The following is a 72,089-nucleotide window of genomic DNA, read 5'->3' as shown; positions in this document are numbered from 1 at the left end:
AAAAATTAAAGATTTTTTTTTACTTTAAGATTAATGACTAATGTCTTTGAAGTCCATCCTGGATTAACTACAGTAGTTCACACTGATGCATTGTCCTCTGTTAGTTGGCTGATGAAGGCTTTTGTTGGCAATTAAATGATAGTCTATGTATTCCATTTCAAGACTGTAGACCATCGGGGCCTGGGTAGCTAAGTGAGTATTGACGTTGACTACCACCCCTGGAGTCACGAGTTTGAATCCAGGGTGTGCTAAGTGACTCCAGCCAGGTCTCCTAAGCAACCAAATTGGCCCGGTTGCTAAGGAGGGTAGAGTCACATGGGGTAACCTCCTCTTGGTCGGGATTAATGGTTCCAGATCACGGAGAGTAGCATGAGCCTCCACATGCTGTGAGTCTCCATGGTGTCATGCACAATGAGCCACGTGATAAGATGTGCGGATTGACAGTTTCAGAAGTGGAGGCAACCACAAGGACCTACTAAGTAGTGGGAATTGGGCATTTCAAATTGGGAGAAAAGGGGATAAAAAAAAAGAGTGTAGTCCATCAATAGACAAAGGTGATGTGGGCAGAGATTAATGAGGTGCATCGCAGTTCAACCTGCAGGTCATTTCAGTGAGGTTCGGTGGGGTCCATCCTAAGTACAAGGTTCAGGCAGTGGCATATGAAGTATCCCATGTCTTACAGTTGGAGTTGGCATTAGTTCATCCACTGAAGTCAAAAGACTGAAGTGATGTCTGGCTGGCACCTGCTGTAGTTTGTCGTCATCTTTCAGCGACACGATTGAGACATGGAAACAAATAGAATAATATTAGCGTAGATGCCATTCAATTTTATGCAGAGTTCTAGATCATGATAGATGTTTCTGGTTCTGGTAGACCTAACTAAAGCAGCCTAATTGCGAGTTGAAGGATAAATTATGTGTATGCCTGGCTAAATAGATGAGTCTTTAGTCTAGAATTAAACTGAGTGAGTGTGTCTGCATCTCGAACAGTGTTAGGGAGATTATTCCATAGTTTAGGAGCCAAGTATGAAAAGGATCTACCTCCTTTTGTGGATTTTTAAATTCTTGGAATTATTAACAAGCCCGAATTTTGTGATCGTAATGAATGTGATGGAATATAGTGTGTCAGAAGGTCACTTAAGTACTGTGGAGCTAGACCATTCAAAGCTTTGTATGTAGTTAACAGAATTTTAAAATTAATATGAAATTTAACAGGTATGTAATGACGATAGAATGGGGCTAATATGATCATATTTCTTGGATATAGTCAGCACTCTGGCAGCTGCATTTTGAACCAATTTAAGTTAATTTATTAAACTTGCTGGACATCCTCCCAGTAAAGCATTACAATCTAGTCTTGAGGTCATGAACACATTAATTCGTTTTCCGGCATCAGCAACAGAGAGCATGTGTCATAATTTAGCAATATTTCTCAGGTGGAAGAATGCTGTCCTACAAACAATGGAAATTTGATTTTCAAAGGACAGATTGGTATCAAATATAACACCTAAGTTCTTTGCTGTAGTAGACGATGTAACAGTACATCCAACAACAGTCAAATTATATTTTAGCTGCTTATTTTTAGAGGTTTTTTGTCCAATCATTAGGACCTCTGTTTTATCAGGATTTAGTAGAAGGAAATTTCTGGCCATCCAATATTTGATTTCATTGATACACTCTGCTAATTCGGAGAATTGTGAATTTTCATTGGGTTTAGAAGAAATATAAAGTCGGGTCTCATCGGCATAACAGTGGAAACTTATACCGTGATTCCTGATAATATCTCACAAGGGAAGCATATATAAGGAGAAAAGCAGAGGCCCTAAAACTGATCCCTGTGGCACTCCATACTTAACTATTGTTTGATTTGACAATTCCTCATTTACACATACAAAATAGTGGTCTGATAAATAGGACCTTAACCATGCTAATGCAAGTCCACTAATGCCAAAATAATTCTCCAGCCTATTCAAGGGAATGTCGTGATCTATCGTGTTGAAGACAGCACTAAGATCTAAAAGCACTAGACGAAAAATGCAGCCGCGATCAGATGATAAGAGCAAGTCATTTGTAACTCTGATAAGTAAAGTCTCTGTACTGTGATGAGGCCTAAATCCTGACTGAAATTGTTCATATATACAATTTCTCTGTAGAAATGAACATAGTTGGGAGGACATTACCTTTTCTAGTATTTTCGACATAAATGGTAGATTTGAAATTGGTCTGTAATTAGCCAGTTCTCCAGGATCAAACTGTGGCTTCTTAATAAGTGGTTTGATGACTGCCATTTTAATGTTTATTGGGACATGTCCTAAGGATAGCGAGGAGTTAATAATATTAAGAAGAGGTTCTGAGATTACTGGGAATACCTCTTTTAAGAGCTTAGTTGGTATTGGATCTAACGTACATGTTGTGGCTTTTGATGTTTCGATAAGTTTTGTTAGCTCTTCATGACCTATGACAGCGAAGGATTGAAGTTGCTTGTGAGCAAAATTATGAGACACTGTTTTCTGAGGTGCTGTGACAGTTGATTGCATAGTTCCAATTTTATTTCTGATTATTTCAATTTTATTAGTAAAGAAATTCATGAAGTCATTACTTTTGTGCTGCAAAAGAATATCTGGTTCAGTCGATACTTTATTCCTAACAAATTTAGCCACAGTACTGAATAAACACCTAGGATTGTCGTGGTTATTTTCTATGAGTTTGCTAAAACATCTCCTCTGTCCACAAATACCCGGTGCCATGGGGTATTTTATTTGCATTTTAACTTGTGGCGGCCAAACATACAGTGGCAAGAAAAAGTATGTGAACCATTTGGAGTTAGCTGGTTTTCTGCATTAATTGTTCATAAAATGTGATCTCATCTTCATCAAACTCACAAGTAAAGACAAACACAATGTGCTTAAGATCACAACACACAAACAATTATAATCTTTCATGTCTTAATTGAACACATCCCATAAAACATTCACATTGCTGTGGAAAAAGTAAGTGAACCCTTGGATTTAATAACTGGTTGATCCTCCTTTGGCAGCAATAACCTCAACCAAGCATTTCCGGTAGCTGCGGATTCGACCGGCACAACGTTCAGAAGGAATTTTGAACCATTCTTCCTTACAGAACTGCTTCAGCTCAGACATATTCTTAGGATGTCTGGTGTGAACGGCTCTCTTGAAGTCATTCCACAGCATCTCTATTGGGTTAAGGTCTGGGCTCTGACTGGGACACTCCAAAAGGTGGATTTTCTTTTTTTGAAGCCATTCTGTAGTGGATTTACTTTGATGTTTAGTGGCGGTCCAGGCCCTGAAGCAGCAAAGCAGCCCCAAATCGTGATGCTCCCTCCACCGTACTACACCGATGGGATGATGTTTTCATGTTGGTATGCGGTGCCCTTTTTACACTATATATAGTGCTGCCTGTTCTTCTCAAGCAATTCACCCTTAGTTTTATCAGTCCACAAAACATATTCCCAGTAGCGTTGTGGAGTGTCAAGCTGGTCTTTGGCAGACTTCAGGCGCACAGCAATGTTTTTGTTGGAAAACAGCGGCTTCCTTCGTGGTGTCCTGCCATGAACACCATACCTGTTTAATGTTTTCCATATAGTAGACTCATGAACAGAGATGTTAACCAGTTCCAATGATTCCTTCAAGTCTTTATCTGTCACTCTAGGGTTCTTTTGAAAACTTTGAAACCTTTTCCAGCTTTATGCAAAGCAACAATTCTTGATCATAGGTTTTCTAAAATCTCTTTTTTTGCGAGGCATGGTCCATCAGTAGATGCTTCTTGTGAATAGCAAACTCAAATTGTAGAGTGCAAGTCAAAGTAGCTCTAACCCACACCTCCAATCTTGTTTCATTAATATTAATATGTATTCAATATGTAAAAGAACAATAGAATAATTTGTATCTTATTAGTTAAAACAGATTGTATTTGTTCTTTATTATAACAGATGAAGTTCAAACCAGAATTTAAGACAAATTTATACATAAATGCAGGTAATGTAGGTTCATACTTTTTATTACCACTGTATTTGGAATTGTGCAAAAGTGAAATTAAAGTGAATCTGGAGAGCTTTAAATATAACACGCTCAGTGCATGTAAGAAAATGGAACCGAACTCGAAGCATATCTGTTACTCTGAGCATGAGATGGAGTTGTGGAGCACAGAACCACTCTGAAAACACTGAAATAATACACTAACTAAGAATCACACAGGTCATATTGGGATTTACATTTTATTTTGATTAATTGTGCAGCCCTAGACAGTGTACAAATATATTTAATGTGCCATACTGCAGAATAGTATGGCTAATGAGCAAGTGCTCTAAAAATTGGGGATGCACTGATACAAAATACTGATATCCGATTATTTAGAACAACATCTTCCGATATCGTTTAGTGGTTCAGCTTTTTTAAGCTACCTTGTTTCAAATCACAAAAAATGTATTACACATTTTCTAAAAAATATAAATAATGACTCAGAGGTGCACTCAGTAACATTTTGTTTATATCGTCTTGGACACTGACACCTAGGGGCCTAGATGCAGAATAATTTGAACGCAGTAATTTAGGAATAGTAAGGAATGTATTTACACCCACTTTTGATTGACCGGAAATAATCGGCCCTGATCATCAGCTGTTTTAATCAATTGGCCGATATCTGATAGTGCAGACAGTTGCTTTTATTGCCCGATGTTTGGCCTATACATTAGCGTATCTCTACTAAAAATTGTCTTCTGCATGAAAACGCAAGCATCATATACAGTGTATCTCAGCAACATATGCATGCTATCAGGGTGTTGGACATTGTTTGCCTAATTATTTACACTAATTATTTCTTGGATTTTATTCAAATGAATAGTGTTTTTTATCTGTATGGATTTATTTCAGTGGCATTATGTTTCCATCATGTTCTAGACTGCATACTAAAGTGTATTGTTTCTGGAAATGGACTTATGGGTACTCTCTGAGGTCACTCACATTGACCTCCCTCCTGCTTCAAATCAAGCCATAAATCACTGCGGCGACAGTGTCGTCTTTAAACAGATTTCAGAGTGCATTCTTGTAAGAAAATGAAAGCAGTCTTATTGTAAGAGAGAATGATTGAGCGATACTCTGCAAGTAAAACATTTTTCGCTAAATGAAACCATTTTTGAATAAAAGACTCCTTTGAATTATACTAAGTAACCATGCAAACTTTTAATTCCATTGTCAGTCAACAACAAAAAGCTTGTTAAGTGTGTTTAAGTAAGGTAATGAAGTAGTTAATTGACTTACTTTGCATACTTTACTTTGCAACAATGCAATAGTCTATAAATATATTTCAGCACATAAAAGGGTAAAAATATCAGAAAGTAAGGTAAGATACTCTGGATTTTATTACTGCATCTCTATTGTATAAATATCGATCCCATACAGGAAGATGGTGTCATTTTCCATCTGTGAAGTCACTAAATATGTTTCTGCTGATTTCCAAAATATCGAGAATATCAACTGTGAGTATAAGTTTGCGAATCAACTTTTTCTCAGATATTTCACCTTATTTAGTAGTAAGACACAAATGAGTCAATTGTTGACATCCAGTAAGTGTAACGAGCTCTAAAATGAGTGTGGATAGCATAGCTCAGATCATTTGCTCTTGGGAGAATTTGATGAGAAATGTTCATATTGAGATCTTAGACTTTGGGATCAGTTTGAGACATTGTTGAGATCTCTTCTGAAACTCTAGTGGAGAAACATGTGAGATTACTAGAGTCTTTTTCTTAGAAGAAACATCTAAGAAGCAGGAGATGTCAGCATGTCTCCCTTTAATCTCTTTGTTGTCTAGAAGAAGCAATTGACATATTACGGTTTACTGTGCAGTTCTGACCTATTGTTCCATATAAAGGGTTTTAAGTCAACATCCTGTCCACTGATATCTAGAGCGCAATGATAATATCGGCACATTCGTGGAGAGAACTGGATGTGCGTCAATGCTTTGGCGTTCCTTCACCGTCCCTCTTACCTCTCACCTGTCAGAATCTGTCTTCATCTACATCACTATAGTCCAAACCGTCTCATCTGTCAAACCGTGTCTCATCTTCTGCGGCCGTGCCAAGCCAGAGAAATGAAGGAGGAGCCAAGGAATGAGGTGAAAGACAGAAAGTAAGAAAGAGATGGCAGTAATTTCATTCTGCATCTTTCTGCTCTCCATGTTGACTTTTATTAGAGGATCAATATTGTGGGAGTTGCAGGCAGATCCCAGAGATGGAAAAGTCCTGTAATCACAGATGAAGTGTATCGGCTGTCACTGTCACTGCCCACCCCAGACTTTAACTCACAAAGCCCCATTTGACCAATCCACTGACCCCTGGACCCAAATACAAAGACAGAATTTAGGCAAGACAAGCCACGATAAGAAAAATCACAAATACGATCTCTTTAATATCTTGGTTGTTTCTCCTAGATAGCAAATGGATTCAATTGCTGAAGTCTCCTGCTTCTCTATTTTTTTTCTTGTGAGAAAAAGGCTCACATGTAAACTCTACACTGTAAACTGTAATATTGTAATTAGGGGTGCACCGATTGATCGACCACTGATCGAAATCGGACGGTATACGTCTTAAATCAGTGATCGGTGATCGACCGATCGTGCCAAGAATCAGGGCTTATTTTTATTTTTTTTTGCAGCATGCAGAGAATCACACAAACACTACCACTGGAGGGTGAATTGTTGGCAATTTAAACTTTCAGACATGCTGTTATTCAGATGAATCTGCGGGTTTGTTTTTAGAAATGTGTAAGAATTACCCATGTATGAATGAAACAACAAATAAACATGCAGTACACATGATGTAACGCGAGTCATGACAATCAGACGTTGTGTGGACCGATAGAGACTGTTTGAGCGATCATGAGCACTTTTAGCTTTACTCTCTTTAACATGAGTGCTCGCGGTGTCAATCAAACATGCGCACTCTCCAGGTGCTCTTAATATCTCATCATCAGTCACTCATCTCAGTGCTATTCTGTGAGGATCCCAATTAAAATCAGATTAATGTTGCTCACATTACCATTAATAACAGATGTAACTGTTTAACCTTCAATAACGGCACCGCGTCTTCACGCAATTTGCTTAATAATTAGCAATTTGTGTTACAACAAGACGCCAAAGACAGTAAACATATCATAAATATTAATGATTTCTCACTGGAGCAGTTTTAGAGCTTTTAATGGATATAATTTTCTTATTTTTGAAAGTATCTCTACTGTGTGTGATGCTCTCATGGTTTTTACTGCTTACCAGTATGTCACAATGACCTTTTGATATTGGCAACAGAACTATTAATAATAAATGATCATATCAAAATAAATAAATGTTAGCAATTCACAATTAATGTCATTTTGGTAACTTTATCAAATGGTTCCATTCGTTAACATTAGTTAATGCATTTGGTATTATGAACAAACAATGAACAATATATTTTTACAGCATTTATTAATCAATGTTAGTTAATAAAAATACAGTTGTTCATTGTTAATTCATGTTAGTTCATAGTGCATTAACTATTGTTAACTAATACAACTTTTGATTTTAAAAATGTAATAATATATGTTGTAACTAACATTAAATTCATTAGTTCATGTTAACTACAGTAATGTTGTTAAATAATGTTAACAAATGGAAACTTTTTGTAAAGTGTTACCGTAATTTTACTGTATCGGGCATAAACATATAACTGCAGCATATAACTTGCAAAAGTGTGGCAAAGGGCACTTTAAGAAAAAATTGGTATCTGCCGATCTTAGTGTTAAAAAAGATCAGTATCGGCCTCAAATTTCCTGATTGGTGCACCTGTAGTTGTAATCACTGGAAAAATCAAGTTGTCTTAATTAAACATGACTTGAAATGTCCAGTTTTGGACTCATAACTTAAATGTCTATGTTCCTTGAACTTTTTTCTTATAAATCCATAGACTTAAGATTTTAAGTGTGAATAACTCAAACTGTTGAGTACAAACATTTGAGACTAACGGGAATACCCATAATGCCTTGCGCTTGAATTATTTAATTATATTTTCTTGGTCAAAGGGAACACATAGGGGCATTTAACCCTCCTATGGTATTCGGTCATTTTTGACCAACAAAATTTTTCCTCATTTAATAAAAATGTTTTCCTTTATCTGATCAGTACAAAACTTTTCCTCCATTTACCATCTGAACATACAAAACAAATTGGGCTTGATTCGATAAGTCTAAGTGGTCATAAAAAAAAGTTGACACGTTTGGTATTCACGGTCAAAACTGACCGAACATTGAAAGTGAATGTGTTCCCTTTGGTCAAGTTGGACCCTGTTAACACTATCTCAATTCTCCTTGTCCATGTGCAACTGAAGTACAGGTGTCTATGCGTTTCTGTGGATAAACAAGTTTATTTAATGATTTACCTAGAATCAGTTATAATCTTCAGTATTTAAGCTGTGTTATTGTATGACCAAAATTTGAGTCAGTCCAACTCAAATTTTTACGTAGAAACAACAACATTTAAATAGCAAATCTGAGTTAATTCTACTTGCATCTAGATACTGTAACTTAAATAGTTAAGTTCATTCTATATGATCAACAAGTTAAGTGAACTTAAGTTTTGAAGTCTCCATTATTCAATTCAATTGAGGGAATGAGTTTACTCAGTCAAATGAGTAAAGCCAACTTATTAGGGTTTTCAGTGTAGAGATTCAGAAGAGATCTTAACAATGTCTCAAATTGTGCTCAGATTTGCCAAGATACCAAAGTATGCAACCGAAAGTTAGAGATTTCAAAATAAACAAACATTTCTTATCAAATTCTTTCAAGAGCATATTAATTAGGTTAGACAATCCTAATATCTAACCCTAACATGCACTGATGAGCCAAAACATTATATCCACCTGCCTAATATGCTGTTGGTCCTCCACGTGCCTCCAAAACAGTGCCAACCCACCGAGGCATGGACTCTACAAGACCCCTGAAGGTGTCCTGTGGTATCTGGCACCAAGACAGTAGCACCAGATCCTTCAAGTCCTGTAAATTGTGAGGTGGAGCTGCTGTGGATTGGACTTGTTGGTCCAGCACATCCCACAAATGCTCAATCGGATTGAGATCTGGTGAATTTTGAGGCCAGCGTAACACCTTGAACTTTTCATCATGTTCCTCAAATCATTCCTGAACAATATGTGCAGTGTGGCAGGGCTCATTATCTCACTGAATGAGGCCACTACCATCAGGGAATTCTATTGCCATGAAGGGGTGTACCTGGTCTGCAACCATGTTTAGGTAGGTGGCACGTGTCAAATTTAACGTCCTCATGAATGGCCGGACCCAGGGTTTCCCAGCAGAACATTGCCCAGAGCATCAGGCTCCCTACACCAGCTTGTTGTCTTCCCACAGTGCATCCTGGTGCCATCACTTCCCCAGGTAAGCAGCGCACAAGTACACAGCTGTCCACGTGATGTAAAAGAAACTGGGACTCACTGGACAAACCGACTTTCTTCCACTGCTCCATGGTCCAGTTCCGACGCTCGCATGCCCATTATAAGTGCTTTCGACGGTGGACAGGGGTCATCATGGGCATCTGATTAGTCTGCGTCTACGTAGCCCCATATGCAGCAGGGTGCGATGCACCGTGTGTTGTGACACATTCCTCCTGTAACCATCATTAAAATGTTCTGTGACTTGTGCCACAGTAGACCTTCTGTCGGTTCGGACAAGACGGGATAGCCTTCGCTTCCCTCGTGCATAGATGAGCTTTGGGCACCCAACACCCTGTCTCCGGTTTATGGTTTGTCCCTCCTTGGACCACTGTCGGTAGGTACTCACCACTGCTGACCGGCAGCACTCCACAAGCATTGCCGTTTAGAGATGCTCTGACCCAGTCATCTGGCCATAAAAATTTGGCCCTTGTCAAAATCGCTCATGTCTTTACTTTTGCCCATTTCTCCTGCATTCAACATGTTGACTACAAGAACTGATTGTTCGCTTACCACCTAATCTACCCAGTCCTTGACATGTGGCCTTGTTAGGAGATGATCAATGTTATTCGCATCACCTGTGAGTGGTCATAATGTTTGGGCTCATCGGTGTAACTAAGAACTCCTGAGCTATGAAAGAGCAACCTTTGAGCAATTACATTTCCCTCTAAGATGGACTTGAATGTAGAAGTTCAGCAAAACATGATGTGAAAATTCAAAAGGGAGAACTCATTTGGTATTACAAGTCGCTTTTGGAAGGTTTCCTCTCAGATCAGATTTCCTATCACATGAGGGGTGATAACACCATCCACTGATTGAGGTTGTTCACTTATATATCAATAGAGTGTAGTTAGGTTTGATTTAGTATATGAATTAAACAATGGCTTCCTATGGTCATCTTTTTAAAGGAATTTCCATAGTTTATTTTTGAGGCTTTTGACTTTCGCCTGCCGCAACCTAAATTGAAGAAAGAACAGGTGTGAAGTCATTTAGAACAAAATCTGGTCAAAAAGGTGTTTTTGCGTTCGTTTCGGTGGTTCGTAACAGGTCACTGGGGCAAACATTTAGGAAAACATCATACCGATTGCTAGAGACCTTCTTACTGCCATTGGTCCATGTCATCGGTAGGTGTGACCTGAAGCTCCACCTCCTTTGAGGCCAACAGCTAATTCTGTTTACGTTGTTCAGTCAGTCAAGATCAGTCAAACTGAACACACTGGCGTGCAGAGTTATTAGCAAGTTGGTGCAAATGTACCTACATATGTACGATCGTTCGCTTAGAGACATTTTCCAAGACCATGTCATGCGTTTTTTTCTTCAATAAATTAGTCTACAATAGGAATCAAATCTACTCAAATTCTCCCAAGTGCCCATTCATTCATGTGCCATCTGCAGCGAAAGCCATTAACACATCTGCCCAAAGATATGCTTCTCTTCTCATCATTCTTTTGTTTTATTCTGCCCATTATGCTCCTTTATACACCCATCTTTGCAGTAGTACCAGTTTCATCATATATTATAATAACAGTGTAATCGGTGCATTTATGTGCGTAAATTAAAAATGTTCTACTGCATATACGTATATTATTTTAAATCATCATTGAGTGGTTAAAACAGCTGCTTATACTGACCTCATGTGAATTCTACTCATACAATGAGTCATAAAGTCATCGATAACGATGTCACATTAGTTATGGTTTTACATGTCGTTTTTTTGTATCCTCATATTTAAATGTACTTTTAAACGCCTCCCACAGCAGTGAGACGGGTGACTGAATGTTCGCAAACAGTATACCCTTGTTCGGCTGTTTCAAACTTCTTTTTACCGCTGAATGAACTTCTCCGTAAGTATATAGGGGCCATTAAATTCAACAAAAAACTTTTTTAAACAAACATTAAAGTTTTTTTGATGTACATGTGGTATGTAAATCAATAATTAAGTGATAAATAATAGCAACACCTATGTTTTGTTGACGTGTCATCCTATACTGATAATAACGGAAGGCACTTGAGCAGTGTGGTGTTGCTACGGTTTCCTCCTCAGGCAAATGCAATTTCTACTCGTGATCGTGTATTTGGCGCCCAGTGGAAAAAAAGTGCACTTGCTAACCTGTAACGTGCTTACTGAAACGTTTAGTTTACACGATGTTTGCAATGTAATTTTTACTAGTTATGCTTAAAGGAATATTCCAGGTTCAATACAAGTTAAGCTTAATTGACAGCACTGGTGGCATAATATTGATTACCACAAAAAATAATTTCTAATCATCATTCATTTTCTTAAAAAAAAAAAAAAAAGCAAAAATCGAGGTGGCAGTGAGGCAATAACAATGGAAGTGAGTGGGGCCAATTTTTGAACATTAAAATACTCATTTTTTCAAAAGTATAGCCACAAGACATTAACAATATGTGTGTTAACATGCTTTTAGAATCATAAAATCACTTACTAACCTATTCCGTGGAAAGCCAATTTTACAACTTCGTTGCCATAATGATGAAATGTCAACAAACCCTAAAATGACTGTAAAAATTACGATTTAAACAACTTTACAGCTCAAATAATTCATGAGTTTTAACAGAAGAATTAATTTAAGAGCTTTTATAAAATTATCAGTGTCACATTTCTGCCTTCAAACCCTCCAAAAATTGGCCCCATTGACTTCCATTGTAAGTGTCTCACTGTAACTTCGATTTTTGCGGTTTTTTTAAAGAAAAGGAGGGACGATTCAAAATAAATTTTTGTGGTAATCAACATTGTGCCACAAATGTTGTTGATTTAGCTTATCTTGTATTGAACCCGGAATATTCCTTTAACTAAAAATATGTAATCATACATGCGAGTTTAATTTCTAGCAAACAATTTTTAAAAGTCATTAATCATGCAACACTTAAAAAATATTTTAATATTTTTTTCTAGTCATGCTCAGCTCTAAAATATTTAATCAGCAAGAGATTGCTTTTTGTGAGTGCAATTTCTTTAAAAAATAAATCAATAAAACATATCCAGTAATCACAAACGACTGGAAAAGGAGTTGGAACCCTGGATAACTGCCAAACACCTCACAGTTTTGATGGGAGAATTAAAATAATAGTTTAGGAATAACTTAAGAATAAACCACAACATTATGACATCATCCACTTTTACTCAAGGTCAATGGCTGAGTTTGGAATGGCGTACTACTCATACTACTCTTACTACTTCTTCCATGTGAGTCAATGGCAGAAATAGTATGAGTAGTATGGTAGTACGCCATTACTAACTCAGCCAATGTCTCTCTCTCTCTCTCTCTCTCTCTCTCTCTCTCTCTCTCTCTCTCTCTCTCTCTCTCTCTGCAATGTCCCCTTCAGTTTTAGAAATTAACTTTTTTATTAAAGGTTAATATTTGCCCCTGGATTTAATTTTCAGGGGCTTTTTTTTACCTTTATGAGGGCGTATTGTTTTTCTGTCTCATCCGTTCACTTTTATTTAAATAAATAATTCATCTCAAATTATTATATGCTATAGTACATACTGTATAACCAGAACTTTAATGGAATATTAACCCTGTATAGCCTGATATATGAAAGAATTGTAGTTTTTTTTTTGTTTTTTACATTAAACTGTTTTTAGTACCATTAGACAAACTATAAAAAGGAATCGTAGAAAAAAAAAATCACTTTTTTTTTTTTTTATGTATCATATTTGATTCAGTAGGCTATAACGGTCATTATCCTCCTGAGGCCCTGCAATTCATTTTTGTGTAGGACGTTTGTTACTGAAGTTTTTGTACAGTGGTAAATCTTGGGGTATTATCAGAGGACTCTCTGGGCTTTTCAGAGATACCAAATGTTTGAGAACTTCCTCTCATTGCTCCATAAATATGGATTGAAATGTATCACAGTTCAAATACAATATGAATAAAATATTCATTTTTTCAATAAACAATTTTTATCATATGTATTTTATGCACCAAACACTATATTGACATTTAAAAAAGAGAAATTGTCAAACTTAAGGTAAGATGACATCATAATCACTTGTGATGTAAAATAATAAGATCGTTATAATGACAGAGCACGCTGCATATATGAAAATACACAGAAATATCAGTTCACACTTTAATATATCTTATAAAATAATTTGTTTTGTGGTGTGCATGAATGTAATGTAACGGTGATGGAGAGATATTCCTCAAAAGCCTGTTGTATCATATTTGATACATGGATTTCAAAGGGGCTTTTTCAATAAAATAACATACAAAATTTTAACCAAGCACAAGTTGCTTATATTCAGCAGATACTCATTTTAAAATATCAGTAACAATATAATCATTACTGTCACTTTTACTTTATTAAAATCAGCTGTCATTTATCCCAACATAAGAGTCACTTTTCATGCAAGTGAAATAGATCGATATAAACATTGAAACCCCTTTCTTCATAAATAACCACTAGATGGTCCATAAACATGTGGAACTTACATACCATAGGTTGTTTTACTCATCAGCTTGAACAGAGAGTGAAACAGGAGCCGTCAAACATTGTGTATCATATTTGATACACACGGCGTTATAGGGTTAAAATAGAAGCTGAAGAATTCTTTACTAGGGCATTTTTTTCCCAAGCATTATTAATTGCGGGGGCATTTTTGTTGGAATTTTTGCCCTGAGCCTGCCTTAATTTCTGACCTCGGTCGTTTTTCCAACAACCTTCCTTCCTCTAACAACTCCTTAATTCAATGTCCACCTTTAGCTCTTTTTTTATCACTTGCTCTCTCTCTCTCTGTGCTATAAGAACCATGGTACTGAATGTATAATTCATACCTGCTAATGGGGGACCGGTGCTGTAGAACCAGAGCCGCAGGTATCAGATGTCTGCACTGGTCATATGACACCGCACTGTATGCAGTAACGTATACTTTAATTATGGCTCCGGTGGAAGTAGTGTGGCTCAGGTGTCCGGTGACTTTGGGAATGTGTCATGTGTAAGATATTATGAACTACACGAAAATACACTGAACTACCAAAGTTTTGGCATATGTACCATAGTAATACCATAGCATTCTTTAAAGTACCACCATGGTACATTTTCATTTTACTAACCATGGTATTGTACTATGTGGGTACAGTTTTATGAAGCGAAATGGAGGTATTAATTATTCAGCGCCAACCGATGAGTCCCGCCCCCAACTCACGTCATTGGTCGAGTCATGTTGTTGTGTTGGGCTGGATGGGTGGCTCAAAAAATAACAGAGACATTTATATAGTGCCTTAGAAACACAGTTTTTACAGTTTACAGAAAATCAACATATGAATGGCTTTTCTATGCATATTAAGCTTGGATAGGAGAAATTATTTTAACACCGAAAAAGTTACACACTTCAGCTTAAAGTTACTTCAAAGAATACCATGGTACTTTTTGTTAGCATAAAACAAACAGGAACTAAAAACAGAGAAAGAGGCCAAAAGACTACAAGGAGAAAAAAGTGAAAGGGCAGGATAATTGTCTCTCTTTTTTGCCTGTAATCTTTTTTAAAGCTGATTAAATATTTAGCGTGCTGAGGGAGTTCGCTCGGCGTGCAATAATGATTGATGGCTGGACCGGAGTGCAGAAGTTAGCACTAAAAACATGCGATCAGGTTACGGTCCTTATCAATGTCACACCCATTAGTGTCTGCTAATAGCAACCAATCAAGTGCCTCGTCTTCCTCGAGTTCCTTCAGGACATGTCCTCATGCTCTCAGCCAATGGAAATGCTCTTCACTGATTCTGTTCTTTCATTCTTATCTTCATCACTCCTCTTCCCTCTGTTTGTCCTCTTTGAACTGTCAAGCTTCAATCTCAGTTGAAAGACGGCTTTCTGTCACATTGTGGTCTCTTTGAGGTTTATACTGCGGTAATACTAGAGTTGTAATATTGTAGCTGAAGCTGTCATCCTGTGTTATATAGTGAAAAGCATTTCCAGTTGACACAAAAGTGAATATATCAGTAAGTATAAAGTTTTGAATCAAAAAACAAATTGCACAAATGCTTTATTTATCTAGCAGTGCTTTTGTAAACCTAGTTGTAAATTAGGACATTTGTTTTGTACAGTAAATTCTGTCCTCTAAACTAAAGTTCCAGAATCATATTTTTATTATGAGCTCAATGAAACCACTCTTGCATAGTTTAGGCAAAAGTCAACTATTTCATGCAGCCAGATTTAAACTTAACGCTGAACTGTGTTTTTATTTAATTGGGGCAAGTTGTCACATGTGTTTGTTAAACTACAGTTTTGTATTTTGTTATATAATGCAAAGACATTCAAACCTTTTTTAAGTGTGGCTAAAGTGTTGAAATACTTTTGGGGGTCACTGTTTTTAGTTTTGCCAACTTCATAGGCCAACTTTATTTACAGCCACAAAACACATTTTTCTGGTCATCTTTGCAATCCATTTGCTGTTTGCATGTGTGAATGACCAGTGTAAAGCTGATTGATGTGTGTGTTTGTGTGTGTGTGTGTTTCAGAATATTTCATTCTTTCAGTGCTGGGTGATTCTCCCGTCTCCCGTCACTCTACACCTCGCGGACGCTGCGGCTCACCAGAGGCCAGTGTGGTTCAGAGAAGGTTTGGAAATGTCTGAAACCTCTAACCACGGGAGCAGCCGGCCACCCAAACTGATAGAGTGTGGGTGAGAGCCAATATCTTCTGCAATAGTGCCACAGACGAGAGGTGAGACAGTTACCACAAAAATCATTGTGTTACAGCAGCCAGGCATACGGGTATTGTTATTATGAGAAATATAACACCGTTAGTTATTAATAATACACTTTTATGACTATTAATTTGTGCATTATTATTAGGATGTATCATACTATAATATTGTGATTCATATTAAATACATAATATTATTTACAATATATTATTATTACATTTATTTGAAAAAAAATACATGTAATATTTTTTTTAATTAAATGTATTAATTTTAAAAGAGTTATTCTGTTTCAAATATGTTTTATTATTTTAAAATCTTAAAGAGATATAAGCTAATTTAAAAAAGTTATTAATTAATGGTCATTACTGGCCATTAAACAGTTGATTATAGGCTTTTCTCTTAAAATTAAATAATAAACATTTATGAAACACAAGGTTCATGAAACAGCAAATATATTGAAGGTAATTATTATTAGGATGTATACTACTATATTATTGTGATTAATACTTAATTTAAAATATTATTTACAATATATTTATTATAATATAAAATAAATGAAAACATCAATTTAATATTTTTTTACTAAATTTGAAAAAACAAATTGTTTTAATTAAACTTATTAATTTTAAAAGAGTTATATCATCATTACTGGCCATTAAACAGTTGATTATAGGCTTTTAACTTAAATAATAACAAATTTAAATAATAAAACAAATATTAAACAGAAGGTTCTTGAAACAGCAAATATATTGAAGGTTATTATTATTAGGAGTTTTAATCATATGATTTTATTTACAGTATATTATTGTAAATTATAAAAATATATTAAATGTATTAAAAGTAAATATTTAATAATTTTGATATTAATAATAATATTATATAATATATAAAATAGTATATTTATTAATAAAAAATAATCCAACAATCTATTCTGTTTAACATTGTTTTTTGTTTTTAAAGATCTTAACGAGATATAATTTCAAAAAAAAATTATTAACATTATTGGCCATTAACAGCCTATTCTAGCCTTTTCCTATAAATGTAAATAGTAAAACAATTATGAAACACAAAGTACATGAAAAAGCAAATATATTAAAGGTTATTTTTTAGGATGTATGATGTTATTATTATTTTTGTATATATAATTCTATTTACAATATATTATTAATATTATTATTACTATATTATTAAATATTTAAGTATTTATTTTTAACACAAATATTATATTATATTATATTATATTATATTATATTATATTATATTACATTAAGTAGTATTTTTATGAATAATAAACAATCTAACACTTTCAATTTATATTTCCACAATTAAAATATAAATTATGAAACAAAACAAGACATGAAACAGCAATGATATTAAAGGTTGTTATTATTATTATGGTGTATGAAATTATTATTATTTTAAGATATTTTAAGAATATTATTATTAATAATATGTTATTACAATTCAATATTTAAGCATTTAATTATTAATAAATATATTATATATTATATTGCATAATATATTCTTTTATATAAATAAGCTGACACTTTTATTTATATTTTCAGAATTAAAATATAAATTATGAAACAAAACAATTTATGAAACAGCAAAGATATCAAACCACTGTTTTGGCCTACAGAAACCAAGTGGCTTTTATTTTTAAGAAAAATAGCAGAAGTACGTGTTCAAAAAAAGTGGTTTGAAAGGTGTCAAATCATAAAACAATTGACATAGTGTTCAAAATGTATATACAAGTATTGTGACACAAGTATTGTGATTATTAACTAGTGAAAGTGAATGTTTGCATGCTAAATACATGCTGGTTGGCACTACAGAGTGTAGTTTAGTAACTATGATGTGATTAGCACAGCAAAGCAATCAATTTCACATGTGACATCTTCCTGTCCTTATCGTTAACTCAAGCTCCACCAAAACTACAACAAAACAGAAACTCTTCTAAATAACATAACAAATCATTAAACACCCCTTTGCATTCATCTTGCACAAAGACACATTATACAACATATTTACTCTCGCTGAGTACTCTTAAGTGCTTGTAAATTTAAAGAGACAAGTTCATTAAACTCGAAACAAAAAAACAGTTCAGGTTACTACAAGATGTCAGTTTCGTGAACTCTAAAGAAAGAGAAAGTTCGACATATGCATCAAGGTTCATTTATTTGAACTCATTTGAATGCTTGAATTTTTTCCCTACTCGAAACAATTAATTATTTTGAGCATTACAGTGTATTCGTGTACTCTCAACTCAAATGGGTTAAGTAAACTTTCATTTTACAAATTGAAATGGATGAACGCAATTAAATCAAGTTGTGACAAAATGTTCTAGCTGCAAACATCCTTTTTAGTGACTGTGTTTTGCTATGTTTTTTAAAACGGCAGCAACAGCAATGTGATAACAGACACCAGTGTTTAGTAAATGACATTTATTTTTCATAATTATCACAAATAAGTAGGGCTGCACGTTAAAATAGAATCACATTTAATGTGCAGACCATAGCTTATCCAATCAGATTTTACAGCTGGAACTGCTTTTATAAAAGATATACCTTGGTACTGAATAATTACCATGTTCATCTACCATGGCATTTAAAAGGTACTTTAAGGTACTTCAAAGAAGAAAACAAAACCAACAGACTGAAGCAGTGCTACAAAGTAAAAATGGGTTTATATTGACGTTTGGTCCTGGGACTTGCTTTGTCAAACCAACAAATAAATAAAAGCACAAACAAAATCACAATCACACACACAGCCAAAAATTCTTAGGTCGTGCCCTTATTGTGTTGCATGGCTTTGGTTTCATCCTGACAAGTGGTAATTGATTCCGCTGTAGGTTGCGCCGGCGGTAAGTGGGGGCGAGCGCTCAAGTTTCACTGAAAACAAATCACTCTTTTCTGCGGCCTGACCTTTCCTTCCCTACTCTGGACATCCCTCTCTCTCTCTCTCTCTCTCTCGCCTTGATCTCCTGCTCACACGGCTCCTTCCTCTTCATCATGGGTTCTTCTGGAATCCTGGCCACACTGTACTAATGGTATGCTTGTTAATAAAGTATTAATGACACACTTATAAAATGAAAGTAAAAATGCAAAGTAACGGTAACATCAAAGTCATACACTGATTTCTAAGTACAGGGACAAAACAGGCTCCGGAACGGCAAAAATACAAGGCTATGTGGCAAGGAATAATTCTGGATTAAACTATATAACATGCATGATCTCATGGCAGGTTAAACATGGAAAGAGGCCCTTCAGTTTGAAAGATAACTTTGATATTACCTTACTTTGCATTACATTGATATACAGTAAATGTGTCATATTTATCTGGCGGGAAACAAGGACACAGCTTTGAAATCTAATAAAAAGGGTTTATTTTGTATTTTTAAATAACCCTTCCTTCTGTCTGAATATTTTCTGTAAAACTATACATTTGAAATATTTTGATCTATATGAAGATATGGGGTTATGGACAAAACTGTGAGTCTTAACAATTCCCACCATCATACTGTACCGTCAAAGCACATGACAGGATACAGGTATTTGTATATTACTGTATCTATATGTTCTGTGGTCTAAAATATTGCCATTTGGCATTGTAATAATCCACAGGACATTATGGCTAAATGACATCCAACACTGCCCCCTAGTGAATGATTTATAGAAATGAACTTTAAATGTGTTTAAGAAAACCTCCAGTTGCATTCCAATAATAGCCAAAACAAAATTGTCAGAAACAAACCGGATAGCTAAAAAAGACATGCATTTCCCATCCATTCCCCTTTAATTCCAACTTATTCACATGGCACAGCACTAGCTGAAGTTTCTCAAAATTACCTTTTCAAAAGCGGTTGATGTCCAACTTTGGTACTTCAAGTGTTTTTGTGTACTGTTTTGGTTGAAAACTGTCTTTACCTGCAGTTCAGAGTCATTCACAAGCTAAACGTGTGATGGTGTTGAATGTCATGAACACATTTAACGCTGGCAAATGACAGGACACATATGCAGGTTTGGATTCAGTGGATTCTACCTAAATATTCTATCAAGTTTATCAAGTTTTTACTGAGTGAGAAACTGCTCCAAACAAACAATGACAGCCTAATTTATTTTGACTCATCCCTCCTTTTCTTTAAAAAAAAAAAAAAAAAAAGCAATAATGGAGGTTACAGTGAGGCACTTACAATGGAAGTCAATGGGGCCAATTTTTGGAGGGTTTAAAGACAGAAATGTGAAGCTTATAATTTTATAAAAGCACTTACATTTATTATTCTGTTAAAAGCTGTGTACTATTTGAGCTGTAAAGTTGTTTAAATTATCATTTTCTCAGTTGTTTTAGGGTTTGCTGACATTACATCGTCATGGTAACGAAGCTGTAAAATTGGCTATAATTTTATCACACTAAAATCATGCTAACACTTATATTGTTTACGTCTTGTATCTATAGTTTTGAAACAGTGTGTATTTTAACGTTAAAAAAATAAATAAATAATAAATTAAAAAAAAAAATTGGCCCCATTCACTTTCATTGTAAGATTTTTAATTTTTACATTTTGATTTTTAAAGAAAAGGAGGGATGAGTCGAAATTAATTTTTGTGGTAATTAACATTGTGTCACAAATGCTGTCGGTTGAGCTTAACTCATTTTGAACCCGGAATATTCCTTTAAGTCCTTTTTTACTATAAATATCCACTTCCACTTTCAGAATGCAAAAGAATGTGAAAGTGAAAGTGGAAATTTATAGTAAAAATGGACTTAAATGTTGATCTGTTTTTCACCCACACTTATTATAATGCTTCTGGAGACATATATTAAACCACTGGAGTCTTATGGATTACTTTTATGGTGCCTTTATGTGCTTTTTGGAGCTTCAAAGTTCTAATCACCATTCACTTGCATTGTTTGAACCAAAAGAGCTGAGATATTCTTCTAAAAATCTTCATTTGTGTTCTGCAGAACAAAGGAGGTCACACGTCTGGGATGGCATGAGGGTGATAAATGATGAGAGAAGATTTTAGGAAAACTTTTTGGGTGAATTATCCCTTTAACCCCCATGAGGAAAATGTCATACGACTATAACAAATTAATATCCATCCTAATAAAGGTGATAATTACCGTAACCACTAGCAGGCGCTGTGTTGACCCTAGCACTGATATAGAAACAAACAGGCAAAGGCTACTTTCTTGGCTACAGACAGTAGGAAAATGTTTACTTTAGAGAGACAGAGAGGTGCAGACAGTCTGAGGGTATTTATTCTCTTTCCTCTGAGTGTGTGACAGGACACGAGATTCGAAGCTCACTCACACACACACACACACACACACACACACACACATCACAGTATTGGTGTGACTGTATTCATTCCGAAAAGGGTAAAGAATTAATGGATGCTCTCAGGTTTGGCTCTCCCTTCCCAGCAACTGACTTTGTCCGCTCCCTTCCTCTGTCTGTTGTAACCACATTCCACGTCCCTCTCTCCTGACATCGTGGCACAAGGCAAACAGAAACTGCAACTTCCTGTGTCATTAACTTCAAACAGGAACACACGTTTTCTTTCTCACCCAAATCTTTCTGGAGATCTGGAAGGGACAAATGTTTCAGGTGCTTTATTGTAGCTCTTTAAGCATAACTATTGCTCATACTTGCAGTTATGGATTTGAGTACACATAACATGTCCTTGTTCTGCTATAGACATAAATGTTACCTCAAATTGTGTGGTTTGCTGAGTACATGTGTGCTATTGGGGTACAAGGGGGCTAAAGCCCCTCCGATGTAAAGAGCACTTTTGATTTTATTTTCTTCAAAAACACTAAATAGAAACAAAACCTACCACAGTGCTTTCTTAAACACCTGTTTGTCACTATGCACTGTAAAATTAACAAAATCCCCCATTAGCAGGTATGAATTATACATTCAGTACCATGGTTCTTATAGCACAGAGAGAGAGAGAGCAAGTGATAAAAAAAGAGCTAAAGGTGGACATTGAATTAAGGAGTTGTTAGAGGAAGGAAGGTTGTTGGAAAACGACCGGGGTCAGAAATTAAGGCAGGCTCAGGGCATAAATTCCATCAAAAATGCCCCCGCAATTAATAATGCTTGGGAAAAAAATGCCATAGTAAGGAATTCTTCAGTTTCTATTTTAACCCTATAACGCCGTGTGTATCAAATATGATACACAACGTTTGACGGCTCCTGTTTCACTCTCTGTTCAACCTATCGTATGTAAGTTTCACATGTTTATGGACCATTTAGTGGTTATTTGTGAAAGAATTTGGTTTCAACATTTATATCGATCTATTTAAAATGCCGGAGGACTTGTACGAAAAGTGACTCTTATGTTGGGATAAATTACTTTAATGATTTTAATAAAGTAAAAGTGACAGTAATGATTATATTGTTACTGATATTTTAAAATGAGTATCTGCTGAATATAAGCAACTTGTGCTTGGTTAAAATTTTATATATTATTTTATTGAAAAAGCCCCTTTGAAATCCATGTATCAAATATGATACAACAGGCTTTTGAGGAATATCTCTCCATCACCGTTACATTACATTCATGCACACCACAAAACAAATTATTTTATAAGATATATTAAAGTGTGAACTGATATTTCTGTGTATTTTCATATATGCAGCGTGCTCTGTCATTATAACGATCTCATTATTTTACATCACAAGCGATTATGATGTCATCTTACCTTAAGTTTGACAATTTCCCTTTTTTAAATGTCAATATAGTGTTTAGTGCATAAAATACATATGATAAAAATTGTTTATTGAAAAAATAATATTTTATTCATATTGTATTTGATACTGTGATACATTTCAATCCATATTTATAGAGCAAGGAGAGGAAGTTCTCAAACATTTGGTATCTCTGAAAAGCCCAGAGAGTCCTCTGATAATACCCCAAGATTTACCACTGTACAAAAACTTCAGTAACAAACGTCCTACACAAAAATGAATTGCAGGGCCTCAGGAGGATAATGACCTTTAAAGCTTAATAGATCAAATACGATGCATACAAAAACATGTGATTTTTTTTAATTATTTAAAAAAAAAAAAAAAATTTTGTAGTTTGTCTAATGGTACTTAAAACAGTTTAATGTAAAAAATTTAATATATATATATATATATATATTTTTTTTATTTTATTTTTTTTTTTCTGACAATTCTTTCATATGTCAGGGTTAATTTGTTACTCAAAAAAAAAAATAAAAAAAAAATAAAAAAACAAGAAAAGAAAAGATAAAAGCATCTTTAAATTGACATATTTTGCCCTTTAACTATTACCCCTATATCTACACTATATGCATATATAAGAATAATATAAAAATACTGCTTACATTGAGAGAGATATGTTAGCCATATTTACAGACCAAAAAATTATAGAGACTTGGATAGGCTCTTTTCACAGTATGCAGTTATCCTAAACACCTTAAAAAACACTCAGAACATCTTAGCAACTGTATAGCAACACACTAAAAACAACTTACAACACCTTAACCACTGCATAACAGCACCTTGGCAAACACCAAGATCACCCTAGCATTTCAGCAACTAGTTTGCACAGATTACTCAAATTGTATTCGAAATATATAAAAATACAGTTTCTACATGTTCTTTACATAATCAAAAAGACAGGAATTGATAGTCATTGGTACATATCAATGATCCCTCCAACTTCAAATATCAAAAACTGTAGCCATGTGTTGCTTGTACATTTAGTATGTTTAAAGTTGCAGATAAAGCATATCCATGAAATTGTAAAGCACCTACGTACGAGAGTGCACCAATGCATTTATCTTCATTTTCTATTTTGACTAATATTTGATGCATTTTTGTCATCGAACACATGCAGTGCTTCACGTCATGCTAATTTATTTTCATATGCATGAAGGCTATTTGCATTGGTCCACACATCAAACGTCGTCCAGATTTGGCATGGCCCTTTTGACCTCGTTGAGGAGTGGACAAAGTCATTGGGTGCGCTGCTGTGTAAGCAGTGATAAGGCACTTCTTAATGTGTTTGCACAGGGGCCCGAGTAGAAAGGGCCTCTGACGCAGAAGGGTCCAGTGCCTGCTGCCGCCTTCACAATGGAGGACCCCGACACCAAACATAGCCCCAAATGTCACACAACTTCTGGACGTGGCAGGGAGGGGTTTGCAGCCTGATTGGACGAGGCTAATATGGGTGTCCGTTTTACGCCCAAGTCGAACCAGGTTTAAAAGGCCTGGTAGATCTGGTGTGATGGTAGAGGAAGCTCGGCATAAAATAGGTAACACTTGACAAGCCCTCTCATCCCAGAGGCGCATCTGTGTAAAAACCGTGGCAAGTGTACGAATTTGGTCAGAGACAAAGAAAGACAGCAAGCGAAAGTTACTTAGATTAAGAAGCTTGTTTTAAACGCTGCTAGACAAAAAATAATTTGCATTCATTTTGCCATAACATATAACCACACCGTCACACCTTAGAGATGCATAAGGGAGACATGTTGAAAGTATTTACCACAGTTGCTCTGTTGACTCTCGCCTCTGTCTTGGATGCTGCCCCGTTGATGCCTGGAGAACCAGATGTTTTTGAGGAACCCACTGATGGAGGTAAGACATTGGTAACGTCTAGATGGCAACACTTGTTCGGCAGAAACTCTTGCCAGTGTGCATTTACTGCTGGCAAAGAGTAGGGTTAAGGGCTACAGGTAGGTCAGGGTGAATCTCACAAGAGTTTGGCAGCTCAAGGGTTACAATTATTATTTAATTGTTATTTTTTTTATACACAATTTACAATCATATTTAAACTACACAATGATGACTCTAAGACTTTATAGATATTACAGTTTTATTTTCTGTTAATGCAAGATTTTCTGTAAAGCTGCTTTGAAACAATGTGTGTTGTGAAAAGCGCTATACAAATAAAAATGACTTGACACTCTAGACGTGACCTAAGCTTTAAACAATTAGCTTTAACTGACCTTTAATTGACAATGCAAAGTGTTCCCTATAATCACTTGACCTTGAGTTAGGACTTGACTCAGGCATTGAATCTCATTTCCAATTAGCCTACCTTTACTTTTTTAAGCATTTTTTCTTCTATTTTTTTGAGAATACAGTGATCGAATTCAAGGTTTACCTAGATTTTATTGATCAAGGATTGGTCAGTCATAGCTCAGGACAGTTCCCAAATGTTTAGTTTGAAAGTTGTCTCAGATGTTTCTCCGGAAATTCCTTGGGAGAAGTATCTCCTGAGGTGAGTTCTCTTCTGAAACTCTAGAGGAGACTCTGTGAGATTCCTAAGGTCTTTTTCTTTGGATAAGCAGAAAAAAATATCCTTGTTCTCTCTGTTTAACTTCATTGCTGTCTAGGAGAAACAACTGAGATATTAAAGAGAGATTTGTCTTTGCTATTGGGTAGTTCATTTCACTGTTGTCAAGCCAACAGACTCAAAAATGGCTCAAGACCAAGATAATCAGACCAGTGGCGCCAGTTTCTTGTGATGTTCTGTTGGCCTTGTGCTGTTCGCACTTCCACTATGTGCAAACCTTAAATCTGTCGTTCCACATTCAGGTTCTGGACTCTTTCTCCTGCTAAAACTGGCTCAGTGGTGTAGAGTAGCGTTACATAATGGCTTGAATTAGGGCATTAAGTCTCAGCGGCTTTCATCCAGGTTAATTCTGACACTATTAGAGGTTGAAGAATTTCTTGACCTGGGTGACCCACTTACATTAATGATATGATAAGATTTCTGGACCTAGCAACACTGAGAATCAAAGAATTATATGCACAAAAAATTATTGGCAAAGTATTAAATGCACCATCCGCTGCTGCAAATGTATCATCATTTAGCACAGCTTGTGTTGTAGTGCACCTTTCCATTTCTACAATGCTTCATATTGCCTAGGATTAGGCTTATTATACCACTTTTATTTTAAACAAGGGGTTCTCCAAGGACTTTTTTAAAATGATGACTTGTTGTCTTTTTGGAGTCCAAAAACCCCCTCAATGTCACCCAACTGTGACATCACCAATACGTACCGTGGTAGTCCTAGTAACTCCTTAACATCTCCAAAACTTGTGTCAACAAGGGTGCAGGCAGTGAATGGATACACATGTGTTTGTACATGAGTGTGAGCAAGTGATTTGTCAGCGTATGCTTCAAAGATTTCAATGATGATTAAGAAAGAGTTAGAAAGATCCCTGGACAAGAAAGCATTTGTCATCTGTTATGTCATTTATGTTTGTCCAAGCCAAGAAAAGCCCTTAAAAGGGATATTTGAAGATCAGAATGCCTCCTTTTCAAGGTTCTCAGGGTATTTCAGTGCATTGGTATTCCACTTGAGGTGTTTCTATGGGTATGGGGAACAATTCAAGTGTCAACACAACCTTAGGCTTAGATTCTGTACACACCTAATTGAGACAAACCCAACCCTTTTAAGGACCAGAGCAGATGCACCATTTTAGAGACATGCAAACACCTCTCTGTTGGGTTAAGGGGAAACAAAATAAATTGTATTCCGTTGGATGTCAAAAACGTTGTCTTTACCACATAATTGAGGACTATAGCTTCCTGAAATAGTCTCTTTAGATAAGATTAAATTCAACTTTATTGTCACTGTGCACAGTACAAGTACACAGCCAATGAAATGCAGTTGGCATTCAACCAGAAGTGCAAATAGTAATATATTATAAAAAAATAAAAAAATAAATGCAGGTAAAGTGCAGTTGCGAATGAGGTAGATATGTAGAATAGTGCAGATGACCATTGTAGCGCAGAGACATGGTGAGGTATGAGGTATAAAGTGGTTCAGAAGTGAAACGTGCTAAAACGGTATATATACACATGTATCTATATTATTATACATAGTAAGTAGCATATAATATATATATAAATAAAAACAGTGATGTTACTGTGCCTCATTCATATTCAAATGGACATTCATATGTGTTTACTTCCCTCCAAAGACAATGTAGAACCTCCAGATCCATGGAGAACTAGAGCAGCTATAGAGGAGATTACAGCACGAGCGACAAGGATTCTTGATAAGCTACTGAGTACCAGACCGAAGACGACATTTCCTGATGGAGATGGAAAGACTGCACCTATGAGAGCTTTAGACGAAATAATTAGAGCTACTAGCAGCCCAGATGTCAGAGACAAACCCTTGAGCACAGGTATCAATAACCCATTAAAGACAGCGGCAATCCATTCTGATGGACAAGAGGAGATTCAGCCAGCAGCCGATGTTCTTGATAGATCTTTGAGGATAGACCTCATGACTAGTTCTCCTGACTCCAAGCAGCAAACTCTGACAGAGAGTAACAACATGTTTAGGTTATCAAAGGTGATTGATTCAGACGAGCAAGGCGACGCTTCAACAGCAGCCAAACAATCCAAGTTGGATCCCATCACAGGTGGTGCAGCTACTCGAGAGGAGCTTGTGAAGCTGTTGAGTGCACTTGAAGAGCTTCACAAGTTAATGAACAGCACACTGAGCAATCGGATCACCATTATATCCAGAGGTGTGTTAATAACCGCAAAACCTTAATAAATTACTTGAATTGGTCCAATTGATTTTTTTTATAAATCCCGTTGTAATGTTGCTATTGGAAAAACAACTAACTCAGTGTTTCTCACCTCTTATTGTCTTGTTTCATCGAAGGAAATGGCAATGGGCGAAGTCCTGGGAAGAAGAACAAAATGGTATGTTCCAATCCTGAAACCATTAAGCTCTTTCACTTGTAGACCTAGAACCTGGAAGACAATCAGCATTTTCGACCAATGGATTCTCTCAGGAATTTTTCAGTGGGTTTTTAGAATACCGGTTTTTGATTTCTGTGTAAAACAAGGTCTGTTGTTAAGCTGTTGTGTTTTTTTTTTAAACTTTAAGTTGCTACAAGTTGCCAAATAGGGCTACCCCTACCCCAAGGATGCAATATTATGTGCTTGACAAATTGTACAACAATTGTAGTCCCTATTTTGTAACTTCAAGAACATAACTTACTTTGAAAATAAAACCGTTATTCTAAAAACCCATCGGAAATTCTGAGGGAACCCATGACAAGCTGGTCTTCAAGATTGGCCTACAATTTGATGTCATAACTGAACAACTCTTAGTGGCATATATGAAATATGTACTGTATATGCACTATATGCTACAAAATATGCTTTATAACTATTATAATCCACAGGTAGTGACAGATGGAAACCTGAAATCTACCACAGCGACCGATTGTAGATGGTGGTGAGACTTCACCAAAGACTAGCACTGACCAAATGGATCCCAAACTCAATGGAAAAGTTTTTAAAAAGTCCCTTCCATCAACTCCTAAGAAACCAAACAAGAGAGGTATGATGCAACCAGTTGCAATAGATAAAACGTACTGTATACATTGGTTTGCTGGTCTAAGCTGGTTTAAGATGGTAACCCAGCCTGGCTAGCTAAAAAATGCCCAAAATGGACCAGCTAAGACTAGCAAACATTCGTAGACTGAATGGCCCTCTTAATAAAACCATGCAGCCTCATGAAAATTACATGACTGTGGCGATGTTTTTGCAAAATAAAATTACGTGGTTAAAATAACACCTGTGCATTAACAACTGTTTTTCTCTCTCCAAAAACAGTGTGCTTCTGGAAATACTGCTCTCAAAACTGACCTGATGTCCGCAGCTTCTGTGCAACCTCTACTTGGGCTTCGCTTAGATGAGCAACAAATCCCAGCTCTCTTGCAAAACCTCTGACACTCCGACGCCAAGCAACAAGGCTTGTTCTCAAATATAGATGCTTAAAATCCTCTCATTGGCCCATCAATAACATGACTGACACCTCTGAGCTCTTTGACGTGTGTACCCTTGACTTGTGCACGAAATACTTTTAACCTCCTATCTCCTATCAACGTCTTCGTTGTTGCAAGCTCCAATAAAAATGATATAGCATGCAAAAATACCCTGATAATAAAGAGAACTTTATTTTTCTACAGCTATTTCTCTCGGTGATCATTGCAAATGATTGAGAAGACGGCAACTATTGAAAGAGAAGCTGTGCATTGCATAACTGAGCATGTATTTTCTCGCTGTTGGTCTCACTGTACTTTTACACTTTGGGATTTTCTACGTTTGTATAAGTTCTTAAAGCTCTAGTTGTGGGGTCACTATGGTGATGAGGTAAAGTGAGTTGACAAGAAGGTCAAGCTGTTGATATTATGCCTTCTCAATTGATTTGGGTGCTAACATTGTTGCTACAGCAACCGCTTAATGAGGCCATCCAAAACACACACGAGCCAGTCAGATAAATGGAGTTCAAGATGAAACTTTGAGGAATCATTTTGGGTCCTGCTTGTCAGAAGAGCTTTTTTCACCACCTGCTTTCTCTGTTGAACCTTTTTCACATCATTCCCCTTATGCTTGTTTCCACTTTGTTTGCGATAATCAATGCGACTTGCAGTATCAAGATCAAATTCTTTGCACAATCTGCAGAAATAGGAAATTAAAAACCATGAAGACTTAATGATGTTTTCTGATTAGTTTAATTAAAGTCTCCTCATTAGAGCTTCATAAGGTGTTTACGCAAGGTTACATAGTTGCATAAGTTGCATGTTTTTGTGCATAGATATAAAACAATTGAAACATGAAAGCAGTTTTCATCCAACACTTTAAACATTAAAACAGTTAAATGGAAAATTGAATCAGTTTTCAAAAAATACGTCAGTCTGTAAAAATAGCTTTTCCTTATTGATATAAAACAGTATTAAAGGAGAGATTTATTAAGTATATATGTGAACTTGTAAAATTATTTTATTTTATTTTTTTGTATATAGAAAATTTAAATAGAAAATGTGTGTAGACCAGAATATTTTTTTGTATTATTATTAAATTAACATTTCTGATAACAGAATAAACATGCAAAATCAAAAGGAGAATAAAACATAGATTAGAGACAAGCATATATAGCTTAATTTTTTTTAAATTATTATTACAAGTTAAACTGCAAAATGGTCAAGGCCATGGAGAACATTATGTTCGTTACGTGAATGTTAATTTACCAAAACTACAGTGTTTGTCATCCAATAAGACAGAGTCGATACATATTAAGATGTTAAGAGGTAACAAGGGTCTTTCACAATTTCCTGGTCCTGCCATTGATTAAAGGAAACAGTAGCCAATCTACCGATTTACGATCAATATTTGTGCTGCTCCACCAGTGAGTGCACACTTACACACAGTACACATTCATTCTCACTCTCACACTCACTCACACACACACACACAACACACACACACACACACACACACACACACTAAACTACCACTACTTGTCTCTGTATCTGGATCTATTTGATCTTTCTTGCGACGTCCATGTAAGCAAACTCGATCTCGCGGTCAGCAGGGCACGTGTTCATGAATTCTTCTCTCTGGTAAGCATTATTCAAATATCGCCAAACTCCAGTCATTTCAGCGGGAATTTCAAAACCTCTGTATTTCCGGGCAACAACCTAAAACATAGAACATGGAACATGTAAAACTGGTTAAGAATATAATATTTGACATGGCATTCTAACATTTGGCTTTTTGAGTAACTTATTAAAAATATGTGATTATTAAAAAAAAAATTTTTTAATTATTTTATTATTATTATTTGCTTCAAAGTGTAAATTCTGCAATTATTTTCATTTACTTTTATTTTATTATTTTAAATTAATTTACATAAATTTAATTGTAAAAAAAATACATAAAAGTACATTTAAGTTATACAAATATATATTATATATATAATTATATAAATTATTTATATAAATATATATATATTTTATTTAAATATGATTAAATACTGCAGACGTTTATTAAGAAATTCTGAAATTAATGCACATTTTTCAATTGAAATTTTCACTCATTATAATTTGCAATTAATATTTTTGTATTAAATATACATATTAATACAAATTTATATTAATTATAATACAATACTGAAATAGTTTTGTATTATAGGCCTACTCAATATAAATATGGACCCACTTTATATTAGGTGTCTTTAACTAATATGTACTTAAGCATTTGGTACAATGTACTTATTATGTACATACGTGCAGTTGCATTGTACTTACATTTAGAGAACCTGCATTTAATTACATCTGTAGATACACTGTTAGCCTAACACTAGCCTAACCCATACCCCAACCTTCTAAACGCCAAATCTGGGAGATCTTCAGGTTTTAGAAAAGGTTAGAGAGATTTTATAGAAACAAGGGAGAGAGGAAAAGAGAAAATGAGAGGCTGAAATGCAAATGAAACACAGGATGCACCTTCATGATGTGTAATTTGGGAAGCAGGTTACAGTCGGCCAGTGTGAGATCCAGTCCATCCAGAAAACCGCGTGTGGATGGATCAGGATCATCTGTGCTGTTGGCATCTATTTCCTCTGGGAGCGGCGTCTGCAAATACTCATCCAGTCTCTTCAGGGACTTCATAAGAGCTTTCTCCAGACCTTAATATCATAATCATACAAACACCATATGTAAACAAAAGAATACATTTAAAATCATCCATCTAATGAGCCCAATTTCTCAACCAGATCTTCAAACAAAACTAATTAAACTCACCCTCATTTGCCTCTTTTCGAGGGTTCTTGATGTAGGCCGAAAATTTGGCAAATATGTCTATTCCTGCCGTGTTGGATTCTGGGTGCTTTGCTGCCAACTTTGGATATCTTAAACCATTGCACAGGTGTTAATATAAAATACAAATAAAGAAGGTTTTTAATGATGTACAAGTATCTGTATACACATTTATATAGGACGTACTGTGGAGGGACAAGTCTCTCCTCAAGGAACTCCTCAATCTTGTTGACGTCCACCAGAACTTCTCCATTGAAGGTCATGAATGGAGGGTTTGTACCTGGAGCGAGATCCTGCAAATCCGCTGGTTTCCTGTTAGACAAAACCAAACAAATCATCCCTTCATCAATACCTTTTTACAAAAGCATCATGCTTTGCTTTTGTTTTGAAAAATTCAGTCAAGTATCTAGACGTTTTGACAAATAATTGTGATTTTGCCTGTAAGGACATGTTCCTGCATCAACATTGCTATTAACCAATCAGGTATCTTAAAGGGACAGTGAAACTACATAATATGTTGTTGTGAATAGTGTGCTTCACCGTTTGAGGTCCACAGTTGTGACATTGAAGATAACACCCTTCAGCCATAGAATCATGAAGAGCCTTTGAGAAAAGGGACAGTTTCCGATACTCTCTCCATCACTGCCAGCCTATGAGACACAACATTCAACGCACATATTAGCACAACATTCTTGTGATTATACGCCACAAAACTTCAATGGCTGTTAACAGCAATTTATAGTATAATTTTAAGAAATCTGTATAGAAGCTCCTTTTTTTATTATATATATATATATATATAAACTGAACAAATAACCTCGCAAGCATCAGGAATTATGTGTACACAAAGTTTAAGATTAGTTGACTTGGCAATGCTAACGTTGGAATAAATTATTGTTGTTTGCAATTAACAGCAAATTACTTTCCATTCACTGGTTCAAAATCTGAATTGTAGACTGTAGTAACCATAGTTTTTGGTGGTAATCGTGGTTTTACTACTACAGTAATATCGTAGACTGTAGTCACAATAGTTTTTGGTGGTAATCGTGGTTTTACTACTACAGTAATATCGTAGACTGTAGTAACCATAGTTTTTGGTGGTAATCGTGGTTTTACTACTACAGTAATATCGTAGACTGTAGTAACCATAGTTTTACTATAGTAATATCGTAGACTGTAGTAACCATAGTTTTTGGTAGTAATCGTGGTTTTACTACAGTAATATCGTAGACTGTAGTAACCATAGTTTTACTACAGTAATATCGTAGACTGTAGTAACCATAGTTTTTGGTAGTAATCGTGGTTTTACTACAGTAATATCGTAGACTGTAGTAACCATAGTTTTTGGTGGTAATCGTGGTTTTACTACAGTAATATCGTAGACTGTAGTAACCATAGTTTTTGGTGGTAATCGTGGTTTTACTACTACAGTAATATCGTAGACTGTAGTAACCATAGTTTTTGGTGGTAATCGTGGTTTTACTACTACAGTAATATCGTAGACTGTAGTAACCATAGTTTTACTATAGTAATATCGTAGACTGTAGTAACCATAGTTTTTGGTAGTAATCGTGGTTTTACTACAGTAATATCGTAGACTGTAGTAACCATAGTTTTACTACAGTAATATCGTAGACTGTAGTAACCATAGTTTTTGGTAGTAATCGTGGTTTTACTACAGTAATATCGTAGACTGTAGTAACCATAGTTTTTGGTGGTAATCGTGGTTTTACTACAGTAATATCGTAGACTGTAGTAACCATAGTTTTTTGGTGGTCACCATAGTTTTACTATAGTAATATCATAGACTGTTGTAACCATAGTTTTGGTGGTAATCGTGGTTTTACTATAGTAATATCGTAGACTGAAGTAACCATGGTTTTTGGTGGTAATCGTGGTTTTACTACTACAGTAATATCGTAGACTGTAGTAACCATAGTTTTTGGTGGTAATCGTGGTTTTACTACAGTAATATCGTAGACTGTAGTAACCATAGTTTTTGGTAGTAATCGTGGTTTTACTACAGTAATATCGTAGACTGTAGTAACCATAGTTTTTGGTGGTAATCGTGGTTTTACTATAGTAATATCATAGACTGTAGTAACCATAGTTTTTGGTGGTAATCGTGGTTTTACTACAGTAATAACGTAGACTGTAGTAACCATAGCTTTTTGGTGGTAACCATAGTTTTACTATAGTAATATCATAGACTGTTGTAACCATAGTTTTGGTGGTAATCGTGGTTTTACTATAGTAATATCGTAGACTGAAGTAACCATGGTTTTTGGTTGTAATCGTGGTTTTACTACTACAGTAATATCGTAGACTGTAGTAACCATAGTTTTTGGTGGTAATCGTGGTTTTACTACAGTAATATCGTAGACTGTAGTAACCATAGTTTTTGGTAGTAATCGTGGTTTTACTACAGTAATATCGTAGACTGTAGTAACCATAGTTTTTGGTGGTAATCGTGGTTTTACTATAGTAATATCATAGACTTTAGTAACCATAGTTTTTGGTGGTAATCGTGGTTTTACTACAGTAATAACGTAGACTGTAGTAACCATAGTTTTTTGGTGGTAACCATAGTTTTACTATAGTAATATCATAGACTGTTGTAACCATAGTTTTGGTGGTAATCGTGGTTTTACTATAGTAATATCGTAGACTGAAGTAACCATGGTTTTTGGTTGTAATCGTGGTTTTACTACTACAGTAATATCGTAGACTGTAGTAACCATAGTTTTTGGTGGTAATCGTGGTTTTACTACAGTAATACCGTAGACTGTAGAAACCATAGTTTTTGGTGGTAACCATAGACTATAGTAATATCGTAGACTGTAGTAACCATAGTTTTTGGTGGTAATCGTGGTTTTACTACAGTAATAACGTAGACTGTAGTAACCATAGATTTACTATAGTAATATCGTAGACTGAAGTAACCATGGTTTTTGGTTGTAATCGTGGTTTTACTACTACAGTAATATCGTAGACTGTAGTAACCATAGTTTTTGGTGGTAATCGTGGTTTTACTACAGTAATATCGTAGACTGTTGTAACCATAGTTTTTGGTGGTAATCGTGGTTTTACTATAGTAATATAGTAGACTGTAGTAACCATAGTTTTTGGTGGTAACCATAGTTTTACTATAGTAATATCGTAGACTGTAGTAACCATAGTTTTTGGTGGTAATCGTGGTTTTACTATAGTAATATCGTAGACTGTAGTAACCATAGTTTTTGGTGGTAACCATAGTTTTACTATAGTAATATTGTAGACTGTTGTAACCATAGTTTTTGGTGGTAATTGTGGTTTTACTATAGTAATATCGTAGACTGTAGTAACCATAGTTTTACTATAGTAATATCGTAGACTGTAGTAACCATAGTTTTTTGGTGGTAACCATAGTTTTACTATAGTAATATCATAGACTGTTGTAACCATAGTTTTGGTGGTAATCGTGGTTTTACTATAGTAATATCGTAGACTGAAGTAACCATGGTTTTTGGTTGTAATCGTGGTTTTACTACTACAGTAATATCGTAGACTGTAGTAACCATAGTTTTTGGTGGTAATCGTGGTTTTACTACAGTAATATCGTAGACTGTAGTAACCATAGCTTTTGGTGGTAATCGTGGTTTTACTATAGTAATATCGTAGACTGTAGTAACCATAGTTTTACTACAGTAATATTGTAGACTGTAGTAACCATAGTTTTTGGTGGTAATCGTGGTTTTACTACAGTAATATCGTAGACTGTAGTAACCATAGTTTTTGGTGGTAATCGTGGTTTTACTACAGTAATATCGTAGACTGTAGTAACCATAGTTTTTGGTAGTAATCGTGGTTTTACTACTCAGTAATAACGTAGACTGTAGTAACCATAGTTTTTGGTAATCGTGGTTTTACTACAGTAATACCGTAGACTGTAGTAACCATAGTTTTTGGTAACCATAGACTATAGTAATATCGTAGACTGTTGTAACCATAGTTTTTGGTGGTAATCGTGGTTTTACTACAGTAATAACGTAGACTGTAGTAACCATAGATTTACTATAGTAATATCGTAGACTGAAGTAACCATGGTTTTTGGTGGTAATCGTGGTTTTACTACTACAGTAATATCGTAGACTGTAGTAACCATAGTTTTTGGTGGTAATCGTGGTTTTACTACAGTAATATCGTAGACTGTAGTAACCATAGTTTTTGGTAGTAATCGTGGTTTTACTACAGTAATAACGTAGACTGTAGTAACCATAGTTTTTTGGTGGTAACCATAGTTTTACTATAGTAATATCGTAGACTGTAGTAACCATAGTTTTTGGTGGTAATCGTGGTTTTACTACAGTAATATGGTAGACTGTAGTAAACATAGTTTTTGGTGGTAATCATGGTTTTACTACAGTAATATCGTAGACTGTAGTAACCATCGTTTTTGGTGGTAATCGTGGTTTTACTACAGTAATATCGTAGACTGTAGTAACCATCAGTTTTTGAGTGGTAATCGTGGTTTTACTACAGTATATATACGTAGACTGTTAGTAACCATAGTTTTTGGTGGTAATCATGGTTTTACTACAGTAATATCGTAGACTGTAGTAACCATCGTTTTTGGTGGTAATCGTGGTTTTACTACAGTAATATCGTAGACTGTAGTAACCATCGTTTTTGGTGGTAATCGTGGTTTTACTACAGTTATAACGTAGACTGTTGTAACCATAGTTTTTGGTGGTAATCATGGTTTTTCTACAGTAATATCGTAGACTGTAGTAACCATGGTTTTTGGTGGTAATCGTGGTTTTACTACAGTAATATCGTAGACTGTAGTAACCATCGTTTTTGGTGGTAATCATGGTTTTACTATAGTAATGTCGTAGACTGTAGTAACCATAGTTTTTTTAGTGGTTTTTAAATGAATTCAGAATAAATGAACTATTTAATTAAAATTAATGAGAAGCATGAAGTAAACGTTGGTAAACAAAATTAATACGTTTTAAACAATACAGTTTGGGAAATAGCATCTATATTTGCTTTGGCATTAATTGATCAAATTTTATATTTAGAAAATTTAAGAATATTTAAATAAATGTAATTTAATCCATTTGTTTAACCTTTATTTTTGCCAGGAATATTTTTAGAGTGCTCAAATTGTCCATTGCACACCACAATTGTTAAAACTGTGTATATTGTGTATATTTGACTTCTGCTAACTGTTATCCTATTTCTCCGCAGGTTAAAAGTGAAATAATCTCTTACCTTCACAAATAGTTCAATGCAAGGAAATCCCAATTTTTTAGCTGCTACATCAAACCAAGCCATCATGAAATATTTACTGTTTTAAACATGTTTTGCAGTCAAGTTCTGAAACAATGTTAAATGCAAAGGCTGAAAAACTCCTAGAAAAATTTCTACTTAGTTCTTTGCTTTTAACATACAAATTGAATGGCTGATTTTGTAGAATGTGTCTTCATGTTCTGTGGGTGTCTGGGTGGAGAACGCAGTCTGAGATATGCAGGACGAGACATTGAGACGTTTGTTCTTTGTTATACTCACACAATAATCAATAGAGAAGCCGTTTATGAGACGTGTGTTATGAAAGAGTTTTTACAGTGATGATCTACAACAATGGCCATTAAAATGATGATGGTAATTCCTAATATGATAAGCAAAATTTCACAATATTAAAAAAACAAGTACAATATAAAGTGTAGATGTTTAAATATCAAATATTAGTGGGCATAAAATGCTAGTGTCTGTGGGGTTCTTATCCTAAACTGGTTATGTTTATGTGTTTTCGTTTGTGTAAGAGTGTAGAAGGGATATGGACTGAGTAGATTTACTACTATGTTACTATGTTTATGCAGTCAGGAGGATATGGGAATGATTATGTGATGTCTGGTCACCTGAAGATAAGTTGTTTGTGTGTTATAGAATGAATGCTGGGGGTGCAAAGAGGGCAATCAGGGTAAATCAGAGTGCCATACAGTCAGTGGAGGGCATCCATGTAATGCTTTCTTTGTTCAGACTGTGTAATATGCACATATTATAATGAATGTCAAGTTATAAAAAAGATAGTTCCAGTTCTAAAATCTGATTGGACGAAGATGTTTTTGTAACATAGTCAGAATACAAACACCTGGCTTTGACTGACCACACATAATTTTAATGCTTGCCAACTATAAACATAAACAACTGAACAATATTACTTTGTGGAATTGGGCTCTTATTCTTTGCACCAGCAATCAGCCACCTAGCAACCACCCAGAATATCCTAGCAACCACATAAGAATGTGCTAAAAACCACTTCGAAAACATTAGCAATCGCATAGCAATTTACTAAAAAACACTTAGAATAAATTAGCAAACGCACAGTAATGCTTTAAAAACATTTTGAACACCTGAGCAACCACATAGCAAAGTGCTAAGAACTGCTAAGAACACCTTAGCAACTGAACAGGAATGCACTAAAAAACACTTAGAGCACCTTAGCAACTGCATAGCAACGCACTAAAAACCACTTAAACACAACCACATAGAAATGTTGTAAAACCTGCTAAGAACACATTAGCAACCCCACAGGAATGCGGCAAAAGAAATACAAAAATGCTTAGATCATATTAGCATAGCAATATGCTAAAACCACTTACCTTAGCAACTGAATAGCAAAGCACTAAAAGCCACTTACACACCTTAGCAACCATTCAATGCAGCAAAACCCACTAAGAACACTTTCACAACTACATAGCAAAGTGCAAAAAAAATCTTGGAACCCCTTAGCAACCGAATAGCAAAGTGCAAAAAAAAAACTTGGAACACCTTAGCAACCGAATAGCAAAGTGCAAAAAAACTTGGAACACCTTAGCAACTGAATAGCAAAGCTCTAAAACCACTTACATACATTAGCAACCATGCAAAGTGCTAAAAACTGCTTAGAACACCTTAGCAGCCGCACAGGAATGCCCTTACAAAAACCACGAGTTCGTGGCAAATTTTCCGCAAACTTTCTGCAAATTCGCCACTGATCATTTTCATTGAAATGAGCTTTTGCAAACTTGTGACAAACTGTCCATTGTTGCCAAAGGTTTTCTGCAGGTTCACCACTACCGGTGAAGAGCTGCAAACTTCTGGCAAACATTTGGGTGTGTAGCAACTCATAATGTAATGACTGCACATAATGTAATAAGTATTACATTATTAATGTAATAAAATGTTCATTATGTATACATTTTCTCAAAACTTAATAAAATCTTGACCTCATAATGTAATAACGTTTTTTTTTTTACATCATGCGAAATGTATTACATTATGAGCTCACCAGAAACATTTGGATTAAAATGTAATAATTTTGTCATATTGTAATAATTTCCAAAACAAAACAATCGTTTTCTTTCTAAGGTATAAAAAACATTGGTATTCCTTTACAGTACATTTTTAAAATCTAAATCTAGTCTTAAACTACCCATGATATGCACCAGATTTAAATTTTCATGCATTTATTATTATTATTATTGTTGTTGATGTTGTTGATGTTATTATTATTATTATTATTACTGTACATTATTACTGTATTTTTTTATTTATTTTTTATTTTTATTTCAGCACAAATTTCCAAGGGTTGTTAGAGAGTAGCACAACTTCTTATAGCAAAAGAAAAAAAATCCCATTTTAAAACCATTAACTTTAAAACCATTAACATTAAATAATAGTAGTAAAATAAATAAATAAATACAAATGATTATACTGGGACAGTTCAACCAGCCACCAATCAAAAACAAATAAATCCACAAATTTAGGATGCATTTACGGTACAAGAATGCACCCTACAGGCTACAACGTTTTTTGAGAGTGCTAAAGAAAAACAAGAAATATACTGGGAAAAACTTTTGCACAGTAAAATCACCTATTGCACATCTTAAGATGAACACTATAACAGTCCAACCTCAGGAAGATTTAGCCAATAATGTCCTTAGCTTGTTATTTAGCTAGAAAAATGAAAAGCTTCTCTATAGAGTTGCATATCGCTAAAATTATAAATGCATTATACATTTTTGGCAGATAAACAAGTTTTTATGACAGTCATTTAAATGATTATATCTCAGTAATGATTAGAAACATAATAACTACATAATTAGAAAGCAGAAACTTTATTTATTAAGTTAGTGCTTAAAACTTAAAATGTTTTTCTGGGTCAAAGTAACTCAAAATGATGGAGCGAGTCATAATCACAAAATTAGAAAAACTTTTATGAAAATGTTTGAGTTCACAATGTATCCTAATAAGCCTACATTTATTTTGCTGTATTAACCTACTGTATTATTACGTTTTGTGCTCTTAACTTTATTATGTTGAGATAAAATTATTATATTGTAAACACTGTTTCAATTGTGCATTATGTGCTGCTATTACATAATGAACTGTGACTGCATTATACGTTGCTACAGTGCGTTCATAATGTAATACATTTCTCATGCAATAACCTATTACGTTATACCAAAAACATTATTACATTATGAGCTCAAGATTTTGGGAAAATTGTTACATTATGAACATTTTATTATATCAATAATGCAATACTTATTACACTATGTGCAGTTATTACACTATGCTTTGTTATTGCATAATAAGTTGCTACAGGGTGTGATAAAAAAGTCTTAGAACATTTAGCAACCGCATAGCAAAGCACTAAAACAATTTACGCACCTTAGCAAACCTGCAATGTGCTAAAAACACTTAGAACACATAAGCAACCACATAGGAATGAGATAAAAACCACTAAGAACACCTTAGTAACCGCATAGCAATGCGCTAAAAACAGCTTAGTACACCAACTGCATAGCAATGTGCTAAAAAAAGGGCATAGAACACATTAACATCTGCATAGCAATTTGCAAAAAACTGCTTATAACATTTTAACAACCACATAGCAATGTGCTAAAAAGCACTAAAAGCACTTACACAACTTAGCATGGGCAAACACCATATTATTATTGATTAGAGCCCATTCACCCCCCAACGCTTAGTCCATTGCAAATCTCAGATCCCTCTCAACCCACCCAGACCAACACAATCTTAATCAGATTAGAGTTTACAGGAATGCTGAGAGATTAACCCACTACACCTCTAGTGCTCTGCACAGAGAGAAAGACAAGTGTGCAGTTAATGGTGGCCTATTTTCCAACATATAAACAAGCAGCTGGGGTACAAGTATTTACATGCATTAAATGCACATACCTACAAATAGACAGCACACATTAAATTAAGGAACAAAACTTTTTATCTCTAAATAATAGGCGGAGGTGCATCTTTAATGCCATCGGTTACGTGCAGCCTACCAAAACCACCTATAATGAGGCATAAAATGAACCCTGGCTGTAATTTGTGATTTGTTTGTGAGCTGAAACGTACAGAAAGATTGTAGGAGTTTCTCTTTTCACAATGCCCATATCCAGAGTTCAACTGCTGTGTACACAATGGACATCTTTATTACAGGAATCGTTCTACAGAAACATAAGGGTGGATTTAAAGGCATTTCTAGCCGGCTTAATGTCCTGCTGCTCACAGACTCCTTCATATCACAAGAATGTGGCTCTGTGTGTGCTCAGAATATTTCAGACAATTTAATGAAACTCCACAAAGCTAAAAACTATTAGTGTTGAATTATGAAGTCAGTTTACACAAGTTTCCTATCAGAGACACCACAGATGGACTTCTGCACATTAACTATGAACACATTCCGATAACGTTTGACAAACACAAAGTGTCACAATACTGTTTGACATTTTTCAACAGTATCTTTATTGATTATCAATTCAATCCTAACATTTCTGTTCATTTTTGTGAAATGTTTTTGAAACTAATTTCATCCCATAGTAAAGTGTGCTTGTGCTATCTTTATTTCAAATAAATGACATCTGCTTTGATATTTTCAGACATTCTGACATTTACACATTTTAAAGTTTGACTTTAGAGTCCAAATGCATTTTGGAGCTGTGTACTTAAAGCCAGTTGGTCTCACTACTGTAATTGTCTCTTTCCTAATGCTTGTTGAGAGTGTACTTTCTCCAAGAACAGCTAATTAGAATCAAAGAGAAAACAGTCTGTTGTATCTGTTACAAACTAACATTTAGCTCAACATTCAATCCGTTAGCCCAGAATAATCTCAATTAGGTAAGTGCATTATATCACCAGCATCTAAGACCGAGCAATTTCTAGAAGCACCCAGTGAAGTTCTATGGACTAGGGGGTCCGTGAAACACTTCAGAGAAAAAGTAAACATTTACCAAATTTGAAATGATCACTGTTACGTTCTGTTTTCTTAGGACTACCAATAGATTTCAATTGAATTGAAAATTATTTTTACTTGGTTTATAAATGTAACATAACTCTTATAGTGGGTATAAAAAAGATAAGTGGTCACCTAAATACAAAGTAAATATTTTCCAGATAATATTTTATTAATTTTGTTTTGGCTTTAGTACAATGACAATATAAAATCTAATTATTTAAAATACAATTGTTAATTTAATAAATGATTACATACTGTAACAATTATTGAATAATTTTGTCCAATAATTTAACTGTATTACACTTAGTATTTTTCTCACACAGTATAAATTGGTCTTTATGTAAATATATTGCTGCCTTTTTATTTGTATTTATTTATTTATTTATTTATGTTATTTATTTTGGAAGGGAGTCCCTTGCAAAGGAATCATCAAATTAGGGGGTGCTTGGAATCAAAATGTTGGAAAACATTATTATTATTTCCCTTATTCGAAATAGTAGTCTATTTTTGGACTTTTGAAAATCGGGAATTTGATATGACTTATTACTGAATAAATAAAGGTACACTTCTAGTTTCAACATTGTTTGTAGTTCAGACCATTGTTCATACCATGTGACTAACATTTGATTTTCGACTATTAAGAATGGGTAAAATTTTCGGATGGAGCCACATTGAGAGCACAATATCTCTGGGATTTATCCATATAGGGCCTTAAAAATGAAGATACAAAAAGTTTCTTCACAACCAGAATATATAAAGGATATCAAGATATCTTTAATGCTTCTGGAGTTATAGACACTCCAACTTTGGAAAAACAACACAAAAAAGTGTTTTTTCAAATGCAACAAGAGGTGCTGAAGTCAACTAATTGAATTAATAGACCTACCTGTCTTACAAAGACGCTGCCACCTTTGTAAGGTAAATTTTTTGTAAGGTAAAAAAGGTAAAAAAATGTACCTGTATTTTTATCCAAAATCATTGGCTCCAAAATAAGAGATTATTTAGTCAATTAGTCAATTAGTCAATTAGTCAATCAATTACATTTTTCAATGACATCATCATAATTTATGTTTATCTATATTCAGAAAAAGTATTAACAATATAAAAAATTTCAGCTGGGAATGTTTCTAAAATTTGGTTGATTTGACATGGAACAACCCCATTATGGTTTTACAGTAGTAACAATAAATGTAGTGATTATGGTATTTTGGTGAGAATATGGTTACCATAGTAAACTTTCATTGCACTGTAATACTCCAATACACGAAGACATATTGACTATCATAGAATAGTAAGGAACATAAGAGATTACCTTCACATAGAGAGAGATCTGTGAGTCTTGAGGATCTTCCCCCATTTGTTGAGCTGGTGGCCCCATCCTTGTCATCTTCATCAGGGTCTTTGCCTCGTCCTGTCGCACTATCGAGGGTGGTATCCCCGGAATTGCACTCTCCATTGTAACCTCTTGATCTTTGGCCTTGATATTCACCTCCCTTTCACTGCTTGTGCTTATGGTAATGATACGACCGCCAAAGAGATTTGGAGGCTCTTGGATATGAGCATCTGCAGTGTCGCTTGCCTTAAACCAAGAAGGCATTGTCACTTTATGCCCCCCGTCTCTGAATTTCATCTTGGGCTCATCTTCAATGACATCCTTGGGATCTTCTATTGCTTTCCTTGCCCCCTCCTCTATGGGTTTTGCCACCTCTTCATTGACAGGTCTTGGCTGTTCTTTTGCAACATCCCCTCCCTCTGCAACCTCCTGTTTGTGGACCCTGCCTGACTGTTCTTGCTGCTGACCCGCCCCCTCTTCTATAGTCTCAGGTGCATCAGTTGTGATTTCCTGTGGCTGTTGTACCTCTTCACACCCTCCCTCCTCTGCAGGAAGCTCCACCTTCTTGACCTGCTTTGGCTCCTCTGTAATCTCCACCCCTTCTTTTGACTCAACCTCATCTTGAATCCTTCTAATGCCCTCTTTATCAACCTCTTCATCTCCTCGTGTCTTCTCGGGTCCATTGACAATGGCTGATTGTGTATCCGTCTCATTTCTCACACACTTGTCATATGTCTCCAGATCTGAGCCACCGTTCTCACCCACCACCTGTTGTACCTCCTCCAGGCTTTCACCTTCCTCTTGTGTAGAAACATCACTGATGCTTTCTGCCAACTGTTGATCTGAATTCTCAACCATCTCCTCTATGCTTCCACAAAACTTGGTCACCACTTGTTCTGGTGTAATCCGATCCATTGTACTTTCTTCAACTTTATTAACAGTGGACAGGTCTTCTCCATTTTTGATCTTGAAAGCATCATTGGGTATTAGCTCTCCAATTGCTTTGAAGTCAACTTTTGAAGGCACGTCAGTCATAGACTCCACTTTGCTATCATTATCACATTGCATCTCTTTTGTCCCAGGTTCTTGCTCATCAACGAGACTCTGAAAGGCTTCTAATGAACCATCTTCAGTGGTGGAAACAATCCGTGGCTCTTCGTCCACTTGTATTTGTTCTTCTTGGTTTAGTGGTGCTTCTAGATCTTGCCAGCCCTCCTCCATGACATCATTCAGTTCTTTATGATCCTCTATTTCATGTGGTATTTCATTTTTTAGTTTCTGTGTTTCATTATCACTCGATACAGAATTTGCATTTTCGTTTTTCTCAAGAAGGAGGCCAAAAGAGTCCTCTCCTACCTCAGAGAAGGTTAGCTCCTGTTCTTCGTCTGTCTCCTTCCTTGCATTCATGGTCTGCACTTGAAAACCAGCTTGTTCATTGTTGTCCATTTGGTCTTCACACACGGTTTCCAACTTGTGATCTGCTTGACCCTTGTCAAAGACCGTTTCTACAAGCTCCTTGGTGCTAGCGTTTGGTTTAGCTTCGTTCTGACATTCTGGAGATTGTGATTCCGTTGTCGTTAACAATTCAACTTCTACCTGAAGCTCAGGCACTGTCGGTTCTGCAATTTCCTCCTCTTCTTCCTCTGACTTTTTAACTTTTACCTCTTTTGAAGATTTGTTTGGCCATTGCGGCTCTACCTCTTGATCAGGCTTTATGTGTTGGGATCTCTCGTCTTCCATCTCTTCACTTACAACTTTGTTGTTTTGCACTGTTTTATGGACAGTACCATCTGTTGAAGACATTACATTAACCTTTACCTTGTCGTCCACAACATCATCCTCACCTCCAATCTGAATATCCTCATCCACTTCTTCTGCTAGTTCCACCTCATATTCCTCCTCTTCCTCTCCAGTCCTCCGATCTTCCATCTCCATGCACAATCCAACAGGACAGTGGATAACAGCTCCATTAGAAATCTCCACTGTGACACTCACATCACTTTTGGTCTGGGCCATAATGCAACAGATCTACAAGAGTGTTAAGAGTTCACCGAATAACTAGAACACCAAAGGCTCCAATGACTGTCTCTTTGCTTTACGTCCTGCGTCTCTGCTGCACGGAGGTAACTAGAGCTTGCTCGGTCTCTCCCCCTTTTTCCTATGGAGGATTATGGTAAATTTCTAATTCTGATCCCCACATGACTCTCCTGCCCTTTCAAATCCGCTCCAGTGGGAGCCCGGTCAAGCTCAAGATGATCGGTTTAAAGAGTAGGGCACATATTTCAATTTGCCAGATTGCCCTATGATATATTTTGTGTGCAGGCACTGATTTTAATAGAGGCACTACATGAAGCCTCAAATGTTCCTTTAGATTAGCATACATCTAATGACATATACTAACATCTATTAGTCAGGTTAATGCAGTCATTACTCTATAATGAAAAGAATAACTATGAAATGCTGATAACTTTCATCTTCGCACCATTACCAAGTATACAGTGGGATGGAAAAATGTCTTGAGTCACACTTGAAGGGATAGTTCACCCAAATAACTTAAGTTTCAAGTTCACCCAAATAAGTTTCAAACCCGTATGACTTAGGCTGGGCATACACGGTGCGAGTTCTGACACTCAGGAAGTCGTGAGCCCCTGCACACATTACGAGTCAGTTTATCTGAAAATCGTACAGGTGCAATCGTACACGACACGACTTTATGACCTGCCGAATTCCGGAGCAATCACACAAATTTTCGCCCTACTTATCATTATAAGACATTTAATGCCTCGTAGCTTGCGATTAAGAAATAAAATAGAAGGCTGGCATGGGGTCTGCATAAGCTGAAAACTCATCTGCTGATTAAAAAAAAAAGGATACTTATTACAAATGCTGTCCAACATTTGACAGATTAAGATTTCGAAGGGAGGCTGTGTGATTTCATGACTGAATTAAGGACACAAGCAGTTACAGACCCAGTTGCAATGGTCATTAAAACAAGAAACATCATCTCAAGTCAATTCACACTAAATAACGATGAATCTAAATGTACAATGGGTTTGTGAGTTGTTTGTTATAAGTCAGCTAATGTTTGACAACCGAAAGATGTCCTAATACTTTTTTGATCTTCATTTTGAAAAGTACATCTATTGCTCAAAACCCAAACAAACCTCTTTTTGTGAAATGTTTGGCTTTAAAAGCATGCTTGTGCTGTGTTGCTTAAAAATAGGCTGCATGCAATTTGGTTTGATATTTTGTTGTGTAATGCAATCCAATTTTAATGTGAGCTGAGTGTCCAAATAGCTACTGGGGCTATTATGATTCAGACATTTTGTCCATGTCTCCGCAATGCATCGAATCTCACCAAAAGAGGGCACCCAAATACCATTTGTGAATCATAATCTCTTGTCATAAGCACATTTAAAATGCATGCAATGCACACAAATCTCAGTAAACCCAATCCTACGGTTGATAAAGGCTTTAAGTGATTCTTGTTACATTCTGAACGTCCAATGTGAATTTTCACAAACATCAACCAATGCTCCGTGCACAGTCTTCGTGCGTAAGCGGAAACCATGACGTCATATCAGCTGTTTTGGCCCCAAGTGCAGCCTGTCGCAAGTGTAGACGTCATGCTCATTTGAGGAATACATCACGGCTTCTGTAGTAGCACTAGTATGCATCACGTTTTATGTGCAGTATTATCGTATGGACAATAGTGTGTGTTATTTTGAGTGTTTATGCTGCGTGGAGCCGCTGCATTTGCAGAAAGCGGAAAGTAGAGCATGACGCCATGAGCTGAGCGCCGAAACATTTGAGATCAAAGGCACCGCAGCTGAGATCAGAGGCACTGGCCGCGAGCGCTTACATTTGTTGCCATGCAGCAGTCCGAGAGCGGCGGAGTGGCGGCGACTTCTGAAGTCCAGTTGAACGAGCAGCCGAACGCGCTCATCGCGTGTAAAGTGCCCGAAGAGGTGTTTAATGAGCATCAGTTAAAGGTAGGCGTGCACCAAGCGTTTATGCTATCCAAGTAGCATAGAGTTGTATTGGGTATGGACGTAGCATGGCAATACAATGGTTTTTGGACATTTTCAATAATAAAACCATTTTATTTATTTATTTATTTGTTAACATGGTACCATATAGTCTGATCATTTGTCGTGGTAATATGTGGGTTTGTTTTCATATACCATTGTTTTTGGACATTTGATGTACTAGCATTCTTTTCGACATGGCAACCATGGCAATAACAAAATGTACCATGGTTTTTGGACATGGTACTATGGTGTTACCATTGGCTTTTGGATGTTTACCTTGACAATACCATATTTTGTAGATATGATAACATAGTAATGCAGTGTAGTATGGTAATGCATAATTGTTTGACATGGTATATTATGGCAATAACATGATTCTTTTGGATATGGTAACATGCTAATACTATGCTTTCTAAACATTTATCATGTAAACACATTATTTATTTATCTATTTGACAAACTACCATAGTTTTTGGACATAATACCATGGCAATACCATGCTTTTTATATGGTACCATGGCTGCTACTAAGGATTTTTAGACGTGTAAGATTGAAATCACAATATAGCTTTCTTCGACTACTAAACCTTAAAAGGCTGCGTTTTAAACTGCAAAAACAGAAGTGCACACATTTTTTCATATCAATCATTGTTATCATATTTAGTCATTTTTTAATCTTTTTTTATCTTTGTTATGGTTCTCTTTAAAATTTTGGCATGTCATGTGTTCAACAGATCCAGTGTTAAATGGAAATTATTTATTGTTACAACAGTGAAAAAGCTTTTTGTACATCTTTGTCATTTTTGTACATTTTTTAAGCATTCCTGAGTAAAACAGTGATCTGATGACAAAATAAGATAAGTTGCAAAATATCAATATTGTAATCGGCCTATAGTTCTTTGTTCAAATCTATATCGGCCAAAAAATTTCATATCAGTGGATCCCTTGTTAATTTCATGAGTTTTGGACCTGTATCATGGTAGTACCATGGTATTCTTTGAAGTACTTGGAGTACTATGCAGATAGCATGGTATTTTATTATGGGAGATAGACATGGTAATATTATGGTTTTGGACATGGTAATACCATGTATTTTTGGACGTTTACCTTGATTATACCATGGACATAGTACCATGGTAATACCATAATGTTTTTCATGGCACCATGGCAATAGCATGACTTTTTGGTTAAGTACCAATGTACTATCAAGGTTTTTGGGATATTTACCATGGTTTTTGGATATTTATTATTGTAGTACCACATGGTATTTTTTAAAGTATCTTGAAATATCACTTAAATACCATGGTATGTGAATATGGCAATCATTAGCTGAGTTTCCACTATTGGGCAAATAAGGGCGTGCTAGTGCGTGCCTGGGCCAGTTGCGTTCCAACTGTCACTTCCGGGTCTTCATTGTGCATGCTCAGGCTTTCTCTGGGCCAACGGCCTGCCGATTACCCTTGGGCCAAACAAGGCGAACTGGGGATGGAGGCGGGTTCAATGTCAAAGGCTGAGTTTCGCCGAACTTCCCAGGTTGTGTATCCAGTGCACAACCGTACAGGTTCGGGAGAAAAATGCATAAAAAACAAATGTGGGCACAGTACAAATCCGTTAAAATGCCCAATGGACAAAGCGGTGTCCAAAGAAATTACTTTCCATGAACCTTGTGCTGAGTTGTCAACATATGATATCATTTTCTCGATATTCCAGATAACTAGATAACACGATACCTCAGCTTGAGCTTCCCTCTTGCTTGTGAAATGGGCGAGGTGTGTGACATTGGCAACGCAGCGGCATATTAAGGGCAGGTTTTTGGGCAACGCTTCAGAGTTATTGGCCCGATGGTGGGAACGCAGATCAATTTTGGTCTTGTGGCTCGAGGTATGAGGCTATTGGCCCCGGCTGGCCAGTTGATAGCCCTAGTTCTCACTGGCCCGATAGTGGAAAAGCGGCTATTTAGTACCCATTAAGGTATCATCTAATACCAACACTGTACCATGGTACCACCACATTAAGTTTTTGTGAAGGTGCACACATGGGTCAGGTCATCTAAACTACTCTGAATGAGTTGGTGTTAATTCAGTTGTTAAAATCATGATTTATCTGAAAGAATTAGCTATTTGGTTGCTAATGTGTTTTGTGTGGTTTTTAGCATGTTGCTGTGTGGTTGCTAAGGTGTTATTAGTGGTTACCAGGTCATTGCTAATTGATTTCTAGGGTGTTCTGTGTGGTTGCTATATAGTTAGTTACTGGCCCAAATCAAAAGAACCCACATCCAAGTCTCTTTGAGTATGTTTACATGGGCAGTTATTATCAAACTACTGCAGGTTTTTGCATAGTCTTCATCTTTCGGTCCAAGTATACATGACACTATGTGCAATCAAATTGCTGAAGAAAAGATGTCAGCTGAGAAAGTGATGTAGTGTGTTTTCCAGTTGATCTTTTGCATCATAGTAGAGCATCGAAGTAGTCAGCTACAGCTAGATGCACACTACAGTCACAACAACATGATAAACTTTACAGCCTCGTACATGTCTTACATTATGCATTGATTTTGGTGCAGATCAGATGTGCATTATCCATTGTGCTTATGGTGATGTCTTAAGGCAGAAGATGACGCAGTTTTCTTCTGGACTGTTCTAACAATACAAGATTTGCTTCACTTTGATCCTTATAAACTCTGTAATAATAATGTTTAGACTGAGGAGAGATGTCATGAATTAATAGAAGATTAAATTTAGTTTGTCTATATTTTCCTAGTGATTGCTGGTATTTTTATACAGTATGTTTGTTGTCTGTATTGAACAGTTCTTCATCTGGCTGCATATTTCATAAAAATCATCTTTTCTGCTTTATTCTATGAATGGAATCCATATGAGATCAGCAAAAAAAGCTGTTATAACCACTTGATTACAATTTAAAGTAAGATATATTTAGTAGACAAGTTATTATTTGTAATGTTTACATCCAAGTATTCATGGCTCTAGTGTTAGCATGCTAATCTTGGCCATAGTATGCATCTGTTACCCACTTTTATTGTATTTTATGATAAAATGTGTGAAAATAGTCGACATAAGATCTTGAAAATGTTTTTTTATATTTGTTTTATGAAGTAAAGTCATTTATTGCTACTGCAAGAATGATATGAGTGTTACTAATGTAGACAAAAGAATAGTAATTAGAGACACTTTAAAGTATCACAGGTGTGAATGGTTTGCAGACTGCTGATCCATCCAAAAATTACAATTTCTAGCATTTGCCATGTAACCTTGTGTTGCAAATGAGATAAATCAGCCTCCGAAGGGCACTTTGAAGGGAGAACAATCATAGTAGCCATGCTGTAAGATCGCTTCAAACTGAATTTCCAATGAAAATGAATTAAAGGTGAGTACCAAATAAGCGTTATTTTTATATGTTATTTTTTTTTATTTTTCCCCCTTTTTCTCCCAGTTTGGAATGCCCAATTCCCAATGCGCTCTAAGTCCTCGTGGTCGCATAGTGATTCGCCTCAGTCCGGGTGGCGGAGGACGAATCCCAGTTGCCTCTGCGTCTGAGACCGTCAACCCGCACATCTTATCACGTGGCTTGTTGAACACATTGCCACGGAGATATAGCACGTGTGGAGGCTTCACGCCATCCACCGCGGCAACCACGCTCAACTCACCGAGAATGAACCACATTATAGCAACCACGAGGAGGTTACCCCATGTGACTCTACCCTCCTAGCAACCGGGCCAATTTGGTTGCTTAGGAGACCCCATGTGACTCTACCCTCCCTAGCAACCGGGCCAATTTGGTTGCTTAGGAGACCTGGCTGGAGTCACTCAGCACGCCCTGGGATTCAAACTAGCGAACTCCAGGGGTGGTAGACAGCGTATTTTACCACTGAGCTACCCAGGCCCCAATAAGCGTTATTTTTGAGCCCCATACCTTACAACCCTCCAAAGCTCTCACAGTGGATAGGAAAGCCTTCAAAGGGCATAGGGCATAAAGATGACCACTTCTGAAAGAAATGCACACATGTGGTGTTGTTGCTCTTCTTTTCTGCTTTGTGTTGCATTCGAATTCCAGGATAAACACAAGTCGTGCTGCATCTCTGTTTCTCGAAGAATGCACACAACGCCAAGGCCTATTGCAGTCCAATTGCCGTGTATGCTTGCTAGACCAGGGTTTCTCAACCACTGGGTCATATTCTGCTGGGTTGCAAGATCTTTTCTGTCATGAGGACAAATTACCAATTTAGGATAGAACTGTACATTTGCAATGTTTGAGGCAACAGTGACCTCTATTCTTGAATTGTGTTAATATCTTCAGGTTTACGTAAACGACCGTAAGAGGCTGCATTTATCTGAAGTTAATTATTAACTTTACAATTACAATAATCCATCAATGCTACGAATCGTTCTTTCTGGACAAGGTCTCTTTATGTAGCATTGCATGCGCTAGCTCCATGCATTACCATGCTAGTCTGAATGCAATCCAATCTCTGGACATCAAAAAAGCTACAAATATTGGGCTATAGATATTAGGCCTTTATATTATAAGCATATAAACATAACTAGATTAAGTGCCAAACACAAACATTCAAAAAAGTGGGTCGCAGTGGGCAAAAGGTTGAGAAACCCTGTTCTAGATGGAACTGATCTTCAATTGCATTATCTAAGTCTGTTAGTTCGATTTCGCGAAAACCTATAACGCGTTTACATTACATTTTATAAAGACGAATGAATGAAATCAGACTTTTAAAGTGCATGTAAATTCACTCTTTGATATTCTTCAGTGTAAGTCTATGGAATTTTTACCACCTGTTTTATCGTCCACCAGGCAAAAAATCATCCAATTACCTTACATAAGTAATAGCACACCTCTTGTTAACAAGTCACATGATATGAAGCACAAACAGTGCAGAAAGAGTTACATGCCAAATTTCATTACTTCGTGCATTTGGTGAAATCACTAATTAGCATAGTAATAGTGATTCTTGCCTTAGCAAACACCACTAATCAAAGGCTCATTTAGTTCTCCACATAGGGCTGTAATTATAATCAACCTGGTCAACTTTCCAACTTCCCTTGCTCATTTACCATTCTAATAATATAACTCATTGCCAAGATTTCTTTTCCTGCCATCCGGGGTCAAACTTCTTCTAGTATCAGAGTCTGTCCCTGGTGAGGGTCTTTGGTGCCTCCACACAGCAGCAGCTTATTATAGCTCTACACCTGCTTTACTGCTACAACGGGACATACAGTCAGGGACTAAACTCCTACAAACATCCTTGACCTCAAATGCACTGATGGAAAAATAAACTCTTTATGCTTCGTGTTTTTCCACTGACAGTGAGGTTAAAGATCAATTGCTGGCCTAGCTCATATTTATCCCTTGAAGCCACTTGTGAGACTTTTGTTTTTCTACGTGATGCATGACTTTCATCTCAGTGTTATTTAAAATTAGGGTTGTTATATAATATTACAGATACCAAAAAGGTCTATTTTTAGTGGGACGTTGGGTTGTGTAAAATTTGATACCATCCCATACCATCCCATAAGATGATACCATACCATCCCATAACAGCTATGTAAAATGTGTCTGCTTACAATGCCAAATGTCAGGCTTACTAAATTAAAAATGAAAACAGCAATTTTCCTTAAAACACAGATCTGAATTGCACAAAATTACAATTTGATTTAAAGGTGAAGTAAAGATGTTAAAATTCTCCTATACCAGTTTAATATGCATTGTCCACAATTAGTAAGCCATGCAGACTATGAAAATCTTTTTATTAGTGTCCAAGCACTGAAGGTGCGTAAGCCCCTATTGTATCTCTTAGTTTTCTTCTTACTATTATTATTATTATTATTATTATTATTCCTCTGACTGGGAGTCTATGGCAACCCATAGAACTGTATGGTAAAAAGTTGTGAAATTTGGCACAGTAAAAGGGGACACTTTGAGCTATTACTGTCCCAAATTTGGGGTCTTTAACTCAAAGCCTCTAGCGCCACCAACTGTTCAAGTTTCCACTTATGTTTATGTTCATAACTTTTGAAGGCCTAGAATAAAAAAAAATTCCCTCTGATTCCTTGGTTCATGCTGCATTGAATTAATTCCCACCGATTTTCTGCCATTTAGAGTTTTCTGGAAAAACCTCCTAGGCCGTAAGTCCGATTTGCACGAAATTTTGCATGTATCATTCAGGGACACTGTAGACATAAATATATTAAATGCTTCTTGATAGACCAAACTGTTCTCGAATAACACATCAACAAATTCAACAGCAAGCGCACCATAATGGAAGTGAGGCTGTATCTTTGCAAAGCTTTGGCGTATTGAAACAAAACTTGGTGTATGTCATAGCCATCATGACTTGAGGGTACCTGCAACGTTTCATCACAGTGCCACCTAGTGGACAGGAGATATGAAAATGGCTGTTTTTGATTATAACTTCAGAATAGTTTGGCCTAAAATTATGAGACTGGTCTCTTTAGATTTCTTGGGGCATAACGAGTCGAGTGATGCTCATTTGTCATATGTCAGCCATATTGGGCATTGGCCATCTTGAATTTAGTCATAAAATGCTGTATTTTACAAGTGCACTGGCGCATTACGAAACTTGGTATGCATCATTAGCACCATGCCCTGAGAGTACCTATAAAGTTCAAGTTGAATTTCAAGGAAAACCTACTGTTTGAAACTCTTCCTAGGCCGTAAGTCTGGTTCACACCAAATTTTCCGTGTATCATCTAGGGATGCTTATGACAAAAAGTTATCATCTATATACTGTGGAAGACTTTGTTTGGAAAATGTTAATAAAGCATTATATTGGGGGCCTGGGTAGCTCAGCGAGTAAAGACGCTGACTATCACCTCTGGAGTCGCGAGTTCGAATCCAGGGTGTGCTGAGTGGCTCCAGCCAGGTCTCCTAAGCAACCAAATTGGCCCGGTTGCTAGGAAGGGTAGAGTCACATGGGGTAACCTCCTCGTGGTCACTATAATGTGGTTCACTCTCGGTGGGGCACATGGTGAGTTGTGCGTGGATGCCGTGGAGGACAGCGTGAAGCCTCCACACGCACTATGTCACCACAATGCGCTCAACAAGCTTTGTGATAAGATGCGCGGATTGACGGTCTCCAACGCAGAGGCAACTGAGATTCGTCCTCCACCACCACAAGGACTTAGAGCGCACTGGGTATTCGGCATTCCAAATTGGGGAGAAAAAATAAAAAAATTAAAAAAATAAAGCATTATATTACATATTTTTTTGTTTTCTTTCCTAAGATGGAAATGCATTTTGACAGGAAAATATACATTTACGTTTATTCATTTGGTAGATACTTTTATCCAAAGTGACTTACAAAAAATAAGTATATATGGTGTCAAATTTCATCACTTTCAATGTCTGCAATTAATTTACATGTGTGTTGTTGCATTGTACTTACATTTAATGTACATGCATTTAATTACATCTGTAGTTAAACTTTTAAACTTAAACCTAACCCTACCCCAACTCCTGAACCTACCTGTACCTCAACCTCAGTAGTAGCAAATGTGAATTTTGTAAGCATTTTGCAAAACAATATGTAGTTACACAATAAATACATTGTATGTATTTTAATGTTAGTACATGATAGTTAAAGACAGCATAAAGTGGGACCATGTTTTCTACCTCAGCGTTGTTGTGTACCTACAATTTTGAGTAAAGTGCACAAGTCATATGGACTACTTTTATTCTGCTTTATCTTTTTTGGAGCTTGAATGCCATGGTCATCATTTACTTGTATAGTGTCTGCATTTGTTTTACATGGAAGAAACTCATTTGGGTTTAGAATGACCCAACGGTGAAAAATAAATGATGACAGAATTGTCATTTTGGATGAACTAACTCCTTTTAGGAGACTTTTAAAGTCACTTTATACTACCAGCTTGGCTTCAAATGGAAACTTTCACCTGTTTCCGTGTTTCCACTGGAACTTTCTGCCTGGGTTATGTTTGACCCCCAACGCTGAACGATACCGTTCCCAAAACCTCATTGTAATCATTATTAAATGATCCAGCAAAACAAAGCACAAATCAGCATAAAAGGACCATTCTTACCCATGGTGAGAGCATGAGCGAATGTTTAAGCTGTTTTGCACTATGGCTGACTGCACGTGTGACTCTGCTTTGGCCTTGGAATTGTCTCAGTCTCATTCGCATGAGCGCTCAGCATCTTTTTGTCTCTTTCTTTCATTCTTTTGTTTTTGCTAGGTGACAATATGTTTGATGTGATTGTTTGAAGTTAATGCACAGATGGTGGTTTACCCTATTCACTGTACCTACTGCTGTAAGTTAATTGAAAATTAGGTTGCAATAGGATGTTACATCGGGAATGCCTGTTAATACAAAACAGTTTGAAATTATAAAAGCAATAGAGCACAACAGTGCTTTATCACTTTTTTAGCCATATTGGTTCTAAAAGTATTTTTCCCCTAAAAAAAAAAAATTTCCATAGGTATTTCATAAAATCCTTCATAAAAGTTTTGTTAGCCATGAACCAAACCAACTAGCTCCAAGGTTATCATAACATTGCACAATTTGACTTGAAGCAAAAAAGTATTTGAAAATCATAAAGGCATGCAGTATTGTGACACTTTGTGGTTTTCAGTCGTTAGTTGACCGATATATCGTCAAGGCAGATAAATCTGCCGATATTCAGAATTACGATGATCACCATGTAACAACGTCTCATTTAAACTGTCCTGCGTATCAGAGCTGTGCCAGAGCTCTTTTTATTTTTTTTATTTTATTTATTTTATCCCCTTTTCTCCCCAATTTTGGAATGCCCAATTCCCACTACTTACTAGGTCCTCATGGTGGTGCGTTTACCTCAGTCCGGGTGGCGGAGGACAAGTCTCAGTAGCCTCCGCTTCTGAGACAGTCAATCCACGCATCTTATCACGTGGCTTGTTGTGCATGACACCGTGGAGACTCACAGCAAGTAGAGACTCATGCTACTCTCCACGAACTTACCACACGCCCCATTGAGAGCGAGAACCACTAATCACGACCACGAGGAGGTTACCCCATGTGACCCCACCTTCCCTAGCAACCGGGCCAATTTGGTTGCTTAGGAGACCTGGCTGGAGTCACGCAGAACACCCTGAATTCAAACTCGCGACTCCGGGGGTGGTAACCAGCGTCAATAATCGCTGGGCTACCCAGGCCCCCGTGCCAGCACTCTTGAGGTTTAAAGTGCTTGCGTGTTTCATTGCATGTCTTTTATAGGCTAATAATATATCAGTAAAACTTCTATCACTTAATGGGCCAAATTTTATGCACACAAAGTCAATGGGCATGGCCATGAAGTTTTGTTATTTTCGTACAAGAATGCGCTAAGTCTAGGTGCAAGTGGGTTGGAGAAAATGCATGTGCAAAGTGCTAACGTGCTGGGTCAAGTGCATTTTAATTGTGAGGTTCTTCTCCAGTTATTGCACCATCTGCGTCCTATTATATATTCCATATCATGTCAAGCAACGTCGATATAAATGTAGATCGCCCATTCATAAGAATTTGGTAATGGAAATGCGCTGTATGCAATGCATCCCCTGCTCAGTTTGTAGTCTGCGCTGCTCTGGGCCGCAATGTATGTGTTGTATATGTTCTTTATCGGCCTCTCTTGGACTGTTGGCTCTCATCTTGCTTTCCCCATGTCTCACCTGCTTGAAATATGCTTTGCTTCTCTCCCATTATTCATTGGATTGTAATGTAGATTTGTTATGTTTCTCTGTTTCTGTACTGAGTCTTTGAGCTTTGGAAAGGCGCTATACAAAATAAATGTATTATTATTATTAGAGGTCAACCGATAGTGGATTTTTGCCGGTTCCGATAACTAAGGTGGTGGGAAAGGCTAATAACCGATTAATCGACAGATAGATTTTTTTAAATCAATTTATAGAATGATAAAAATAAAAAAAATCTTTGTCATCATGGGCACTCTTACTATGAAGGGCACAGACATTGAGGCTACAAGAGTCCAAAATAAATAAAATCCCAAAAGCAGTTTATTGTGAAACCAAAATCTCAATTATAACTAGAAAAATTAAGATTTGGTGCATTACGGGGGACTTTCAACTTAAAACATGTCTGAAATACACAGGGGACTCTTATTTTAAAATGAAAGAGACTTGAATAACTTAGTGCTCTATATGCAATATAAGTTTTTACCAAATGATGCTTTTTACAGCCTTTATATTCACCAGATGAAGATTTTATATGTATATGTTTCACCAGATGAGGTTTATTGATGAGGAATAAAGAAATTAGAAAAAAAAAAAACTAAGAAAATGTCAACACCATGTGTATTATCAATTATATAAGGTATATTTACTCATACATTTTATATCATAATAATATTATATATATATATATATGAGGTAAACCGATATATCGGTTTGACTGATTAATCGGTGCCGTTAGTTGCTTTTTGGAACTATCGGTTATGCCTTCTTACGGTATGCCGATAACTGATAGCTCCAAAAAGCAACTATTGCCACAGATTAATCTGTAAAATCAATATATCGGTTTACCTCTTATTATTATTAATCATATTGATCTACAGACACACAAATGGCTTGTATTAAAAGTGATCGATAGCTCTTTATTACCACCTGCCTGTGGAATCCCTAAACTGCAAATGCGGGAAATGCTTTTAGACTTTGTGCTGAGATTAAACGTGCTTCTTAAACGTCTTAGCGCAATTACCTATTTCTCAAGAAAATAGCTAATTGCGCTTTGTGCCACTTAATTTATATACAATACACCAACAGTTTGCGTGGATACACCCACAGATAGTGCATACACTCTCACCCACGGCCACTTGAGCATTGCGCTGGAATGAATATTGCGCTTGGAATTAGCGCTCTCACGAAAATTGGATAAATGTAGCACACGGTCGTTGCGCTGCACGAAGCGCGCCTCGAAAATAGAGTCCACCATCTGCAAATATTCAAATACCTTGTTTAAACAGACAATTCACAAACCTCACAGAACTTGCACAAATCCGGAGTTTTCTTCCAGTAGAGGGCTCATAAAACTTCCATTTAAAGGATGTATTCTATCAGCCTGGATCAAAACTGTGTCCCTCAACTCATGAATGTTCCAAGCAGGCAATCCGGGCCGTGTAAACTGAAAGCTTATATTAAATGCACTTATATTAAATTGTGTAATGTAACAGCATTATATCGGCCACACAGCTCTCTGGGTATCGGCATCTTCCATAAAAAAAGCCCATATCGGTCGACCACTAGCTAGTGGAACGTGTTGATAGCTAATGTGATAAAGTCACCTTGACACCAGTCGACACCCTAAAATGTTTTACGTTTTTAAGTGTGACTTAAGTGTCTGAATACCTTTTGCAGCATCTGTAGATAATGTGTATAATCACTCGTGTTACCTCAACATGCTCTTTTGTGGATATAAATATCTTCTAGAGGCTTATGTGTGCCTCTTTGTTATGTATTGCTGAAACTTGTCAGCAAACCAGAGCTGTCTCACCTCCACTTGTCTTTGCATAACACCCATCTAGTGCCTGCTTCCCTTTGCATTTTTTCCATCACCTTATTTCGGTTTCATATTTCCATTTTTCCATTCTCTCACAGAGGCGGAGATACACTGTAATAAACACACAGTGCATGCACACGAACAGCTGATTGATGCATTCTGTAAATAAACTGTACTCTGTTGTTAAACTGTACTCTGTTGTTACTCTGTCTGAGCAATGCAACCGATAACATATAAACGTTTATACACATAGACACACACAAAGAAGAGGACAATTTGGCTTCAAGAGTGTCAAGACATGACTTTGTTTGCTAACAGTTGTAGATATAAAGAACATAATTCAAGAATTATTTAAAAACTAAATTAAAGTACTCGTATAAAATACTGAAATAATTTTATTTAAAACAACTGAGGTGTCTTTTCTACTATTGTCAGGGAATAAAAATTTCTACACCTTCCAAAATCACTTTTGCTGTTTGGTGTGACCATCTTAGATTTCACACAGGAAATCAACATGTTGCTTCCAAATTACTGACAAGTGCCATCAGACATTTTCGCATCAATTCGATCATGATTATCTTTTCAGGTGGCGCTGCTTAGCAGGCTCAGAGACATATGTTCTAGTCCAATGGCAAACAGAAAGTATAAGATATGCATTCCTGTTGACTGTATTACATCATTTACAACTAAAAATAAAGCTTGCTTTTGGCGCCACTCTGTGGACATTTCACCTCAACACTTCCAGCTTTGGCCACTGGGGGCAGTGATTCGAAATCAAAAGTATAGGCTGATTTCAGCTGAAGAACTTTCGACCTACTGTTGCGGAATTCACAGCAAGATAAGTCTGAATTATTTGCAAGCAACATATAAATTGCAAATATTTCATTATATTATAGTTAGGGATGTCCCGATACAATTTTTTTGAGAGCGAGTATGAGTACTTCCGAATACTTCCTTTTCGGTACATGATACCAATAACTGTTTTTTTCAGTTTATTTCAATTTTATCAATAAAAGGGTGTTTAAATAAATTAATTCTTTAAAACTTCAATTTTAAACATAATATTGTATTATTTTTATCAAATAATGTGTTTTTATTCAGAACTTCACAGCACAATCCAAACTAAACATTAGAGTTATTTTTGTCAAATAAAGTGCTAAGTAGAGTCCGACCGATATGGGATTTTTGAGACCGATACCAGTTTTAGAGGGGGAAAATTCACCTATTACCGATATGGTGACCAATATAGTTAATTTTTGAGCTGGAATGAAAACAGACCTTTTTTATGTGGATTGTGCACCGATATGACTATGCAAAGGTACTCGGTAGGCTGCTTTCTTAAATATTTTTATCAAAGAATATTTGACATTATTATTATTATATATTGTCAACAAATTCTAGAAATGAACACTGAGAAAATAAAGAATAAATAAAAATAAAATAAATAGCTAAATAAACATCAGTACTGTTTAGTATCAGTCAGTTGCTGACCATTTAAATAAAGAATAAATAAAAATAAAATAAATAGCTAAATAAACAACAGTATTACTGTTTAGTATCAGTCAAATGCTGACTATTTTAATACTGCCAGTCAATTATTGGCAGGTTGTAAAACAAGAAGCATTTACACCTGTCGAGTCAAGAGATAAACAGCGGCAGCGGTGTTACACCGTATTCTGCTATACAAGTTCAGGGGAAACTTTTAAATATTACATTTTATAAATGCAACAACTGGAATTGTTCAGTTGAAGGGGGTGTCAAACTGTGAATCCTGAACAAAACAGTTTGGTGAATACATGTTTACACATTAGTTCCACTCAGCTGACAACAATGAAAGTAGCTGCGTGATTAGCAAGTTAGCTATAAGCTCATTGTCATGGAGAGTAAAAGATGGACTTTATTTACTTTCCAGCATTGCGTCTCACAAACTAGGTAACTACATAGCGTGAAATCAATGCTCAACAGACCCAATCCCCCACCGCACCGTTGTCTGCTGAGCTGCAAAAAGATGCTCTGATGTTTACTTTTCAATCTGCTACATTACTGACAAACTATAGCTGCAAACAGACATGAGTGACATGGTTGTCAGGGACAGGGTTAACGTTATATTAGTTATAGTGAAAAGGGAAAATGATGGGGTCATCGTTTATTAACTTTCCAGAATGTATTTCACAAACTAGTTAACAACTTACTGTGATGACACCGCTGAACTCCGCACCGCTTAACTCCGCCCTGTCTGCAGAACCACCGTCAGCTCAGAGTCAGCTCTGTAAACAGTGGAGTCGGAGCGCGCTCTGCTGGACAAACTATGCTATGACACCAAATCTAAAGCATTGTTTTCTGCATTATATTTTCTGAAAAAAGTTTTCATATCTGCGCAAACATATACGCTGATACTGATATATCGGTGAAAGGCTAATATCTGCCGATAATATCGGCGGACCGATATATCGGTCGGGCACTAGTGCTAAGCATCACAGAGGTGAGATTTTGCCTAAATATAATACAACTACTGTTGATTTATTTTTTATTATTATTGTTATTAGTAGTATTACAGCCAACTATACAGTAGTCATATATATCTGTCATAAGTTTTCTATTTATATTGAGTTTGTTTTTTTTTTTTTTCTTCTTTTTCTCCCAATTTGGAATGCACAATTCCCAATGTGCTTTTAAGTCCTCCTGGTCGCGTAGTGATTCGCTTAAGTCTGGGTGGCGGAGGACGAATCCCAGTTGCCGCCGCGTCTGAGATCGTCAACCCGCGCATCTTATCACGTGGCTTGTTGAGCGCATTGCCACGGAGACATAGCACGTGTGGAGGCTTCTCGCCATCCACCGCGGCAACCATGCTCAACTCACCACGCACCCCACCGAGAACGAACCACATTATAGTGATCACGAGGAGGTTACCCCATGTGACTCTACCCTCCCTAGCAACCAGGCCAATTTGGTTGCTTTGGAGACCTGGCTAGAGTCACTCAGCACGCCCTGGGATTCAAACTAGCGAACTCCAGGGGTGGTAGCCAGCGTCTTTACCACTGAGCTACCGTGGAATTACCAAACTGGTCTCATAGAATAACGCTACAATACCTACATTTTTGCTAAATAATTATTTACTTGGCTCTTTGTATGTATCGCAGCAGTTTCCTGGTGATATGAACACTAGAGGCGCTACAACAACAATGGCTTTTATTAACTTTCACACAAATCACGAGTAAAACGACAGATTATTAGTTCATAAACATACTTTTCACCCTGTTCCTCACACAATGTTATCTTATGACATCTAAACACTTTTACTATAGCGCATGACTCATTCTAACATTTGCTTTACAAAACCAACAACATTTACAAGCTTGCTCGAATGTGATCGAATTGTGCGTGGTAGCTCAACCGATAGAGCATTGCACTTGCGATGTAAAGGACCGGGGTATGAGTCCTGAAGAGCACAGGTGTCAACACATGAGCCCAAAGTGTCGTAGAAGCACCACAAAATGAACCAGTGGCATTTTTCATCTGACGTTTGCTTTTTATGACACTATCGGTTAGGTTTAAGGTTTAGAGTAAGGAGGTCAGCTTTGTTGGTTTAAAACTCAATAGAGCATTAACCTTAAAAACCTTCTCCATTTGGGAGAACATTTAACTCGCTTTTAGCGCCACACAGTGGACATTTTACCTTGGAACTGTCGCGATACGTGTAATGAACCTATTTAAAGTCATTTTGCAGAAATGTCGCCACAGTCACGTAATTTTCATAAGATCAGGCTGGGTGTTACAGACCTCCTTGCTTTGAATGAATAAACACTGTGTTAGAGATGACTTTGTTGATGGAAATTATGCATAGGTGGTTGGATGAAAAAGTAAGAGATGACGGAACAGTAGAATGGACAAAGACCTTGGAGAAACACTAATGAAAGATTACACATGAGGATGTTGGAATGCTGTCTGCAACTGAGTGATGTCATCAGTTTCCAGTTCCTCATTGGGATTAGTCAGCAACAAAGAGAGAGAGAGAGAGAGAGAGAGAAGCAGAGGGAGGGGTCGAGCAAGGGCTAGAAAGGTAAAGATATGATAGACAGAGAGAGAGGCGGTGCTCAACCGAATCAGCTGTAGATAAACTCGTGAGTATCGATGTGCACTAGAAACTTTTTCCGGCATGTGCGGTGCAGTAGCTTTTCTCTGGAGATATACTGACTGGATACTACATATTCTCATTATTTCATTGGACTCTCACTTTTCTTTGAATGTTCAGGGTTTAAGTTGGTAAATTGTGTAGAGGAACATCTGTATGAAGGATTGACTTGCCATTTGGGCAACATCCTAACGTTTTTGCTAAATTGTCTCATTCTTGAAGTGAATTATGCATCTTAAGACCACAAAGTGCAACAACTGCTGTCTAGTGGCCTCACTAGTGGATCATGAAGTATTCAGAGGACCAGAGCTTCGGGTAAGTCTGATAGGTATTTTTTTAAGTGTCTTTTGAGTAATGTTGCTGTATACCTGGTGACTTAACAGTTTGGAGGTATGGGAGGTAACAGATCGAAACTTCATTGCTTTTTCAATGTGTTTGGTGACGCTATTGGCACAGAAATTACACATTTAAAAATCGTACAAACTTTTACTTCTGGCTCCAGACAATCTTGAACATTTGGTAGATCCTTGTTTGGGCTGGTGATACATAAACAGACATTAGCAGCTGGAACTAGTTAGCTGAAATGCCACTAACCAGGTCATCAGTGGCGTTTACAATGTTTGTATCCTTCACACATTTTTAGAAAGCTCTACAAATAGTATGAGATTGCCTTTTTTAGTATAGAAACTTTTATTAATGAAAAAATTGGAGGTCAAAGCTTGAAACTAAATGTTTTTTTAAATAACTATGTATTTAATACTTGCATTGCATACACTGGGCATCATTCATGAAAATCGAGCAGAATGATCTTAATCATTTATAAAACTAATGTGACATAAGAATGAAATAAGAATCGTCACATTCATGCAAAGAATGGTTTAACGTAGGGGTTTTCAAACTGGGGTCCGGGGCCGCAAAGGGTTGTTTGGGCTCTTCAGAGAAAAAGTGTAAAAATGTTGACATTATTTGACATTATTATTACTGTTTCATTCTGCAGTCATTAGATTAGTTCACAATTATTTTATTGTGTTGAAAGCCATAGTAAAAAATAAAAACAGAAATAAAAATAAATAGGCATATATTGCATATATTATGAAATAAAATAAAAAATCTTATTTATCAGAAAAAAGAATATTGATTGACTATTCTCTATAAAGCTGCTTTGAAAAAATAATTTATTTTATATTTTTACTCATTTATGTAACACTTCACAATAAACATAAAATATAATGTTTTTGTATATTATTTTTATATGCCATTTATTTAAAAATTTTACTCTTCAGGTTTATATGTGTAACATTACTCCAGCATAAGAAAGATACTCTGTCAGCTTAATAATAAGTAAATGTTTTCCAGATAATACTTTAATTTTTTTTAATTTATTTATTTTTTATTAAATTTTTTTTGCTTTAGTACAAGGACAATATAAAAGCGAATTGTTTAATTCTGCAAACAAGAAGTCTTTATAATATCATGTTTACTACTTTTCTCAAAATAAAATGTGAGGGGTCCTTGGCATCAAAAAGTTTGAAAACCCTAGTTTTATTTGTTTGCCTTCCATACATGATTTTTTCAACACTGCTTTGCAATGCAATTCAATTTCAAGGGGGAAATTACATCATTATGTCATTATGTTTTTCATGATGGGAATGACATAATATTCTGTCAATAATCATCTAGTACATTTGTCTTGGATATCATGTGTTTGTTTTACTCTTTGTGTCATTAGGAGCAATTTGAGGCTTTATTCCGTGCGTTTGATCCAGGCACGTCGTTCCAGTTCTTCAAAAGCTTCAGACGGGTTCGGATCAACTTCACAGATTCTCTGGCTGCAGCCGACGCCCGAGTCAAACTCCACAAGAGTGACTTCAATGGAAAGGAGATGCGGCTGTATTTCGCTCAGGTAATAACTCTTACTAAACAGTACATGTGGCAGTACCATGGTACAGCAATGGCATCAGATGGTAATACAGGGGTACTTTGATGTATACCATGGTACTGAAAGTTTATTCCATATGTACCATGATATTTAGCAAGGTTCTTTAAAGAGTATATGGTATTACTTGGTAGATGTGCAAAAATGATGGAGGTTCTGGGTGGTTGTTCACTGGTCCAAGTCAAAAAACCCCACCACAAATATTTTGGTCTCTAAATACAGTCCAAAATTAAAGCTGAAACATGTACATTTTTGTGTTTAAATGCTTTATATTTGAGCTTAATATGCCGAGACAACTATGTGTAAGCCATTTGTAGGTTCATTTTTAATGGTCAACCGATATCTAGAGCAAGATGGCTGATATAAATGCAGATAATAATACAATTTAAAGTAAAAGTTATCACTCTTGTTAATCGGCCAAGCAAACGCTGTTATTAGCCAATGCGATAATCGCAAAATGGCCAAATATTGGCCGATATATTGATCTATCACTAATAATTTTCTCGAAAACTGTAAACACTGTGTCTCTGTGGTGCTTTAAAAATTCCTCTGTTTGTTTTGAGCAACCCGTCCAGCCTGACACAACAACATTGACTCAGCCAATGGCATGCGTTGGGAGCGGGGCTATCTGTTTTCTTGATGAATGGCAGAAGGGAGGCGCATTCAGAAAACTGTTCGAAAACAAGTGTTATTTTTGCAATTCCGTTCTTTTGTTGTAGATCACGTCCAGTTGAGCGGTCAGAATGAGGTCATGCGTTACACAGAGAGATAAACATGATGAAAATGAGTCATGCTTTCTGTTTTCTTAGAGTGAGAAACCTAAAATTTGCATTTGTCTTTTATACTGCAGCATAGAGATATATGACTCATAAGTACTGGACCACACAAGTCTTGCTAAAGGGGTTTGTGATGTAAACAAACCTCCAACTCTAAGTATTAAACAGCACAAAATCACCCAGAACACATCTACAGGAAATGTAAAAATCTAGTTTGTTTCTCTTTTTCTCTGTACAGTCCGTACATATCGGCAGCCCTCGTCTTGAGCCTCCCAAACCAGAGAAGCAGTTCCTGATCTCTCCTCCAGCGTCGCCCCCTGTTGGATGGGAGCAGTCTCTGGATGCCAAACCAGGCATCAACTATGACCTGCTGTGTGCTTTGTCCAAACTGGGACCAGGTATAACTAACTTAACTCATTTCCATGGGCTAGTCTGAGACTGAAAACCTTTTAATGGGATAGTTTACCCCCCAAAAAAACATTTTCTGTCATCATTTAATCACCCTCAGGTTGTTCCAAACCCATTAAATTGTCTTTCTTCTGTGTAACACAAAAGGAGATATTTAGCAGAATATTCACATTTCTCCTTTACATATAACAAAAGTATACGGTTACCAGGGGCTGTCAAGCTCCAAAAAGGACAAAAAGCCAGCATGAAAGTGGTCCAATCAACTCGTGCGCTATATCTCAAGCCTTCTGAAGCCATATGATAGCTTTGTGTGAGGAACACACTGAAATCTAAGTCGTTGTTTTCAGTGTTGGGTGTAATCTGATTACAAAGTAATTACTGTAATCTAATTACTTTATCAAAACGTTTTGCAACACATTACATTTTAAATTCCTATAATTAGATTACAGTTACTGACTTTCAATTAAGTACATTACTTGGGTTACACATATTTCTAAATTAATGTTATGTAAAATGTATATAGGAAATAGACATTATTTTGAATTTGTTTAGCGGGAAAACAAACTTCTGTGGCGTGTTTTAGAAAGTAACTTAAAAATAAAGTAAATGGTAATGTGATTGCATTTGGTCAACGTAATCTATAAAGTAATCTGATTACAATTTTTAGAGAAGTAATTAGTCATTTGTAGTGGATTACTTTTTTAATTTACCCAACACTAGCTGGAAAATAGCAGTGCCAACATTTTGCTAAATTTCTCCTTTTGTGTCGAACATGTTTGAAACTTCATGAGGGTTTGTAAACAATGACAGAATTTTTATTTTTGCGTGAACAATTGCTCAAAAATATTGTTATTGCTTTTATAAAACCGCAATATAATAAAAGACAAATTTACAATAGATAATTGCATGTATTACTAACCATTCACATTAAACAGTTATTTCACCAAGTAATGTGGTTTAATAGCCTTACTATATGCTTTTTATTGTTCTGATGGATTGTAGAAAGTTGACACATTAATTTTTTCCGGTCATATATCAGCTATTTTACAGTTGTTTTTAAACACAGCTCATCGAATAAGATTTTGGAGCCAAAACTATCTGTTTTATAATATATGTTGTTGACATATACAGCACAGTATTTTATAGGGATGCACCAATGTATCGACTATTGACCAAATTAAAATCATCGGCTTATCGGTTATAAGCATGAAAACGCTGATTTATTAGTAACATACTTTTGTAAAAACTCTGTGAATTCAAATGCACAGTCCAGAAATAATAATAGCCACAATATGTAGAAGGGTTGGCACTCCTAAGAACATGTAATATTTAATTTTCATTCTTTTTCATTCTCACGTTACTGCGGAAAAACGCCATAAGTGGATGTGACATTTGTGAAAGCGACACTTACCTATAGGCTACATGACAAAGACATCCGACTTTGACTTCTGAGATATTGGTATGATATTCATTAATGCTGCATGACTGATTGAATTAAGATTGAAATCGCAATATGGTTTTCTTCTTATACTAAACCTTAAAAGGCTGCGTTTCAGTATTTTGCGCTTCAGTAAGCACTTCGTGAGCAAGTGGCGCCCTCTAGCGGTGTGGATGGCAATATCTATTGTCCATTATACCACTATAATACAGACTTTAAAAGGGGGTTTTGTTCCTTTGGGTTAAACTTTTTATTTTTCCATGATGTGGTTGACATTTTGTTGCATACTATGAATTTGTAATGTTCTATCATATACAGGATATACATGTAAAATGTGAGTTCTGTTGTTTTGAACTGCAAAAAGAGAAGTGCAAAAATGTTGTAGAAGTACAAAATAACTTTTTTCATATCAATCATCATATTTAATAATATTTAGTTATTTTATCTGTTTATCTTCTAATTATGTTTCATTGTGGCTTTCTTAAAAATGTTGGCCTGTCATCAAAAGTTAATCAGTGGTCTATGACAAAATATCGGTATCGGCCTATGTTTTTTTGTACTATGGTTAATTACTGTAATGCATAGCCTTGGCTTATTGCTTTATTGCTGTATCTCTCAAAGATTTCCTTCAGATGACTCATTCCAATTTATTTTAGGTGAGCAGTACGAACTTCATACTGGAACCACCGACACACCCAGCGTGATCGTACACGTGTGCGAAGACGACAGCTCAGGGGGTGAGGAAGAAGCAGAGGGCGGCAAACGTGCACGCCCTAGAATCATTCAGACGCGCCGCCCAGATTATGTCCCTTCAGTAAACCAGTGAGCAAGTCCGGGCCGTTTTATCTGCTTGACCAACATGAGAAGAACTGGGAAGCATGCAGTTTGTCATCCTTACCACCAGGGGGTGGTGAGCATCAGAGCCTCTTACTAGTTAGCGAGGACGTTGATCATTCTCATAATCTCGTGTTTCATTTCTTAAGATCCATCGCAGATGGAATCAGGGACTTGGGAAAGTTTCTCTCGTATAAAAAATGTCATTATTTGCTTGACGTCACAACTGTGTATTTTAATAAACCGAGAGAATAGCGATTGAAAATGCGAGATCTACACAAGAAATGTTTGTGTAGCACAAAGAAACTGAATATTGTGTCTGAAGTGTTCAGTGTGTATTATTTGGGGCCACTTCACATGTACTCACCGTCGTTATCATGTATGATCTCTAATGTTAAAGGAATAGTTCACTCACAAATGAAAATTCAGTCATTATTCACCGAGTATCTTCCCATCCATCACGGCTATCAATCTCATTTGTTTATGCGCATTCAAACTTGCCACATCAAGACACATTGTGCATCTCGTAACCGAACATGATGCGCCGCATGTAATATGAAAATAAGATCTGAGAGCTACGTCAGAGGGGAATATCTTCTTCTTTTGTATTCGACTGAAGTCAAACAGGTTTTGAACAACATGAAAGTGAGTATTTGATGACAGAATTTTAATTTTTTTAAGTGAACCATCCCTGTAAGTCAATTAAGCACATTTGTACAGTCTTTGAAAAGTCATTATTGTTGCTGAAATACTTCACAAACTCCAAGTATTATGCACTTTAAGAATAGAGCCTTATACCATGGTAAACAGACAACATCATCAAGTACTTGTCTTTGTTTCTTGAATCTGTTACCAGAATCGCTCGTGCTCTACTGTCTTTGGAGAAGTTGTCCTCTTTACTGTAGGAGACATTCGAATGTCATCCAGTGACTTAAAGCAACTATAACTTACTGTGTATATTTGATGTATTTGAATGTAACCCATATCTTGAAAAGCTTCAGGATTTCAATAAAAACACAAATTAATCTCATTCATTAGCAAGAATATGGAGCGAGAAAGCCATTAACCTACCTTTAATAAAACAATCTTGACCAAAGAACTGATTCAAAGTTTTTTTTATTTTTTATTTTTTATTTGTGCCTCAAATAGATGTGTTCTCCATAATCTCATTAGTTGTATAGTGCTATAGAACACAGCAAACAGTTCATAAATTAGTACCAAAATAGTTTACTTTGGCATGGATTTGTGCAAATATAAGTGCTGTCAATCGATTGCATTATTTTGTTGAATTAATGACTTGCCAATAAATTAACCATAAAGGCTATCTATTTGGTAGTGGTGTACTCCTCAAGGTTGACAAAAATAACTTTTAGATGATGTATGCATTTAAAACGTACAGTCTTTCGCTTGTAAAATGGACCAAAAATGTTATGACTCATCTTGTCCTGATGCTAGCTAAAGGCTATTCAAGAAATGTCTTGCCCTAACTTCCTGTTTAAATAGGAAATGCATCTTAAATTCATTAATAGGGAAAACAGCTCCTATGCTTAATACAAAAACCACTCACAGCATGCACTGTGTAGATTCAACATATTTATTTACAAACTTCAGAGTTAATAAATAAAATGAGTATAAAAAAAAACAAGACTTTTGACTAGCTAAGAAGCAGAGAGGCACACAATCCAACGCCTGAATCCATGACCAGTCAAACAAACGGCGCCACATGTCCCTTTGACATGACTCCTAAAACACAAAAACAGATTCTGTTAAAGAGACACATTGATTAACCCTCCTATGGTATTCGGTAATTTCTGACAAAAAAATAAATTTCCTCATTTAATACAAATGGTTTCCTTTAACTGAGCAGTACAAGACTCGGTGACTTTTCCTCCATTTGCCATCTGAACATACAAAAAAAAAAATTGGGCTTGATTTGATAAGTGGTTGTGGGGAAAAAAAAACGACACCTTTGGTATTCACGGTCAGAACTGACCGACCATTGAAAATGAATGGGAAAGACTTAAAAAAAAAAAAAGAGAGCAATGGTATTTGACAGATAAAAAAACAAAACAATCAATAAATCAGCAACAATGCAGAAAAAAAAAAAACTGAAATTACAGGGTGAGACTCTAAATCATCCTCAGTGCAAAACTTACACACACACAAATTAACTGGTGAGACTTTAACACAATGCTTTTTTTTTTTTTTACATTTGTCAAAAAGACAAAAAACAATAAATCAGTCACAATGCTAAACACACACACAGAAATGAAGGGGTGAGAGGATAACACACACGGCATCAATAAGTGGAGCTCTACAGCCATCTTTTGGTCGTTGTTGGCTTTAAAAGTCATCCGTTGTTTTCCAGATGATGACAGCAATCTGATACATACACACACGCGTTTGCAAAAACATTTTTTTACTTTAGAAAATTTGAAATTGCAAAATGTTTACTCAGATTCTTCTCTGATTATTATGCATTTACTTTGAGTTATTATGTTTTTATGTTTCAAACAGAATAAGCAATTTTCTACCAATAATTTGTGTCTTCTCTTTGTAACACCATGGTCAGGTTTGATTGCAGCATAATGACATTAACTGCATAAACTGACACTTCGAATCAATTTTAAAATACTAAACTTTGACAAATAATAGTTTGATAATGTCTAAATATATATCCAAATGCATATCTTGTGATAAAATATAAAATTAGGTTACAACAAGTCATCAGATTACACAGTATGTGTCTACAGTCATCTACTGGCCGTTACTGGTTTTTACTGGTTTTCAACTCATGTTATTTATATTGTGTTCACCAGATGGCAGCAATCGGCCTCCAATTTGTGTCACATTCTCATATTTTCTTCATGTTTCAACTTCAAGAAATGTAGGTTCAGATTTTTTTTTTTTTTTTCAAAATGTGCTTATTTGTATATGAATATTAATGGTAAAATAGTAAATAAGATCAAAATAGCATAAAATCCCAAAAGAAATGCACAATGTTACTGTTCTTACTTCAGGGAAGAAAAAAATGGTATCATTATCATCATCATCAAAAAAGAAAAAAGAAAAGGTGTACACATCTGTCCTTTCCGGTCAAAAATGGCCGCGAATACCAACGGGAGGTGCTATTTTTCAATACCATATTGGGGTTAAGATTAAAAAAAGATTTAAGTTCATGTTTTCATGTAAAACATTTGCTCTAACATTGTCTTTTAAACAGGTAATTAACATTTGAATTCCCTGATTTTCATCCTCAAACACTGAAAAAAATTATTTTGTGGTGAAGTAAATATACCAAAAAAATTAAGTACTTTCTTCATTGACCAAGTTAACTTGTGAATTTGAAAATATTAAGTACATTCTACACTTGTACTTCAAACTTGTAAAATATTATTTATGATTGTTTGTTATCTTTACAATTTGTCATCATGTATCAGTCCAAAAGTAGAAAACCTTGTCATTCTTAATAACAAACCCTTGTTACTCGCTAAATTTAGAAATGTCACATATAAATAAAATAAGTACAATTTACTTAACTTTTCGAAGCTGGTGTTCCCAGCATGCGCAGGCTTGAATAAATAATGAGCTTGCACGATTTTAAT

The 72,089-nt window shown here is 36.0% G+C and overlaps 2 protein-coding genes and 1 pseudogene across 5 annotated transcripts; 2 read left to right on the top strand and 1 right to left on the bottom strand.

Annotated features, from left to right (window-relative positions):
* The first annotated feature begins 24,482 nt into the window (after positions 1–24,482).
* Positions 24,483–29,056, top strand: LOC127444073 (uncharacterized; annotated as a pseudogene).
* A 631-nt stretch (positions 29,057–29,687) lies between these two features.
* LOC127443968 (chloride intracellular channel protein 4-like) lies at positions 29,688–45,538 on the bottom strand. Of its 3 annotated transcripts, none has more exons than XM_051703053.1 (6): positions 43,376–45,538; positions 32,319–32,428; positions 31,965–32,090; positions 31,764–31,870; positions 31,467–31,648; positions 29,688–30,659 (listed from the first exon to the last, which is right to left on the bottom strand). In XM_051703053.1, the coding sequence occupies exons 1-6, from the start codon at positions 45,410–45,412 to the stop codon at positions 30,498–30,500; spliced, it is 2,724 nt and encodes a 907-aa protein (XP_051559013.1). In that variant the 5' UTR covers positions 45,413–45,538; the 3' UTR covers positions 29,688–30,497. The 3 variants fall into 3 exon arrangements, with proteins under 3 accessions (XP_051559013.1, XP_051559015.1, XP_051559014.1); XM_051703055.1 differs by lacking the exon at positions 43,376–45,538 and adding an exon at positions 40,734–40,841; XM_051703054.1 differs by lacking the exon at positions 43,376–45,538 and adding an exon at positions 37,035–37,270.
* Positions 45,539–46,995: 1,457 nt separating this feature from the next.
* Positions 46,996–69,583, top strand: LOC127444038 (calcipressin-1-like). 2 transcript variants are annotated; one of them, XM_051703177.1, is made up of 5 exons: positions 46,996–47,388; positions 63,315–63,407; positions 64,822–64,995; positions 66,043–66,202; positions 68,307–69,583. In XM_051703177.1, the coding sequence occupies exons 2-5, from the start codon at positions 63,321–63,323 to the stop codon at positions 68,474–68,476; spliced, it is 591 nt and encodes a 196-aa protein (XP_051559137.1). In that variant the 5' UTR covers positions 46,996–47,388; positions 63,315–63,320; the 3' UTR covers positions 68,477–69,583. The 2 variants fall into 2 exon arrangements, with proteins under 2 accessions (XP_051559137.1, XP_051559135.1); XM_051703175.1 differs by lacking the exon at positions 63,315–63,407.
* Positions 69,584–72,089: the final 2,506 nt, after the last annotated feature.

Source organism: Myxocyprinus asiaticus, chromosome 7 (genome assembly GCF_019703515.2).
Source record: "Myxocyprinus asiaticus isolate MX2 ecotype Aquarium Trade chromosome 7, UBuf_Myxa_2, whole genome shotgun sequence".
Lineage (NCBI taxonomy): Eukaryota > Metazoa > Chordata > Actinopteri > Cypriniformes > Catostomidae > Myxocyprinus > Myxocyprinus asiaticus.
This window is presented reverse-complemented; position numbering and strand designations above follow the sequence as displayed.

Coding starts and splice junctions, on each gene's coding strand:
- LOC127443968 (XM_051703053.1), bottom strand. CDS start 45,412: ATGGCCCAGACCAAAAGTGATGTGAGTGTCACAGTGGAGATTTCTAAT. Junction 32,429..43,375: donor AGATCTCTCTCTATGTGAAG/GTAATCTCTTAT, acceptor TGTGTCTCATAG/GCTGGCAGTGATGGAGAGAG. Junction 30,660..31,466: donor CCAAATTACACATCATGAAG/GTGCATCCTGTG, acceptor TCTATGTTTTAG/GTTGTTGCCCGGAAATACAG.
- LOC127444038 (XM_051703175.1), top strand. CDS start 47,269: ATGCAGCAGTCCGAGAGCGGCGGAGTGGCGGCGACTTCTGAAGTCCAG. Junction 47,389..64,821: donor TTAATGAGCATCAGTTAAAG/GTAGGCGTGCAC, acceptor TTGTGTCATTAG/GAGCAATTTGAGGCTTTATT. Junction 64,996..66,042: donor TGCGGCTGTATTTCGCTCAG/GTAATAACTCTT, acceptor TTCTCTGTACAG/TCCGTACATATCGGCAGCCC.